Source organism: Zingiber officinale, chromosome 5B (assembly GCF_018446385.1).
Source record: "Zingiber officinale cultivar Zhangliang chromosome 5B, Zo_v1.1, whole genome shotgun sequence".
Lineage (NCBI taxonomy): Eukaryota > Viridiplantae > Streptophyta > Magnoliopsida > Zingiberales > Zingiberaceae > Zingiber > Zingiber officinale.
This window is the reverse complement of record NC_055995.1, coordinates 53700439-53772527: the sequence shown is the minus strand read 5'-3', so window position 1 is coordinate 53772527 and position 72089 is coordinate 53700439. Positions and strand designations below refer to the sequence as shown.

At 41.1% G+C, this 72089-nt stretch overlaps 1 long non-coding RNA gene across 2 annotated transcripts; it reads left to right on the top strand.

Moving 5' to 3' along the window:
• The first annotated feature begins 25157 nt into the window (after positions 1-25157).
• On the top strand, positions 25158-46689 carry LOC121987405. 2 transcript variants are annotated; one of them, XR_006113564.1, is made up of 8 exons: positions 25160-25331; positions 25406-25576; positions 25762-25921; positions 26031-26173; positions 26745-26816; positions 26899-27000; positions 27794-27857; positions 46638-46689. It is a non-coding gene; the product is annotated as an uncharacterized LOC121987405 (long non-coding RNA). The 2 variants fall into 2 exon arrangements; XR_006113563.1 differs by having other exon boundaries at positions 25158-25331; positions 26031-26816.
• The last annotated feature ends 25400 nt before the right edge of the window (positions 46690-72089 follow it).

The following is a 72089-nucleotide window of genomic DNA, read 5'->3' as shown; positions in this document are numbered from 1 at the left end:
ACTCAAATGAAAAGGTGGGGGTATCGAGCTCGGATAGTATCCTCGAGCTCCCAGATAGCCTCCTTGTCCGAATGATGCTGCCATCCGACTTTAACCAGCCAGATAGTCTTGTTCCGCAACTGACGCTCTTTCCGGTCTAGAATTCGTACCGGAACCTCCTCATTGGTGACGTCAGGCTGAATAGGAACTGAGATATCTGTCAGCACATGAGTCAGATCGGGTACATATCTCCTCAACATAGATACGTGGAATACGTCATGGACGCCTACCAGGGACGGTAGTAGTGCCAGACGGTAAGCTACCGCTCCAATCCTCTCCAAGATCTGGAAAGGTCCAATGTATCGCGGAGCTAGCTTACCTCTGAGGTCAAATCTCTTCACCCCTTTCATGGGTGAAACTCGTAGAAATACATGGCCGCCAATAGATACCTCTAAGGGTCTCCGACTCCGGTCAGCATAACTCTTCTAGCGGTCTTGCGCCTCTGACATCCTCTGTCTGATAGTACGGACCAACTCTGTCTCATGCTGAGCTCTATGAGGTCCCAACAACTAGGCCTCCCCAACCTCATCTCAGAGGGTGGGTGTCCGACAAGGCCTACCATACAACGCTTCAAACGGTGTCATCTGGATAACCGAAAGAAAGCTGTTGTTGTAGCCGAACTCTACCAATGGCAAGTGGTCCTCCCAACTGCCCCCAAAAATCCAATACACAAGATCTCAGCAAGTCCTCTAGAGTCTAAATGGTCCGCTCTAACTGTCCATCTGTCTGCGGATGGAAAGCTGTACTGAAACAGAGCTGAGTGCATACGGCCAGCTGCAGACTTTGTCAGAATCGAGACGTAAACCGAGGGTCTCTATCCGAAATAATAGTCAAAGGGACACCATGTAATCTGATGATCTCAGGTAATATAGATCTGCCAATCGATCCAGGGAATCGGTCTTCTGGATCGCTAAAAAGTGCGTAGATTTGGTTAATCGATCAACGATTATCCAAATCGCGTCATGGACTCGTCGTGTCCTAGGCAAACCCACCCCAAAGTCCATGGTAATATGTTCCCATTTCCACTCAGGAATAGGAATCCGTTGAAGTAATCCTGCAGGTCTCTGGTGCTCGGCCTTCACTCGTTGACAGACAAGACATCTCGCTACAAATTCCGTGATGTCTTTCTTCATACCGTTCCACCAGTAGGAACACCTCAAATCTCGATACATGCAAGTCCCTCCTAGGTGGATCGTAAATCGAGAGCGATGAGCCTCCTGAAGTAGCTCCTGTAAGACCGGGTGAGACTGAGGTACGCATAATCTGCCTCGGAAGTATATAATACCCTCCTCATCTCGTGTGAACTCGGTCTGCTGTCCAAAAGCTATCTGGCTGCCAATAAACGACAAATGCAGATCACCGGCCTAGGCCTCCTGAAATCCTCATCCTGATCGACGACTGAGCAACCATGGTAACCAGAATACCCTGCTCTGTCTATTCCTGCTCCGCAAAGCCCAACTCGGAGAAACTCTGAATCAAGTCCGTGACTGAAACTCAGTGGCAAGCCAAAGTCCCTCTGGACTTCCTGCTGAGTGCATAGGCAACCACATTAGCTTTCCCCGGGTGATAGCTAATAGTACAGTCATAATCATTCAGGAATTCCATCCATCTCCTCTGTCGGAGATTAAGTTTCTTCTGGGTGAAAAATATATTTGAGACTCTATGATCCGTGAAAATCTCAAAGGTAAATACCGTACAGATAATGCCGTCAAATCTTCAAGGCAAAAATAATGGAGGCCAGCTCCAAATCATGTACTGGGCAATTCTTCTCATGCTCCTTCAACTGCCGAGAAACATAGGAGACTACCCTGCCAGGCTACATCAAAACAGCGCTCAAACCCTGAAAAGATGCGTTGGTATAGAGCACGAATTCATTATCTCCGGAAGGTAAAACCAAAATCGGAGCCGACACTAATCTCCGCTTCAGCTCTTGGAAGCTGGTCTCGCAGTCCTCTGTCCAAGTGAACTTCACGCCTTTCCTGGTCAGGCGTGTCAGCGGCATAGCAATGCGGGAGAAACCCTCGACAAAAAAGTCGGTAATATCCGGTCAATCCCAGAAAACTGTGGATCTCCTGCACTGACTTTGGTTGCTCCCAGCTGGTGGCAGCCTCGATCTTCTGAGGGTCTAACGAAATACCTCTGCTAGAGACCACGTGTCCCAATAAACCGACTGAAGATAGCCAGAAGGCACACTTGCTGAACTTCACATATAGCTGATGTCGTCAAAAAGTCTCCAAGACTATACGAAGATGCTGTGCATGTTTCTCCTCGGAACGCGAGTAGATCAATATGTCGTCGACGAAAACAATAACGAACTGATCTAGATACTCCATAAATATGCGGTTCACCAATCCATAAATACCGCTGGAGCATCAGTAAGCCCAAATGGCTTTACCAAAAACTCATAATGTCTATACAACAAACATTCTCAACCAGAGATCCCCAATAACAAGTCCGAAATCTGATCACTAACTACTTATCACCAAAGAATAGATTATCTAATGTGAGGGCAACGCTCCATCACAAGAAATACTACATATGTGGGAGTAATGCTCTACCACCAACAAGGCAACCTATATGGGAGCAACGCTCCACCATTACAATCCAAAATATGTAGGAGCAACGCTCCACCACAGACAATCCATAACATGTGGGAGCAACGCTCCACCACAACAATCCAAAGCATGGGGGAGAAACTCTCCACCACGAATAATCCATAATATGTGGGAGCAACGCTCCACCACAACAATCCCATAAGTGTCCAAGACGTCTCACTATCCAAATAGAGACTGCACGAGATCACCCTACCACATATCATTGTGAACAACCAAGGGTATCATAATCCAGTAAGTAAATCAAATCTATCGTCAACTCTATCAACATCGTAGTGGGTCACCCACTATTAGGAGAATTAGTTGATAGGGAATTACAACAAATGACATAATGTAGACATTCCACATAAGTAGAATCATCGTGATGCTACCAACAATACACCTAGCACATGTGCACACACAACATAGGTATGATCGACATAATCCTTCAATCAGTACACACCCAACACACTCATATCACAGGTATAAATCAGCGTGATACCTCCAACAATACATACTGAACCCGTGTGCATAAATTAACGTAGGTATAATCGACAATACACCTCAAACAACATTCACCTAACATATATATACACCTATGCCAAGAGTATATCAACGTAGTACTTCCAACAATCATAATAGACACGAGTGTACACTCAGAACAATCATAACCAACAAGATACCTCCCATAAAACACCAAACACATGTACACATACCATAACACAGATTTAATCGACATGATACCTTCAATAATACGATCAGACACGTACACCTAACTACAAGGCTATAATTCACAAGAAACCTACAATAACTATATCGAAACATGTATGCAAATACTACCTGCAATGGACAGTCTACCACAGGACTCCTACCACATATACAATCATATGTACACGCAACATAGATATGAATAATCAACATATTTAACCCAATCAACCTGACATTCCCTATGCTACCTTCTAAGTTATCCAACTAGGTACATACAATCAAAAATTAAAGTCCACATGGAATAGGATACATCGATCCTCTATAGACTGACCCAAATCGTCAATGGTATACGATTAATTCAGTCTTTTCCACGTCAGTATAAAATATGTACTCAAATGTGCTCTAGATACCTAACTAAGCACAAATAACCCAAAGATTCGAACCTCTAAAAATAGAGTATGACAATCCTTTACTAATCAGACCAACAAAACTAAATCGGTCATCTACTAACTAATCAAGAATACCTTAATCCTCCACAAGCAACTAAGGTATATCAATCCACGACTGCCCAAATCAACAAGTGTAAATCAGACTTCTATTGACCGATCTAACAAGAGTAAATCAATTACCTACTGTTGAAATTAACTAAGATAAAATGATATTCTACTAGCTAAGTCAACATGAATATATAGATACTATTCACTATCCAGCTAATAATAGCAGATGCTGATATGTGCCTTCATCTCCTAACCAATTAGTAGTAACAGAAGCTAAAACTACTGGTAGTATGATATGAAAAATCACCAGAGACTATAGCCCTTAATCTCTATTAAGGTTGGCCAAGATCAGTGGCTAACCCATCACATGTAATATGTGTTACAACAATCAGACAGACACTAAATAAAAAGTGCTAATACATGTCAAAAACTATAATAGTCAACGGTGCATATACTAACAAAAAGGTAGGATAACAGTATATCAACATACCTCCTATAGCTTGGAGATGTCCTGCCACTGCCAAGTCCCCAAACCCAAAAAGTCACATCGAGAAAACTAAAACACGAAATCCGAAACACGGGATATAAGACTCATAAATCGTGCTCTGATACCAAATAAATTGGTATCAGATAAATCTTGAAAATCCAGAACACATAGCAAGTATCGTAAACTTGGATCTGATACCACTAAATTATCACGCCCCAGAAGAGTCCCTGCCAGAAGAAATTTCGGCAGCATCTTCCCTGTACGGGTGACAATCTGAGACATATCTACAATGGCCTCAGGGCCACATATACCTCGGCCAACACGGCCAGAATAATAACAATAAAATAACTAAACAATCACGCAATTATATATGTAGCAACCCACTCGGCTGTACTAAAACCAAAACACAGCGGAAAATGATAGAAAACCAAATACAAACCAAAATACAAGACTGCTAGCCGGCTAGGCTTACACAACCATCAAACAACACAAAACACTCCATAACAACACTCCAGCGCCAAAACCAGAATATACAATGCTAGGTACTCTTAATACACAAAACAAATAAAAACATAAATGAAACCGGTAAGTCTTCAGATGTGACATGGGAACCGGCAGACAGGATGCTCCAAGCGACTCCGTAAACAACCTGGTACCTGAAAATAGTGTCCACGAGGCGGGGTGAGTTCAACAACTCAGAAGATACCTAGTTGATATGTATAGTAAACTATAACAAATAGTAATAACTATGGAGACAGTCTCCTGGATAAAAGCTGGAAATGCACAATAGAAAAGGCTGAAGAGAACTGTACTCACCAGGACCTCCTATCAGAATAATCAGGTCGTCAGACCGAGAGTATCATAAATCCTGTATGCATGTCAAACATATGCATCCATCCAAATGCAGCATATAAGTGCAACAAACACAATCAGTAAATGCATAAATGCGTATGATGCCAATGATGGGTCCTGGTCACCCCTGACGCTAGTCAGCCATCTCACACACGATGGTGAGACTGAGTGGGTAGGGCTGTGACAACCGTGCACCCTGCCATCACTACTCCTGATGAGTGACCGTGTGGACGGGATGCTGTCGGAGTACACCTATCCTCCTACCCCAAATCATAAGTGGGGGAGCGCAATGCTCTCATCTCCCGGTGCATAATGACGGGGAGGGATCCCGGCGTGCTACCACGCTGCAGTACACTACCCATGAGTGTCCCAGCGGAGCACCATCGAGCAAACTGACGTGCTACCATGCTGCGTCACACTACCCATGAGCGGACCAGCGGAGCACCGACAGAGATGAAACTGGCGATATGCTCAACAATAATGGAGCAGACTATCGCACAGCATGCAATCATGCGAATGATGCATGACACTAAGCATGACAGAATCCTGAACAGTATAGCAATATCCATATATATATAAAATGTGTACCATAGGACAATGAACCAAATCAAAGGTAAACAGACCTGATAAGGTATAAAAACCTAGATCCTGACCATAATAAACACATGGTTGTGACACTACCCCTATAAGCATGTATAATCAGGTAGGTACTAACATGAAGTGCGTAATAAGTAAACAAAACAAGTATGTAGCAGGTATCGGGTAGTGACCAACCGAAGCAAAGACGAACATAATCATTACTAAGGGTTATAACCTACTAAACATATCAACATGACATTATCAAAGATAAGTCAAGGTACCCGCTTCAAATAGCAGGTCCAATCCAGTCAAATCCAACATCGAGATGCTCGTCTCGCGTCAAGGTCCTGTGTCACCAATATACATACATTTTTATTTAGCTACAACTCAAATGCATAGCCAAATAAAATCATTAAAGCTAAATTAGGGTAAAACCCTAATAAATCTAACCATCTAGTAATCCATATCATCTCCAATTCAACACATACCTAATTTCATTAACAATACAAACCAATTACCCTACTTCTTACCTTAATCCACGACCCAAAAAGGTTGCTGCTGGAAAGGAGATGCTGCTGGAATCTACTTCTCTGCCCTGATCAAAACTGCTGTCCACCAAACTAAATATCCCTAAATTAGCAGTAATCCTAGATCAATCACAACAATCAAATTTAGTTAGGGTTTACCCTAATCAACCACCTCTTCTCTGGTGGCAATCTCACTGCAGACGGCGGTGCTCGGCTGGAGATGACAATAACCCCAAATCAGAGAGTACTCTTGCAGATCAGATGACGATTGGACGAACCTGAGTGGCGCTGATCAAAAAAGGGCAAGCGATGTTCTGATCAAATCGGAGGAAGAAGAATGGCAAGGTCAAGTCCGGGTCAGATCCGCGGCTGGGGAGGGGAAAAAAAAAGGCCACGCGATTCCGGCAGAATGGCTCGCGGCTGCTAGGATGCCGATGGTGGAGGCATTAGCGACAGGCGATGGGCTGAGGTGAAGACCTCGACACAAGGGAGAGAAGAAGGCGTCGGGTTGCTGGCTAGTGCGAGGCCGAGAGAGGGTTGTCCTCCTCTCCCGACGCGACGATTCTAGGGCTAGGGCACAGGTTGAAGTAAGGGCGGCTCATGAGGGAGAGGTTGGGGCAAAGATCCAGGAGAGAAGAGAAATAAAAGGAGGAAAACCGTCGCCGGTTAGGGCAAGGATCGGGAGAAGGAGGCTTGGCATAGGGCGCGTGAGTTCGGCGGGGTAGAAAGGAAATAAGAAAAAGGAAATAGGAAAAGAAATAAAACTTTTCTTCGTTCAGTGAGGTAGCTTAAACAGACTTTCCCGGAACCCAGTTTTCATTCCCGTGAACTCGTCCATACAGTCTCCGAAAAATTCCCGGAAAATTTCTAAAAATTCCGGAAAATTTCCTTATTATTATCTGTCCTTTTTCGGTATTTTACATCAAATGTTGGCAATGAGTGTAGACTTGGCAACAAGATGGCATTAATGGTGTGATCTTCTCACTAGTTGTAAGATCACTTTAAAGCAGACGATGCTTACTTTTGATATTTTTGTTTTGCTGGGGAAATGTTTCGACAAGGACTTTCAAATCTGACCCTTTGCTTCTGTTCAAGATGTTGTAGTCCAGTCACAACCTTTTAAACATTAGAGACTCCAAATAAGGTTTTAATAAGGGGAGACACCATTTATATTTGTGCTAATAATTCTAACATGTATTCATTGCTTAAAATTTAATTTCTGAACTGCAAGGAGAAAAGCTTATTCCTCGGAGATTTAAATTTGAGGAGCCAGGAGCTGGAGGTTTGTGGCTCAACAATAGATTTGAAGTTATTTTTATTTATTCTTTTGACATTAGAGCTTGCACACGACTGCTTTAGTTATGGAAGAAAAATGTTTGACTAGTATTTTTGTTCTTGCATAACAATATTTTATATAAAATTAAAAATGTTTATAATTTCTAATAATCAAATGCAGTGAAATGCCATTTTATTCCATGTTTTTGGAGTTTGTTACTATGATATTAAAGAAAGATTTGCTTATGATGTGAAATATCTCCAATATTACTAAACTGTGTAGATTTTGAAATGTTTTCTGCCTCAGATTTGTGGTATAACAACTGTGGAGTTTGCATTCATTTAGTTTTTGCAATATTCATCTTATGAATTTAAGTACCTGTGTACTTTTCTTCAGTGGGCTATGTTCCTCTTGCTTCAGCTTATGAAGATATTGATAAAAAAATTAAGAAAGCACACTTGTTCATTTGCGTAAAACCATGCATATAGAGATATGCCGATATATTTCTAATCCATTATTTTGAGTTGAAGGTGCTCTTCTTTGTTACGCTGACATTGAGGAAACCAAGTCATAGGAAAATGAAAAATTGCAAGCAGCCTTGCAGGAGATGCAACAAAAAATTGATGAAACGGAAGCTTTATTGGTGAAAGAGTGTGAGGTCAAAGTGGCTGTTAAAGACATTTCTGTCATTAAAGAAGTCCCTGCTATAGACATTGCTCTTCTTAATTAGAGATGAGAATGAGAAGCTTAAGGCAAGACAACCTTGGTATAATTTTCTTTGTGAAAATATCTTTAGTTGGGTTTAAATGCATTTGGATATGGAAACAGGTATTGGTTGTGGGCAAATTTACTAGTTTAATGTTGTTAACTCAAAGTGATTGTTTCTTAAAAAATGTAGGCCCTGGTGAGTTCTCTTGAAACAAAGATTGATGAAACTGAGAAGTATGATAACTCAATCATAATTAGTGAACAAAGGCTGAAGAAGGCAATGGAGGCTGAATCAAAGATAGTTGACTCTCATAGTTATACAATTTATGTGTAGATTCCTTATGCACATTTTATGGAACAAGTTCTTAGACGTTAGAAATATAAATTATTCATCTTTTATGTCACAACATACTTAAACTTATTTATTTGGAGATAGGCTTATGGAGAAACTATCTTCATTGGAGTCTGAGGCTCAGATTCTTAGGCAGCGAGCTGTGTTTTCTTCTACCATGCATAAAGAGCTTGCAAGAACATTTATCAACTCCAATTACTCTAAACAGGTTGTTAAAGCATTATTGACATCAATATCATTCAACTCTTTTAGAGACTCCAATTAATTCATATATTTCATTTCTTTTTTATTTTCTAATCAGTATTTAGAGACTGGTCAGCTTGATTTTGAAGAGCTGAAGGTTGCCAATGTATGCCAATTTACCTTACACTAAAAGGGGCCTTCCTTAAGAAGAGGATTCTGCACAAAAAGCAATCCATTGATTCTGAGGCTATAAAACAACAGCAATTTCTAACTCTTCCACTGGTTTCTTCTTCTTTATGTCAACAATAGAACTTGAAGTGTATTGGACGATTGAGGCAACCACCAGAAGGACTTCCCTCTCTAGTTTTAAGGTCCAAGACCTTTGGAGATTCCTATGACTCCAAATGAAAAAGCTTCCACTAGAGCTTCCTGCTTCTTGAGGGAAGCACCTGACTTGAAGATACCTTCTTTTTAGTATTACCTTGTCAGCACTACAAGAGTACTGATGAAGGTCTGCCTAAAATGTCATGAGAATCTCCAATGCCATATCTAGACAACTTAGGAATGAAACTTGGAAGGTGATATAGACAACTTACTGTTTCTCTTTCTTTAGATCATGGAGCATGATCACTTCAGCAAAGGAGACCCCGACAAAGCCATTGCCTTTTCCATTCCAAGATCATTAACATAGCCACTTTCAATCAGCATCTCAGGAGTTATCTGTTGAGTTTTAATTCAAAGTATTCTTTTTATTTTTTGGTAATGCATATGTGTATGCATTTAGTCCCACATTGCTAAGCCAAGAAGGTTGGAAGAGCTTATATATGGAGCCCTTCCATCCTTGCTTAGCAATGTTAAGGGGGCTTACACAAAAAAAATGTGGAACCGCCACATCAGCGGCCCCCCTAGAGCCGGTCCCACGGATATGGAGGGAGGTAAAGTTAAGGGGGCTTACACGCATGCGCGGGCCGAGCCCAAATCAGGTGGTTTTGGGGGGTTCGAGCCGGAAATCCATAAACCGGGCGCGACGCACGCTATCATCGCGCGCAGGGGGGTGCAAATCCCCAGCTCGTGTTCATTTTTGCCGGTCTCTGGTTTGGTCTGGTTCGTTTTTGCCAGTCTCTGATTCTGATTTGGTCAAGCACTGCTTCAGAGTGTATAAATACACTGCCTCGATTCCTCGTTTAGACACACTCTCAGAGCATAGCATTCTTCCCTCTCTAGTGCGTGCACTACCTTCTTCCTCTTTTCCGAGTTTTCCCTTGTTCTGAGGCTTGGTTCCGCGATCTGAGGTTGAGTTCGAGTGCGTCGTTCGTCTTGGAGTGCACCTACGGACGACGCGAGCGGTTGTCGGATCTTGGGGGAATTTTGCCAGAGAGCCTCTGCACCGTGGGCGGCAATAAATTCTCTAAAGACAGTCGGTACGCCGACGCTTCAACCGGAGATACCAATTTCTTAACCTTACTCATTTATTTACCTATTTATTGCATACTTGCTATTTTTGGTGCAATTTACTACTGTTAGTGCTCTCTTTAAAATAACAATTTTAGAGAATTTATTGTAAGCATCAGTAGACATGATAAATGATAGGGTAACGGGGTCTGATGAGGTTAGTGCTAGACCCGAAAGATTTTTCGGGCAAAATTTCAGACGTTGGCAACAACAGATGAAATTTTGGTTTACTACACTAGGGCTATTCTCCGTTATAGAAACAGATCCTCCTTCACCTGATGAAGAGGAACCTGCCTATAGTGCTGCCTTACAGAGGTTTAAGGAAAGGGATTACCTCTGCCATGGGAGGATCCTGTCTGCCCTCTCAGACATACTATTTGATGTATACTGCTCAACATCTTCGGCTAAAGAGCTGTGGAAATCTTTGGATAAAAAATACAACTCTGAAGATTCTGGTTTAGAAAAGTATACTATGACAAAATTCCTAAACTTCAAAATGGTAGAAGGCAAATCTATGGTTGAGCAGACACATGAATTCCAAGTTCAAATTCATGGTCTTGCTGAAGGAGATATGCCATTACCTGAAAAATTTCAGGTCTTATCTATCATTGAAAAATTGCCTCCGAGTTGGGAAGATTTTGGCATGACTCTTAAACATAGGAGAGGTAAAATCTCTCTAGAAGATTTGATGATTACCTTAAATATCGAAGAAGAACATCGGAAACAACATAAAGATGATGATAAAAGAATGTTTATGGATTTTATTCCAAAGGCAAACGTAGTAGTCTCATCTGACAAGAAAAAATTCAAAAATCAGAAAATGAAGAACAAGATGACACCCAAATCAAAGATTCAAAAGAAAAATGGAACCAAGCCGTGCTGGGCATGTGGACAAATTGGATATTATGCCAAATTCTGCCCTAAGAAGAAAAACCAGAGCAATATGTCCAACACCAAGGCACAAGCAAGTGTCGTGACTGCTAGTGACGACACCAGCAATAGGTTTGCTACCTTTAAATCCGAACTAAATTTGATATATCAATCCAATGAATGGTTAGTTGATACAAGTGCTAATGTGCACTGTTGTGCTGATCGCTCTGCCTTCCTTACTTATTAGGTAATTGAAGGCACTTCTGTGCCCATGGGGAACCATTTTGCAGCCAAGGTGTTTGAGATAGGATAAGTTGACCTGAGGTTCACCTCTGGAAAAGTCCTGTCACTGCATGAGGTGCATCATGTTCCAGCGGTCTGTCGGAATTTGATTAGCGGGTCAAAGTTAGTCCGCGCTGGTTATGAGTTGAACTTTAAATGTAATAAAGTTGTAATATTACATTTAGGAATCTTTATTGGAAAATGTTACCTTAATGAAGGTTTATTTAAACTCAATGTAGAAAATGTTAGTTAGAGCCCTAGAGCCAATCATTTGATGATTGTATGGACTCATTGTATCATATTCTTGTATATTAATAAAGGCATTTGTTTGGTTATTATACTTATTTGTATTAGTGCCAAATAGACTAAGTATAATAGCGTCCTTGAGTAGAAGGTTCATACCTATATCAATCGATTAGTTGAATCGATAGTGAGATGATATAGGGAACACTACTCTAAATAATTCTTAGTCGAGTATTAACATTCAGGGACAATGTTAATGCAATAAGACTAGCATGTAGGTCAGCTCGATGACTTGATCTCACAAGTCATGGATATAGAGATATCAAGCTGACACATGGGTATACATTGGAGAATGTATACTGAATGACCCGCCATGAGAAAGTATCATGGATCGTTATATGAGTGGCATATACTTTCTCATGTGGCTATTAGTATGACTATTAGTCCTTAGACCTGAAGTCACCATGGATCCCTACATAAGGAGTTATATACTTTGGTTTCGTCAAACGTCACCCGTAACTGGGTGGACTATAAAGGTGATTACCGGGTATGTAACAAATTATGCAGAGGGATGTGAGTAATGTAGATGAGATCTATCCCTCCCATATGACAGGAGCGACATCAATATTCTTGATAGAGTGAGACCACTAAGTGCATGGCCATGCCCAAATGAGTCAACATGAGATGTTGAGCTCATTTGATTGAGTGAGTCTACTTGGGGTTCAAGATTTAGATTGATTAGAGGATGACACGGTCTATGCCTCATATTGATCAATCTAGATGTCTAGGATAGAAGGACACTTGTCATTATTTTGTGAGGAGTCACAATTGGTAGTCACAAGGTGATGTCGGATCTCGACATTCTTGTAACTTGGGTAGTAATGATATGTTGCTAGATACCGCTCATTACTTATGCTCCTAAATGTGTTTAGGGCATTGCCAATTAGATGGAGATTAGGTTCATATGATGAACCAAGAGGATTAGATTCATTTGATGAATCAAATTGGATTAAGAGTAATCCTAATTGGGCTAACTTGAGTTCGACTCAAGTTGATTCATGTGTTTAATAAGTCTAATTTAGATTTTGACTCATTGAATCAATTTAATTAAATGAATTAGATTCATTATATTAAGTTGGCTTGAATCAAATGGTTAGATTAGATCAACCATGGAAGAGATTGGGTCAAGTTTGACTTGACTTAAGAAGGAAGACCAAAGGTTAATTTTGACTTGACCTTTTGCCATCTCATTGGTGAGTTGGCATTAGGTGGACCAATGATGATACTCCACATCATCATGGGTGCCACCTCATGGAAGTTACAAAGTCATTCTCTTTAATGGTTTCATATTAATTGCAATTAATGCAATTAATTTGGGAGTTTTTCACCATTGAGTTTGGCCGGCCACTTTGGTTTTGATTGTGATTTCAATTTTCATTCAAGTGGTGTATCTTCTTCTTCCTCCTCTTGAAGCTCTTCCTCTCCCTCTCCTCCTTGCTTGGCCGAACCTTACCAAGGTGCTAGCACACCTTTATGTGAGGTTTTCTCCACCTACGTGTCCGTGTGGATACTTCTAGAGGACCGACGCTTGACGGTCTTGAGATCTGGCAACTCCTTGGACGAGCGGGAACGCGAAAGGGCTCGCTTCGAAGGTATAACTCTCATCTAGTGTAGATCTAGAGTCTTTGAAACTCGTACTCGTATATTCGTTCGGTTTTTCCTTGCACGGATCCGTTGGCTTTGGGTGATTCGGGGTTTCCGCGACGCGAAAAGCGGTTTTCGCGGCCCGAAAAACCCAACTGTGGTATCAGAGCCACGTGCAAGGCTTGTACGAGTTTGTTTTTGGTTTTATGAAAACTAAAGTTTCTGTAAAATTATGATTTTTGAGTTTTTATGGGTAATTTTTCCGTAGAAGCGAAGCACAAGTGTCTCGGCACTTGTAGGCTTTGGCTACCGGAAAGTTTTTTCCAAAACGGCTTCGTTTCGCCCCAAAATTTTTTGGGACAGCGGGCTTGGGTGCCATTAGATCGCTTAGGAGCAACTCGCAATGGTTAGATCGCAGGTAGGGGTACTGCCCCTAACCCCGCAAGGGGATTTGCTCCGCGGTTGCACTCGAAATCGCTAAAAACGAACCCGCCGGGAAGATTTTTCCGAAACGGCAATGTCTCGGCCCAAATCGTTTTGGGACAGTGAGTTTAGGCGCTGTTGGATCGAAAAGGAACCCTCGCGATGGTTAGATCGTGGGTAGGGGCACTGCCCCTGGCCCCGCAAGGGGATCCGTTCCGCGATTGCGCCCGAAACCGCTAAACGGGTCCGCCGGGAAATTTTACTCGTAAAAATTGTAAAAATTAATTTTAAAATTACATAAAATTATGAAAAATATATAATTTTGAATTATATATTAATTTTGTGATAGTCATGGCCTAAAAATCCAATATGATTGGATTGTGTTGTAATTCATAATACGGCCTGCGTGCCGTTATGTGTTTGCGAGTGTTGTATTATATTCGCGACCTGCACGTCGTGCCTTCTCTTATATTCTTGTTGTAAATTAGATTTAGACTCGAATGTAACTCGAGTTTCAAATTGTAATGTACAAATTGGAGCGGTGGAGGGTCCACACGAGACGGAGTTCCGAGGCGGGCACAAGCAACACAAGGTGGTCAAAGGGAGAAGCTTGGAGAAGTTGTTGACCCTAGGTTGACCAATCGATCTTCTCATTGGCTTGAGAAGATCGTAGTAGGACCATGACTAAATCACAAATAGATTAATTAATTGCTTGTGTATGTGATGCATATTTAATAAGTAGTTAATTAATTAGTGCCTTACGATTAGATTAGATCTAAGTCGTGCACATGATGCACCCTTGCGATTAGATTAGATCTAAATCGTGCACAAGATGCATCCTTTTTCGATTAGATTAGATCTCGATCGAACCAACTCTAAATGCCTAACCGTGCCGTGATACCTATCACTACCTCGATCACATGTATTGTTGAATCTGCCAAAGCAGAGCAATACATATTATCTTGGTAGGGTACGGAGGGACAATCTTGGTCCCGCCTATCAACGCATGGGTGAATACAAACTCAATTAGATTGAGTATTCCTAGTTACTCGGTTGGATCGAGTCAACTATAGGCATTATTCCAACGGTTGGAAAAGATAGGTCAAAATCACATCTATATTAACTCTCGGGCGTATTAGCCAAAGCTAACTCGAGTTTTAATATAAATGCGGATATTGATTCTATAAACAAGAGTTGCATAGAGATGTAATTGGTAATCGTTTCCTACCGATCATACTAAGCCTTGGGCATATTAGCCAAAGCTAACTCAAGGGTTAGTATGATGTGGATCTTGTCCCACATGAATTATAGTATTCAGTGGGAGCATCATTTAGTTAAAGGCCTAATTAAATGATTTTTAAAGAATATGATATTTATTTCTGCAAATTTTTCTGTTGTAGATAACCATGACGTCGAACACGAATTCCTTCTCCCTGCGATCTGTCCTTGAGAAGGACAAGCTCAACGAAGCGAATTTCCTGGACTGGTACAGGAACTTGAGAATAGTTCTCACCCAGGAACGTAAACTATACGTTCTGGAGCAGCCCATTCCGGAGGCTCCTCCTGCCAATGCCCCGCGAGCAGACAAAGATGCTTACAAGAAACATCAAGAAGATGCATTAGATGTGTCCTGTCTAATGCTCGTGACCATGAACTCTGAGCTTCAGAAGAAACACGAGTTGATGGGCGCTTACGAAATGGTTGAGCATCTTCGCCAACTATATCAGGCACAAGCGAGGCATGAGAGATTTGAGATCTCTAAGGCACTGTTTCAGTGCAAGATGTCAGACGGGGCTCCTGTAGGTCCTTATGTACTCAAGATGATTGGGTACATAGAGAACCTACAAAGACTGGGGTTCCCACTTGGCCAAGAGTTGTCCACTGACTTGATCTTACAGTCCTTGCCGGATAGCTATAGTCAATTCGTTCTCAACTATAACATGAACGAGATTGACAAGCCACTGCCCGAGCTACTTAGTATGTTACGAACTGCTGAGATTAACCTTAAGAAGGTTAAGCCCATTCTGATGGTCCAGAAGCACAAGGGCAAGCCCATAGGTAAGGGAAAGTCCCAAACCAAGGGTAAAGGCAAGGCACTGAAGCCTAAAGGAGGGGTCGCCAAGGATGCTACCTGCTTCCACTGCGGTCAGACCGGGCACTGGAAGAGGAACTGCAAGGTATACTTGGAGGATCTTAAGAAGAAGCGAAGTGAGACTTCCACTTCAGGTATATATGTTATAGAAGTCAATCTATCTATTTCTACATCATGGGTATTAGATACTGGATGTGCTTCTCACATTTGTACAGATGTGCAGGCGCTGAGAAATAGAAGAGCATTGGCAAAGGGCGAGGTGGACCTACGAGTAGGCAATGGAGCACGGTTTGCTTCTATTGCTGTAGGAACTTATCACTATCTCGCCCTCTGGGCTTGTACTAGATTTAGATGATTGTTGTTATGTGCTGCTCTTACTAAGAACATAGTTTCAGTTTCTTGTTTAGACAAGAAAGGATACTCTTTTATAATAAAAGACAAATGTTGTTCTGTTTATTTAAAAGATATATTCTATTGTAGTGCACCACTAATAAACGGACTCTATATTCTAGACCTTGAGAGCCCTATCTATAACATTAGTACCAAGAGGTTCAAGTCAAATGACATGAACCAAACCTACCTCTGACACTGTCGCTTAGGTCATATAAATGACAAGCGCTTATCCCAACTCCATAAGGATGGTTTGCTGGACTCATTTGATTTAGAATCATATGAGATATGCGAGTCATGCCTACGAGGCAAGATGACCAAGACCCCCTTTAGTGGGCATAGCGAGAGAGCAACTGATTTGTTAGGGCTCATACATAGTGATGTATGTGGCCCTTTCAATGTTGCTGCTAGAGGCGGTTATAGATACTTCATCACATTTACTGATGACTTCAGTAGATATGGTTATGTGTACTTGATGACACATAAGTCTGAATCCTTTGAAAAGTTCAAAGAATTCAAGAATGAAGTACAGAACCAGCTTGGCAAGAGTATTAAGATACTTCGATCAGATCGAGGTGGAGAATACCTTAGCCATGAGTTTCGTGACTACCTAGCTGAGTGTGGGATTCTATCCCAACTCACTCCTCCTGGAACACCACAGTGGAATGGTGTATCCGAAAGGAGGAATCTTCCCCTATTAGATATGGTACGATCTATGATGAGTCACACAGATCTTCCGACATATCTATGGGGATATGCTCTAGGCACGGCAGCTTTCATACTCAACCGAGTTCCATCAAAGGCCGTGATAAAGACACCATATAGGATATGAACTGGGAGAGATGCCCAGGTGTCTTTCATGAGAATTTGGGGCTGTGAGGCTTACGTATGACGTCAAGTCTCAAACAATTTAGGACCCAAATCTGACAAGTGCTATTTCATCGGATATCCCAAGGAAACTAAGGGATATTACTTCTACATTCCCAGTCAGCACAAGGTAGTTGTGGCAAAGACTAGGGTCTTTCTAGAAAGACTAGTGCCTCGATGGAAATTGAACTGGAACCACAAAGTGTTGTGGATGATGTTGTTCCACAAAGAGTTGAGGAACAACAACCGGTTCAAGTAGACATACCTCTTCGCAGGTCTGATAGGGTACGTCGTCAGCCTGAGAGATATTCATTTCTCTTGTCTGACCATGATGACATTGTACTCATAGAGGATGAGCCTACCACCTATCAGGAAGCTGTGACGAGACCAGATTCCGAGAAATAGCTAGAGGCCATGAGATCCGAGATGGATTCCATGTACACCAACCAAGTATGGACTTTGGTTGATCCACCTGAAGGGGTAAAATCCATTGGGTGTAAGTGGGTCTTTAAGAGAAAGACTGACATGGATGGACTTATCTATAAGGGTCGCTTGGTAGCTAAAGGTTTCAAGCAGATTCATGGTATTGACTATGATGAAACCTTTTCTCCAGTGGCGATGTTTAAGTCCATTCGGATCATGCTTGCTATTGCAGCCTACCATGACTATGAGATATGGTAGATGGATGTCAAAACTGCGTTTCTGAATGGAAACCTACTCGAGGATGTGTACATGACACAACCTGAGGGTTTTGTAGATCCACAGCATACTAGTCGAGTATGCAAGCTGCATAGGTCCATTTATGGACTAAAGCAAGCTTCTCGGAGCTGGAATCTTCGATTCGATGATGCGATCAAACAATTTGGTTTCATCAAGAACGAAGATGAGCTCTGTGTCTACAAGAAGGTTGTAGGGGACATAGTTGTCTTCCTCATATTGTATGTGGATGACATACTACTCATTGGGAAGGACATCCCTATGCTTCAGTCTGTCAAGACCTGGCTAGGGAGTTGCTTCTCAATGAAGGACTTAGGTGAGGCATCCCGCATTCTAGGGATACAGATCTATAGAGATAGATCTAAGAGATTGCTTGGCCTAAGTCAGAGTACATACATTGACAAGGTACTCCTTCGGTTTGTCATGCAGAATTCCAAGAAGGGATTTCTGCCAATGTCACATGGCGTGAGTCTTTCGAAGACTCAAGGTCCCTCTTCTAGAGAGGAGAGAGATCGCATGGATCAGATCCCTTATGCCTCAGCCATAGGATCGATCATGTACACTATGCTATGTACTCGACCTGATGTCTCGTATGCTTTGAGCATGACGTTAGATCCAGGTGAAAGTCACTGGATAGCGGTCAAGAATATTCTTAAGTACTTACGAAGGACTAAAGAATATTTCTTGATATATGAGCTAACTGTAAAGGGTTACAGTGATGCTAGCTTCCAGACCGATCAGGATGATTACCGATCGCAGTCAGGGTTCGTGTTTTGCTTAAATGGTGGTGCCGTGAGCTGGAAGAGTTCGAAGCAGGACACAGTAGATGATTCTACAACAGAGGCCGAGTATATTGCTGCATCAGAGGCAGCAAAGGAGGCAGTTTGGATCCAGAAGTTCATCACTGAACTTGGGGTGGTTCATAGCATCGCTGATCCGGTTGAGCTCTATTGTGACAACAATGGAGCTATATCACAGGCGAAGGAACCTCGCTCACACCAGCGGACCAAGCACATACTACGGCGCTTCCATCTCATTCGAGAGATTATCGACAGAGGAGATGTGAAGATTTGCAGAGTACCTACAGAGACTAACATCGCAGATCCCTTGACCAAGGCTTTGGCACAGAGGAAGCATGATGGTCACACTAGGTCATTAGGCCTTAAAGCCTATACTGATTGGCACTAGTGCTAGTAGGAGATTGTTAGTTAGAGCCCTAGAGCCAATCATTTGATGATTGTATGGACTCATTGTATCATATTCTTGTATATTAATAAAGGCATTTGTTTGGTTATTATACTTATTTGTATTAGTGCCAAATAGACTAAGTATAATAGCGTCCTTGAGTAGAAGGTTCATACCTATATCAATCGATTAGTTGAATCGATAGTGAGATGATATAGGGAACACTACTCTAAATAATTCCTAGTCGAGTATTAACATTCAGGGACAATGTTAATGCAATAAGACTAGCATGTAGGTCAGCTCGATGACTTGATCTCACAAGTCATGGATATAGAGATATCAAGCTGACACATGGGTATACATTGGAGAATGTATACTGAATGACCCGCCATGAGAAAGTATCATGGATCGTTATATGAGTGGCATATACTTTCTCATGTGGCTATTAGTATGACTATTAGTCCTTAGACCTGAAGTCACCATGGATCCCTACATAAGGAGTTATGTACTTTGGTTTCGTCAAACGTCACCCGTAACTGGGTGGACTATAAAGGCGATTACCGGGTATGTAACAAATTATGCAGAGGGATGTGAGTGATGTAGATGAGATCTATCCCTCCCATATGACGGGAGCGACATCAATATTCTTGATAGAGTGAGACCACTAAGTGCATGGCCATGCCCAAATGAGTCAACATGAGATGTTGAGCTCATTTGATTGAGTGAGTCTTCTTGGGGTTCAAGATTTAGATTGATTAGAGGATGACACGGTCTATGCCTCATATTGATCAATCTAGATGTCTAGGATAGAAGGACACTTGTCATTATTTTGTGAGGAGTCACAATTGGTAGTCACAAGGTGATGTCGGATCTCGACATTCTTGTAACTTGGGTAGTAATGATGTGTTGCTAGATATCGCTCATTACTTATGCTCCTAAATGTGTTTAGGGCATTGCCAACGTTACAAGAACCTATAGGGTCACACACTAAGGACAATTAGATGGAGATTAGGTTCATATGATGAACCAAGAGGATTAGATTCATTTGATGAATCAAATTGGATTAAGAGTAATCCTAATTGGGCTAACTTGAGTTCGACTCAAGTTGATTCATGTGTTCAATGAATCAAATTTAGATTTTGACTCATTGAATCAATTTAATTAAATGAATTAGATTCATTATATTAAGTTGGCTTGAATCAAATGGTTAGATTAGATCAACCATGGAAGAGATTGGGTCAAGTTTGACTTGACTTAAGAAGGAAGACCAAAGGTTAATTTTGACTTGACCTTTTGTCATCTCATTGGTGAGTTGGCATTAGGTGGACCAATGATGATACTCCACATCATCATGGGTGCCACCTCATGGAAGTTACAAAGCCATTCTCTTTAATGGTTTCATATTAATTGCAATTAATGCAATTAATTTGGGAGTTTTTCACCATTGAGTTTGGCCGGCCACTTTGGTTTTGATTGTGATTTCAATTTTCATTCAAGTGGTGTATCTGCTTCTTCCTCCTCTTGAAGCTCTTCCTCTCCCTCTCCTCCTTGCTTGGCCGAACCTTACCAAGGTGCTAGCACACCTTTATGTGAGGTTTTCTCCACCTACGTGTCCGTGTGGATACTTCTAGAGGACCGACGCTTGACGGTCTTGAGATCCGGCAACTCCTTGGACCAGCGGGAACGCGAAAGGGCTCGCTTCAAAGGTATAACTCTCATCTAGTGTAGATCTAGAGTCTTTGAAACTCGTACTCGTATATTCGTTCGGTTTTTCCTTGCACGGATCCGTTGGCTTTGGGTGATTCGGGGTTTCCGCGACGCGAAAAGCGGTTTTCGCGGCCCGAAAAACCCAACAGAAAATGCTACGTTAAATAAATCTACTGATATTAGTTATTCATATAATATTGAATCTTATGATATATGGCATGATAGATTAGGACATGTCAGTTTTAATACCGTAAAAAGAATGATGAATTTAGACATGATTCCTAAACATGCTATAAATGATAAGAAAAAATGTGAAGTTTGTGTGCAATATAAACAACCCCGTAAACCCTTCAAATCAGTTGATAGAAATTCTGATATTTTAGAATTGATTCATACTGACTGTTGTGAGTTTAACGGTGTAATAACGAGAGACTATAAACGGTGTTTCATTACCTGCATTGATGATCACTCTCGTTATTGTTATGTTTATTTGCTGAAAACTAAGGATGAAGCTTTAGATAAATTTATGATTTTTAAATCTGAAGCTGAGAATCAAACAAATAAATCTGTTAAGAGGTTAAGGTCTGATAGGGGTGGAGAGTTTACCTCGAATCTGTTTCAAAAATTTTGTCAAGATGCAGGTATAATTCACGAGGTAACTGCTCCATATAGTCCTCAATCCAACGGTATAGCAGAACGAAAAAATCGAACCCTTGAAGATATGATTAATTTCCATGTTAGGCAGTTCTGGGTTGCCCAACTTCAAGTGGGGGGAGGCTCTATACACTGCATGCCATGTGTTAAATAGAGTCCCCATAAGGTCAAGGGATAAAAGCCCATATGAGCTTTGGAAAGGCCGGAGGACAAGTTTGAAATACCTTAAAGTGTGAGGGTGCCTTGCAAAGGTACTAGTACCTGAACACAGAAGGAAAAAAACTTGGTCCAAAGACCGTTGATGGTATCTTCTTGGGTTATGCTCAAAATAGTATTGCATATAGGTTTTTGATTATTAAATCAGAAATTTCTGGAATAGATACAAATACTATTGTAGAACTTCACGATGCTACATTTTTTGAGGATATATTTCCTATGAAGACGAGAACACCTCAGTCTATATCTAGTATTCCTACTAGAGATAAGCCTACTTCCGTAGAGGCTCCATTATCCGTAGAAGTTACACCTTCCTCAAGTCACTCTAGACTAGATGAATCTAGTGAGCATACAGAACTGAGAAGGAGCAAGAGGCAACGTGTGTCTACGGATTTAGGCCAAGACTTTATCACCTATAATATAGAAGGTGATCCTGTGACATATAGAGATGCTATGGCTTCTCCTAAAGCTAAGCACTGGAAAGAGACTATTAAAAGTGAAATAGACTCTATTATCTCTAATGCCACTTGGGAGTTGGTAGATTTACCTCCTGGGTGTACCACTATAGGATGTAAATGAGTGTTTAAGAGAAAACTAAAACCTGATGGGTCAGTAGATAAATTCAAAGCCCGCCTAGTTGCTAAGAGATTCAAACAGAAAGCAGGGATTGACTATTTTGACACTTATTCTCCTATTACCAGAATTACTACAATCCGAGTGTTAATAGCATTGGCATCCATATATCATCTTGAGGTCCATCAAATGGATGTCAAAACGACATTCCTAAATGGAAATCTTGAAGAAGAGATATATATGGATCAGCCTGAGGGACATGTAGTTTCTGGATATGAGAATAAAGTCTGTAGGTTAGTCAAATCTCTTTATGGTTTGAAGCAAGCCCCAAAGCAGTGGCACGAAAAATTTGATAGTGCTATGCTATCGTTTGACTTTGAAATGAATGACTCTGATAAATGTGTGTATGCTAAAATGAAAGGTGATAATTGTATTATCTTATGTTTATATGTAGATGATATTCTACTTTTTGGTTCTAACCTTTCTATTATTAATGATACTAAGGCCCTCTTAAGTGGTAAGTTTGATATGAAGGATATGGGTTATGCTGACATGATTTTAGGGCTGAAGTTGACTCGTTCAACTGATGGAATAACAATTTCTCAGTCACTCTATGTTGAGAGAGTATTAAAAAAATATGGCTATAGCCAAGTTAAATCTGTCGTCACACCCTATGATCCTTCAAAAACTCTCCACAAGAATAAGAGTGGTGTAGCAGTGTCTCAATTAAGATACTCACAAATAATAGGTAGTCTAATGTATTTAGCAAATTGTTCTAGACCTGATATTTCTTTTGCTATAATGAAATTGAGCAGGTTTACCAGCTGTCCGGACAGAACGCATTGGGATGCATTAGACAGAGTACTCAGATACCTAAAAGGCACTATATCCTTGGGCTTGTGGTATGGGAAATTCCCTGCAGTCCTGGAGGGATATAGTGATGCTAGTTGGATAGCTGACACTGCTGAGTGTAAAGACGTTACTGGTTATGTCTTTACACTTGGAGGCGGTGCAGTTGCTTGGAGGTCTGTTAAATAGACGATTATAACCCGTTCTACATCTAAGGCAGAATTATGTGCTTTGGATACCACAGTAACTGAAGCTTATTAGCTTAAGGGTCTTCTTTCTGAAATTCCCTTGATGATGAAGCCAATACCTTCTATTTCAATACATTGTGATAATCAAACAACAATAGCTCAGATTAAAAGCTCCAAGTATAACCAGAAACAGAAGAGACATGTACGAATAAGATTAAAGTCTATTAGTGAGTTAGTGTCTCTTGGAGTGGTGTCATTGGACTTTCTAAGTTCAAAAGATAATATTGCTGATCCACTCACTAAAGCACTTGATTCTGAGAAAATCAAGAGATCCAGTAAGGGAATGAGACTGAGGCCTATCCTGGTTTCATCTATAGCGGCAACCCAACCTATCTGATTGGAGATCCCAAGAAGTAGGTTCAATGTAGTATAAACAAGCTATAAGGGTGAACCGTAAGCATCAAATTGATTGAGATGTAATCTCATAGTCTCTTCCCTGGATAGATGCTTGACTGCTAGTTAGGATGAGCTTAGGAGCTCTTAATGAGTTCAAGGTCTTAATGACAGGATGCTCACAGTACATCCTTGGAGAACTCACCTATGTAAGTGTAACTGTGTGGCCGCAGTGTGGGGAGTCTAGGCAACTCTCCTTAGCACTTATGAAACAAGATTCGGTGGCATGGCCGTAATGCACCAACCCAGAAGGATTCAACCGTCGCCCGTGATGAGTTGTTACCAATTGATTTTCACATATAAAAGGTTTAAGTTCAAGACTGAGTTCACTTCAAACCTATGTGAATAAGATTGGTGTACTTAGGTGAAAATTCAAACCGGAAGGTATTTTCACTAAAAGCTCATTGCAACCAAGCCTCAGAACATATCTTTGTTTTCGACCAAAATAATTTGAATTAGTGGGGGATTGTTGAGTTTTAATTCAAAGTATTCTTTTTGTTTTTTGGTAATGCATATGTGTATGCATTTAGTCCCACATTGCTAAGCCAAGAAGGTTGGAAGAGCTTATATATGGAGCCCTTTCATCCTTGCTTAGCAATGTTAAGGGGGCTTACACGCATGCGCTGGCCGAGCCCAAATTAGGTGGTTGCGAGGGGTTCGAGCCGGAAATCCATAAACCGGGCGCGACGCACGCGATCATCGCGCGCAGGGGGGGTGCAAATCCCCAGCTAATGGGCCTCGCACTTGCAGGCGACCTGGTTCGTTTTTACCAGTCTCTGGTTTGGTTTGGTTCGTTTTTGCCAGTCTCTGATTCTGATTTAGTCAGCGCACGCGAAGCGGCGCACCTGCCCCTGTCCGCACGTGAGGAAGCGGTGCACCTGCCTCTGCCCGCGCGTGAAGAAGCGACACACCTGCCCGGTTCGCTGGCAAAGCACTGCTTCAGAGTGTATAAATACACTGCTTCGGTTCCTCGTTTAGACATACTCTCAGAGCATAGCATTCTTCCCTCTGTAGTGCGTGCACTACCTTCTTCCTCTTTTCCGAGTTTTCCCTTGTTCTGAGGCTTGGTTCCACAATCTGAAGTTGAGTTCGAGTGCGCTGTTCGTCTTAGAGTGCACCTACGGACGACGCGAACGGTTGTCGGATCTTGGGGGAATTTTGTCGGAGAGCCTCTGCACCGTGGGCAGCAATAAATTCTCTAAAGACAGTCGGTATGTCGACGCTTCAACCGGAGATATCAATTTTTTAATCTTACTCATCTATTTACCTGTTTATTATATGCTTACCATTTTTAGTACAATTTACTACTGTTAGTACTCTCTTTAAAACAACATTATCCTCTCATGTTTCTCGGAATTATACTCCCTCATGTTGACATGGCGTTCTTGATTAAAATTGGGAGATTCAAGTTCACCTTTCTCTCCCGTTAGTCTCTCTCTATTTTATTATTTTATTTTTTTATTTTTTAGTTGGCACCGACTAGTCTCTCTTTATTGATTGAACGTCATCATGCTGGTTGTCACTTCCCTCATAAGCCACCTCAACCACTCCTAGGTTCTTAATCAAATCACCATCCATGCTTCTCAACTAAAAGCTGCTTCATGATACACAAATTTGTCATAATTTACTAATGAATTGCCAATATATACAGGTATCTCCGAGTTGGTCAACATTGAGGGGCAAACTTTGATGCTAAGATGAGGAGGTCTTCCTTGGAGAGAAAGCAGGTTTGTGTATATTTTACTTCACGTTATATCATATGTTATTTTCGTCCTGATAAATAGATGCTTTTATGCTGTAGGAGAATTTTGAAGCCCTCATCAAATGTGTTTCTAAGAGATGGGCTTCAGTCAAGAAAAGCTAGTCGCTTCATCTACCATCTAAAAATGTTTTCTGCGTTGAAAGTCATTTGAAGTGGAGAAAACTAGCGTTTTTGATCATCTTTATATAGATGATTGGTTCTGTAATTGAGGTAATTTTGCAAGATCAGATTACGTAAGCTTAATATTACTATACCTTTACATCTTATTAATTTGTTTATCTTTTTTTCTTGAATTGCCATACATTTTACAAAAGTTGTTGGGGATTTTTTCTTTAAATTGGTATCATCTTTATTGTTGCTACTCTCTTGAGATTTGGATTCTTTTTATAATTCAGGAAGAGGAGAATAATAATCATCTTGCTTACTAGCTATCAAATGGTTCTAATTTGTTGTGCCTATTGCAACATAGTCTGAAGGTAGCTAGTGCTGTTGGGGTACTCCAAACCAGAAACCTAACACTCCTACTCCAAATCGGAAACCTGATGCTATCAAATGGTTCATTTGATTATGTTGATTTTTTTTTTCACATAATGATATTTGATAGTTATTTAATACTATTTATTGACACTTGCATTTGTATTAACATTTGTATTGCTAATGCTAGAGTTTCTGCTCCTCATAATTTGTGGACCAAGTGGAGGCAAAATACCCTGCTTTACTTGCAGAGCTTATGTGGAAAAGATACATGGAATTATTCGTGATAATGTGAAAAAGGATATATTACCCTTGATATCATTATGTATCCAGGTTTATTTTTCTTGTTTACTTTTTGTTACATACTCCACAAGTAAGTTTATTTGTTCATGACAAGGTTTAGAACAAATTCTTTGTAATGGAATTGATCAAATATCAAACTTATTAAATGTTTTCTTTTTAGTCTAAGGTGTGTGAGGGACAAAGGCATATCAAAGAAAACATTACTTACAAAACTTAGTATTATTAGATTTGTATAGAGTTCATAATGATATACGATTGAAGCTACTACCAGATAGATGGGATCATGTCTTATTGTATATAAATTAGTTTTTATTGTTTGTAGAAGCAAAATTGCTATACTAGTAAATTTAAAATTTTGGACTTTTAGATTCTTCCACCGATATTTATGTTGATCTTGAGGCTCCTAGAGCAGCAAGAGGTAGTTGCATTCATCATTAGGGTTTCACCCACAATCCAACCTGGCAAGCAATTATTGAAAGACTCATAATCTACTTAATACATTGCAAGAAAATTATGTATGTTATCTTGTTAGAATATAGTGAAATTTCTTTATTTTGCTCCATTCAAAAATGTATTCTAACCATTTATCTTTGATTTTTAGGTACCTCTTATTTTAATAGAGAGAGATGTTCACATAAATTTTTTCATTCCTAAACGTACAAATTTTCTATAGGTAGTTGATCTTTAGATTAATTTATTTTTCAAAATTATTTATGTAGTAGGTAATTACACGACTACTATTTTCCTGTTTGTAGTTTGCTTCTTCGTTGTGAGTGTTGCTCATTTAGCAATGGGTGAATACAATGAAAGTTGGTCTTGTTGAAGTTGAGGTGTGGTGTAAAAAAATAAAGCTTGAGGTACAAGATCCTAGAGACACTTATTCAAGTTGGTTATTTGTTACTCTGACTGATTTTGTGTTCTTCATGGGATGAACTTAAAACATGTTAGACAAGCTGTTGATTTCTTTGTATGTAGTTTATGTTTCGATGTTGAGCCGTAGGCATATGTATCCTTACATAACGCATCCATATATGGCAAGGTTTTAGTTGTCCTAATGGTGAAGAAATAATTGAGATCCGTATGCCACAATGTTAGAAGCATATATGGGCGAGATAACACTGAGATTTAATCCATCCCTTGAATACATCATTAAAATGTTCAAATGATTAACTTTTTATTGAAGTCTTTGTTTCTATTGATCCTGCTAATTTATTTGTGGATTCTAGTGTTCTACCATTATCAGAATAAAAATCTTGTCTTTTCCTTTCTTTCTGACAAACGTCTATCAAAATGCAAGCTAACATAGATTAATTTTGCTGTAACACACCTGAACTGTAATTAGAGTTTCCTTTGATGATATAATCAAATGACGTCTCTTCTTTGATATCCATGTATTATTTCAAAAGTATAGAGTTTCCTTTAATGATGTAGTCAATGATCTCTGCCTAGTAAGATACTTCATATACTCACTCCGATTTCTAGTTTGTTGCTGCAACAAATCTATTTCTGCTTGGTGCTCAATGCATCAATGATCGAGGAAGGACAGTGGATTTGCTCAACATTGTGCTCATGCTATTTTTTCCCTTCTTGTAGGTTAGGACAGTGGACTTGCTCAATAGTGTGCTCATGCTATTTTTTCCCTTCCTGTAGGTTCTCAGTATTTTACCGAATTGGCACTCAGTACTGATGACAAGTACAACACTTATCCATAGATGTAAGTTCAAGGAATTACTTCTCTTTTGTGTAATATATCTAATCGACCTTCATGAAGTTCGCAACAAATCATTCCACTTTAATGTTCATGCATTTGCTTTGCTTGTGGTATTAATCAATGATTTTATTATTTTTCTATTGACCCTATATTCATATCCAGTTTACATATCATGAAAAGTCTAGAATTTTACTTTCTCAATGCAAGTAACTCATAAGATATTGTCGTCATTTAGCAATTTCGCGCTTTGTGTAAGGACGTTAGGATTAACTTGTCCACAATAGCAATATTTCTTTTTGATTAGGGTTCAAAGTGTATCTTATGATTGCTTTTGTTAGAAGTGGTTCTTTACCATGATATCATTCCTTCTGTGTAGTTATTGACACATGTTGGTCCTAGATTGATGGAAAAATGGAATTACGGCCTTGATCTTATTATGTACCTTTTTTACTTCTTCCATTGTTAGTTCTCCATTTTTTCTCTTTTACATTTAAGTTATGTCAAGATCAGTATGCTTTGTCTAGTAAAGTTATGGTCCTATGAGCATGCGTCTGGACTCTAGGACATATCTTGATGTTGGTGCATCCAAATGTTGGGAATGTTCATGATAATATTTTTTTAATCCTTTTTGAGACATTTGTAGTTATAAGAGAGATTATCCCAAGTGCGAATGTTCATGTTATGTTGTTAACTATCAATACTGGTTCTGTGTCACTTTTTCTGACTGGACATTTACTTTCTTAAATGTTCATAGCTTCTCTGTATATGCCCTCAAACAAATTGAGTTTTGCTTGATGAATGAGATTGAAGCAAATAGATTAGATGAATTGGCTATAGTAAAAATGGAATAAAAATAATAATATTTTGATTCTAAACTGATTTATATGTTTCTGCAGTTCATTTTTAAGTGGTTTTCTTGTATTTGCATTTTAGTCATATAGCATAAACTAGAAGAGTAGAAATCAGAAGCAAAATAGAGTAACAATTAGAAAAATGAGGAAAAAACAAGGGAAAATTTACATGCAGTCTCCATTGGCAAACACAACTTTGCATGCATTCTCCATTGAAATTTTTTTTTATTTTCACTCCCTAGTCTAATATACTTACCTAATTGTCCCTGATATTTTAAGTATAAAAAAATCTAAAAATGAATATAATTCTTTTTAAATTCAGTACATTAAACTAGAATCTAGTATATTTTCTATTAAATTGAGTACGATTCTTTTTTCACTTCAATTGGATAAAAAATATATTAGATTTTCATTAAATGATACTCAATTTGATGGAAAATATACTAGATTTTCTTTAAATGATCCTGAATTTAGGAGGAATTATATTAAGAAAAAAGTCGTGCTCAATTTAATAGAAAATATACTCGATTATAGTTTAAAATACTGAATTTAATAGGAATTATACTTATTTTTAGACTATTTGTATCTAAAAAATATGAGGGTTAATTTTAATAAAAAATATACTCGATTCTAGTATACAGTGTCAACTTTAAGAAAAATTATACTCATGTTAGTATACTTTCTATCAAATTGAGCACGATTCTTTTTCCACCTCAATTGGATGGAAAATATACTAGATTTTCTTTAAATGATACTAATTAGATAGAAAATATACTAGATTTTCTTTAAATGGTGTTAAATTTATTAGGAATTATATTAAAACAGGAAAAAAAATTATGCTCAATTTAATAGAAAATATACTCGATTCTAGTGTAAAGTGCTGACTTTAAGAGGAATTATACTCATTTTTGGACTTTTTGTACCTAAAAAATCTGAGGGGCAATTAGGTAATAATATTTACATGAGGGAGTTGAAGCAAATAAAACTTTGCATCAGGGAGTGGAAATAAAATTTTTTAGGATTCTAGATTGCATGCAAAATTAAAATTATGATTGGGGATTTTTCTCTACTTTATCGAAAAAAGAAAAATTTTCATGCAGTCCCCATTGACAAACATAACTTTGCATGCACTCCCCATTGAAAAAAATCTTTGTTTTCACTCTTTAGTCTAATATACTTACCTAATTGCCCCTGATATTTTAAGTATAAAAATCTAAAAATGAGTATAATTCTTCTTAAATTCAGTAAATTAAACTAGAATCTGGTATATTTTCTATTAAATTGAGTACGATTCTTTTTCCACTTTAATTGGATGAAAAATATACTAGATTTTCTTTAAATGATACTCAATTTGATGGAAAATATACTAGATTTTCTTTAAATGATGCTGAGTTTATGAGGAATTATATTAAGTAAGAAAAAAGTCGTGCTCAATTTAATAGAAAATATACTCAATTCTAATTTAAAATACTGAATTTAATAAGAATTATACTTGTTTTTAGACTATTTGTACCTAAAAAATATGAGGGTCAATTTTAATAGAAAATATACTCGATTCTAGTATATAGTGTCAACTTTAAGAGGAATTATACTCATGTTAGTATACTTTCTATTAAATTGAACACGATTCTTTTTCCATCTCAATTGGATGGAAAATATACTAGATTTTCTTTATATGGTACAAATTAGATAGAAAATATATTAGATTTTCTTTAAATGATGTTAAATTTAGTAGGAATTATATTAAAACAGGAAAGAAAATTATGCTCAATTTTTTTTAGAAAAGCACTTCAAAAAAACCAAAAGGACAAGAAAAATAAACAAAGAAGGAAACAAATAACGAGAGAAGAAACCCTCTACTTATTTAATATGGAATATTTGATGAGTCGTATTCACATTCATGTACACTAGTAGAATCAAATCTAACTAGAAATCGATAACGACTGAATACTAGGCATGAAGTAAATTGTCCAATGTGTCCAATTTCATCCAACTTCATCCAAACTTCATACCTTTCTAGCTTGAACCTTATATCTTAGAGAGGTCATATTTATGTGGTTGGTAGCAATATCAGAAAGGTGCATTGCCACCTGCTTAGGTAGGGTGCAACATGCTTGCACTGCATTAGCCTTTTAGGTTGTAATCTATAGACTGTGTTGATGCATAGGACAGGAGTTGTCCAAGAGGAAATTTTCCTGATATTATTGAGAAATGTTGTTTCTGGTAAGTAAGTGTTTCCTATTTCTTGTTTCTCATGGATTGATAGACTTCAAGAGTTGAGAGCCCATGATAAATGTTCTTTGTGCAGGAGAGTGAAATACCTAGTGCTATGCAACTGTAGATTAACTTATAAAGCATTGACTGAGGTAGCACCCGACTGGAATGATAGTGAGATGTTCAGCCCTAGCTTTTCCTTGTCATATGACTGGACCAGTGACCAAGCAGTTTTGATGTATGCATTGTTGATACAGTCTGACCTGGCTGTTGTTTTGATGTTGACACTGATTTAAATTTGTATCAGATAGTGTTTAAACTCAGAATGACTACTGATCGAGGTTGATCAGTTGGGAGGGAAAGTCCTGGTGAGTGAAGCCAGGCAAGGGAAATCCAGATGGGTCAAGACATCTGGTGAAAAGTCCAAGCAGGGAGCTTGGCACGGGAAAAGTCCAAGTATGGTGACTTGGCACGGAATGGTCAGAGAGGGCTCGGTAGCTCGTTCTCTGGACCGGACGAAGTCGGAGAGGGCTCGGTAGCTCGTTCTCCGGACTAGGTCAGAGAGGGCTCGGTAGCTCGTTCTTTGGACCGGATGAAGTCGGAGAGGGCTCGGTAGCTCATTCTCCGGATTAAGTCATAGAGAGACTTAAGTGGACTTTCAATGGCACATTGGATCGGTCGGTAGACCGATCCAGTGACACAAGAATCAGTGGATCGGTCGGCAGACCGATCCAGTGAAACTAAGTTCCACGGATCGGTCTGATGACCGATCAGATGACACTCAGTAGCACACTGAGTGAAATCTGATCGGTCTGCAGACCGATCAGAAAACACTCAGTAGCACACTGAGTGTAATCTGATCGGTCTGCAGACCGATCAGAAAACACTCAGTAGCACTCAGTAGCATACTGAGTGTAATCTGATAGGCACTGTGATCGGTCTGGTGACCGATCCACACATTCTGATTTGTTCGCCTTATCAACGATTCCTTCACTGCTTTTGATATATCTCATTCATTTATGTGATGTAATCCTCTGTGCTGTTAGCTTTTGAGTTTGCAGGTTAACAGGTATCATTCCAAGCCTAATTTCAAATTAAGTTCGTAAGAGGAATGTGACAAATGGTCTTTCTGTTGGTTTCAGCGGCGCATGGTGCATTTCAGGCATCAACGGATACTGCTGTGATCTGGCTGCGATCTGCTTGACTCCTGGGGATTGGTTCGAGCTCAGAAGACGCCAGTGTTGACTGTGATATCATTGGTGTGAGTTCAGAGAATCAGAGAAGGAGGAAAAGGGATTGGCTGCAGCGCTGATTTGCGCAGTTTGGACCAGATTTGTGACAGCAGAGATCAGGTTTTGAGAAGCAGTAAAAACAGCGAGAGGGGAACAAGAACATAACAAGAAAAGCTTGAAAGAAGAGTCTGTGCTGTTGTGCGAAGTTCTTGAGCTCTCGGGTGAACTGCGATCTCTGTTTTCTGCTACTGATTCTCGCGTGGTTGTAAGCATTTCTATTCTCCTTTGCCACCGAGTTTCTGTAAGTCTCGTGCTTTAACTTAGATATTTCTTGAGACTTTGTGGGAAGGTTACTCCACCTAGAAGGAGGATCTTTACCCGGAATTCTTCCGGGGTGCGATCTACCGAAGATCAAGGAGTCGTCCACCTTACGGACACGCCGAGGAGTAGGGGCAAGTTATCCCCGAACCTCGTAAATCTGTGTATCAGTGTTTGTGTGTTATTTTTCGTTTTGTTTTAGTTTGCTTATTCCGCTGCGCTAACTAGTTTCTGTGTAGAACTCTCTGCTTAAGTTTTTAAAGAGGCTATTCACCCCCCCTCTAGCCATCTAAGATCCCAACAAGTGGTATCAGAGCAAGGGGCTCTTTGATTCGGATTAACACCCAAAAGAGCAAACAAGGATGGCTATGGAGGAAGGCTTCAGCACAAATCAACCACCCTACTTCGAAGGAGTAGATTTTCAATATTGGAAGGGCCGCATGGAGTATTACCTCAAGACCGACATTGCCATGTGGTTTTCCGTCAAGGAGGGTTTTACACCACCAAAAGATGAAGAAGGTAAGGAACTTGATTCGTCTAGGTGGTCTATCGAACAACTACGCAAAGCACAAGCCGATGCCAAGGCTATGGTCACCTTGCAATGTGGAATCGCCAAGGACCAACTCGTCAAGGTAGGTCCGTTCTCAAGTGCAAGAGACCTATGGAACAAACTCATCGAGCTCCAAGAGGGAACTCGAGATTCTCGGATTGCCAAGAGGGACCTATTCTTGAATCAACTCCAAAATCTAACTATGAAGGACAATGAAACGGTAAGTGAGCTTCACGGGAGATTCAAGAAGATCATCAACGGTCTACACTCGGTGGACGAACGAGTGGAGAATCGCGATCTCGTAAGGTATGCTCTAAAAGCTTTTCCTAGGAATGCCTTGTGGTCATCTATGGTAGATGCCTACAAGGTATCCAAGGATCTTTCCATTGTTAAATTAGATGAATTTTTCTGTGAGATGGAACTTCATGAGCTTGCTAACAAAGGTCAAAAAGAGAAGGGTATTGCTTTGTTTGCAGGACCAAAGAGCAAGGATGGAAGAAGGAAGAAGGAAAAGAAGAAAGAAAAGGAGATTTCCTCATCCACCTCTTCCTCAGAATCCGATGATGAAAGTGGATCATCATCAAGTGAGATGGCGAATTTCGTAAGAAGAATCATGAGAAGGAGTAGGAGATACAAAGGAAAAGGTAAACCTAGTGAACAAAATATTGACAAAACTAATGTTACGTGTTATGAGTGCAGCAAAAAGGGACACTATCGAAGTGAGTGTCCAAAACTTAAGAAGAAGGAGGAACGAGCCAAAAAGAAGGAGGAAAGAGCCAAGAAGAAGAAGGCTCTCAAGGCCACTTGGGATGAGTCCTCATCAAGCTCATCGGAGGAAGAAGAGAAGATGGAAAAGTGCACACGACAATTAGCACTTATGGCAAGGGAAGTTTCGGACTCCGGAAGTGAGGAAGATTCGAGCGACGCCTCAACCGCGGCTTCATCATCGTCGGATGATGAAGAGGTAACCTCTTCTCATATAGAAAAGTGTTATAAGACTATCACTCATTTATCTACATTGCTTAAAAAGTCAAAAACAGAAAATAAATTGTTAAAAGAAGAAGTAAAAACCTTAAGGACCCTTAGGGAAGATGAGGTCGATGACCTACATCTAGAAGTCCTTGAGGATGAGAACAAGGCGTTAAAGGGTGAGGTTGAGAAACTCAAGAAAATGCTTGAGAAATTCTCAACTAGCTCTAAGACTCTAGACATGATTCTAAATGCCCAAAGGGCAGTCTACAACAAGGCCGGGCTAGGGTATCAACCCAAGGAGTCGAGTTTCATTTCTCTAATGTCTAGAACTCAACATAGTAGATCACATGTTTCTAGGGCTCATGGAACTAGGAAAGGTATGACCAAGGCATGGGTTCCTAGGTCTTTCGTTGTAGAAGCATTAGGTCCCAAGATTTGGGTACCTAAAACCTCTATCTTCCGTGTCTTGTAGGCATTGGTCGAGGGGGAGCATCTATCAACTTGGTTTGTTGATAGTGGATGCTCCAAGCACATGACCGGGACGGATCACTCTTTTCTACCATTCAAAACAAAAATAGAGGTAATGTGTCATTTGGTAACAATGGTAGCCTTAAGGTTGTAGGAGTTGGAGACATTCATATATCCGAATGTCTCCATATCAAGAATGTCCTTCTAGTCAAGGGGATGACTTTTAATCTCCTAAGTGTCAGTCAATTGTGTGATACGGGTTACACAATTGAATTTCATTCAAGTCAATGTTTGGTTAAACACATTGACACACTTGACACAGTACTAGTAGGCACAAGGGTTGATAATATTTATCAAGTATCGTTTAAAAGTGCTACTAATGCTTTGATTAAGTGTTTCATGTCGAAAGAAGAAGAGTCTTGGCTATGGCATAGAAGGTTGGCACATGTAAACATGAAGAACATCCGGAAGTTGGCCAACCAAGGATTAGTGCGAGACTTACCCAACATCAAGTACCACAAGACTAAACTATGTGATGCATGTCAAAAGGGTAAGCAAACAAAAGGTGTTCATAAAGGTAAAAGCACTGTAAGTACATCTACTGCTTTAGATTTATTGCACATGGACCTATTTGATTGCAGTAGTGTAATATCATTGAATGGAAGTAGATATTGCTTGGTAATCGTTGATGATTTTACTAGATACACATGGACTTTCTTTTTGAAACATAAGGACCAAACTATAGATATTTTTATTTCCTTTTGTAGAAGAACTGAAAATGAAAAATCTACAACAATTAAAACCATTAGAAGTGATCATGGTGGGGAATTTCAAAATCATAGGTTTCTAGAGTTTTGTCAAGAAAAGGGATATAGGCATGAGTTCTCTACTCCAAGGACCCCACAGCAAAATGGGGTTGTGGAGAGAAAGAACCGAGTCCTACAAGAGGCTGCACGAAGCATGCTCAATGAGTACTCACTACCGAGCTACTTATGGGCTGAAGCTGTGAATACAGCTTGCTATGTGCAAAATCGAGTTTTAATACATAGGTTTTTAGGAAAGACTCCCCATGAACTTTGGTTTGGGAAACCTCCTACAATTAAACATCTTAGGGTGTTTGGTTGTAAGGTGTTTATCTTGAACACCAAGGATCATCTTGGGAAGTTCACGGCTAAGGCTGATCAAGGGATACTGGTCGGGTACTCTCTTACCAGCAAAGCCTATCGAGTCTACAACAATAGGATTAAATTGATTGAAGAGTCCTCTGATGTAGCTTTTGAAGAAATCCCTAACTTAAATGATCAACCAAGGGATATAGGAGAAATTCAATTTGAACTTAGAAATCTAAGTTTGAATGATCAAAATGAAGAACGAGTCGAAGTTGACTCTGATGTTGATGAGCAAAGGCAACAAAGAACTCAATCTGATCCTTTGCCTTATATTGAGTCCTTGCCTGTGCCGAGTGAGACCACTCATGAGGCACCGCCAACACCAAGGTAGTCTAGGTTAGCCACTAGTCATCCCCAAGATCAAATTGTGGGAGACATCCAACAAGGGGTTAGGACTAGGTCATTCTTTAGAAATGAATCTAATGAAGTCGCATTGATTTCAGAGATTGAACCAAAAATAGTTGATGAGGCATTGCACGATCCTGATTGGATCTTAGCTATGCAAGATGAGTTAGGTCAATTTGAAAGGAGCCAAGTGTGGGACTTAGTTCCTAGACCTAAGAAGACCACCATTATTGGAACTAAATGGGTCTTCAAAAATAAGTTAAATCAAAAGGGAGAAGTTATAAGAAACAAGGCAAGACTTGTAGCCAAGGGCTATAGTCAAGTCGAAGGTCTCGATTATGATGAGACTTATGCTCCCGTGGCACGATTGGAGTCCATTCGTTTGATGCTAGCTTTTGCTGCACATAGAGGTTTCAAACTCTACCAAATGGATGTTAAATCTGCCTTCTTAAATGGTTTTATTAAAGAAGAAGTCTATGTTGAACAACCACCGGGGTTTATGAATACCGAAGCTCCAAACCACGTGTACAAGCTCAAGAAAGCACTTTATGGGCTTAAACAAGCACCACGAGCTTGGTACGAAAGGTTGTCAACTTACCTATTAGAAAAGGGCTTTGTAAGAGGCCAAATAGACCCAACACTATTTCTACGAAGAGATGGTGAAAACATTTTTGTAGCCCAAGTATATGTCGATGACATAATTTGTGGCTCAAATAACAAGGGCTATTTGAATGAATTCATTTCTCACATGGAAATTGAGTTTGAGATGAGTCTAGTAGGAGAGTTGACATTTTTCCTCGGACTTGAAATCAAACAAACTCGAGATGGAATTTATGTCCATCAGACAAAATACACTCAAGAGATGCTTAGAAAATTCAATATGAGTGACTCTAAGGAAGTGTCCACTCCAATGGCGACAAACACTCGCCTTGACAATGATGAGAGTGGAAAATCAATTGATCTAACGCAATATAGAAGCATGATTGGTAGTCTTCTATATCTCACAGCTAGTCGACCGGACATACTCTTTGCTGTGGGCATGTGCGCTAGGTATCAAGTCTGTGCCAAGGAATCTCACTTAATTGCAGTTAAGAGAATTCTGAGATATCTCAAAGGCACAATGAGAGTAGGACTGTGGTACCCTCGTACGGAGTCTTTTGATTTGATAGGCTATACCGATTCCGATTATGCTGGATGCAAATTGGATCGGAAAAGTACTAGTGGGGGCTGCCAATTTTTAGGTTCATCTTTAGTTAGTTGGTCGAGTCGGAAGCAACATTGTGTTGCTCTCTCCATGACCGAGGGCGAATATATTGCCATGGGAGAGAGTGTATCACAGTTGTTGTGGATGATACACACCCTAGAGGATTATGGACTTTCTTATAAGGGTGTACAAGTGCTATGTGACAACATTAGCACGATCAACCTAACTAAAAATCCAGTCCATCATTCGAGTACCAAACACATTGAAGTGCGTCATCACTTCATAAGAGATCACGTAGCTAGGGGAGACATTGCACTCACATATGTTGAGTCAAAGTCAAATATAGCTGATATTTTCACCAAACTCCTTCCGGAGAATGAATTTAGTCATATAAGGAGGGAGTTGGGAATGTGTTTGGCTCCTTAGGTCCTTAGGACTTCATCATGATCAATAAGGACTATTAAAATGACAAGAGTAATTGGGACAATAATTTGGGCAACTTGGGAACATCTCACACAAACTATAAGGTTTAACAAAATATTTTTGTTTGCTAGAAATGGGGTGAGATGCTAGGATCAATCAAATTATTCAAAATGTATCATGCATCCCTTGAATAATTAGGTTGAAGAGACATAAATTGAGTATGGGGAAGGCCATTACATAATTCATGTGTATTTGGCTCCTAGATCTTACTCATATATTCCAATCAAGGAATCTTGGTTGGACTTTTGCCTAGAAATTATCTATTTATGGTTGTTGGTTGATGTGTTGATTGATATGGTTGTTTGATTCATTTCATGACTTTGATTGTCAATACGATAGGTTGTTAAAGGAAATAATATTAACTTGGATATATTTTGACAAACTTGAAACTGATCATAGCAATTTTAAGTCTTAATTAATACCTTGTTTCACTATATGGTTTTATAAGGTTTTCTGAGATTGGAATTCTAAGATTCCAAATGTCTGAGTTTTTGGATTTAAAGTCTGAAACTTTCGGGCTCTACACAAGCTAAGACCATAAGAGCTCATATTTTTTTTAATATACTTGTGGGTGTTGATTCTAGGTTATGAATTTGGGAGATTCTGAATTATTGAATTCTGAAATTTTCAAAATTCCCGATAGATAACGGCTCATATTTTCAGTTACTGAAAATTATATCAGACACTGATCGGTCCAGGGACCGATCAGGATGATGCCTGATCGGTCTCCACGATCGATCAGGAGATTTGACGATACCTGATCGGTCTCCACGACCGATCAGGAAATTCCTGACACAGAAGGTTCACTGATCGATCCAGGGATCGATCAGGAGACACCGGCACAGATCGCAGCCCACTGATCCACATCTGATCGGTCCAAGGACCGATCAGGAAGATCCCTGATCGGTCTCCACGACCGATCAGGATGTTTCCTGATCGGTCAGGATTTCTCTGTTCGGACAGCCGTCCGATCAGATCACACTGTGCACTATCCCCTCATTAACACCTCCCGACCCACTCTCTTCCCGATCTTCTTTCACGCAGAACCCTAGCCGACTCCTTCCCTAACCTCACTCTCTTCTCGTTGCACGCCGAACCCTAGACGAAGCTCTAGCCCTCGGAAGCCCTAGCCTAAAGTTAAATGGCACCAAGGTAACTCTCTACCTCTCTAGACCTTTGGCGTTTCGGTTTCATTTCTCACCATATGTGTTTTTTTTTTGTGCTGGTGGCTCCGGTGCTCACTCATTGCCCCATTTTACCACATTGTTGACCCTTAGAAAGAAAGTCACCTGAGAAATCCAAGTCCCAGGCACCCACCCGACCTCAACCTTCCTCCTCTTCAAGGTTCCCGAACCGCCATTTTGAGCAAGCATTTCAACAGAGGACATTCAAGCTGCTTCCATGTCGATCTGTGGATCGAAAGTATATGGATGAATTTTTTCCTTCTGTGTCCGAAACCCTAGCCTATTTTAAACTTGACTCGGTAGTCTACTTAGAAAGGGACATCAACCTTGACCTAGTTTCTGAGTTTTATAACAATCTTCATCAGAACAGTGATGGTGTTTATAAAACCCGAGTCGCTAAAAGACCTATCGATTTCTCCATCAGAGAATTTTTTGGGTATCTAGGCTGCCGGATGTGTTCGGGGGATCTTTTTTCCATTTATCCTGATTTACCTGAATCATTACGTCCTCCACTTGATGTATCACCTGACTCCATCTATGAGTACTTCTTCGGTCATCCTAGACCAGATGACCTGGATGAGTTGGATGTTGACTTTCCCACCTTTGCTGCCCTACGACTATCTGCCCCTGACTATATTCTTTTTAAGATAGTCACAAATTGTATTCTTCCAATCACATCCAAACCTCTTGCTGAGATCCGACCCTATCATTGTTTGATGCTTTATGGGTTACGTCGGCGTCTCGACTTTGAAATTATGTCCAGCATCTACTCTTCGATCATTTCATATTCTCGGCCCAGCGGCTCCACTGTTTATATGCCTTATGGGCATATAATTACAGATTGGCTCGAGACCCTTCAGGTAGATGTGTCTAAGGGTAGGGTAGTCAAAATGGTCAGGCAGGATTGCCGACTTGGGAAACGGGCATTTTCCAAGTCTGGCATCATTGGACAAAATGGGGGTGTTCAGTGGAAGGATGGGAGGGCTTTGGGTGAGTTACCACGGGGACCTCCACGACAGGTTGCTCTTGTTGCTGCTCCTCCTGCTGCTGACGATGGAGAGGCCGATCCTGATCTGCGCTGGCAGATCGCCGAGCTGGAGAGCCGCTTTGATCAGCATGATGAGAGGATATCTGCTGAGCTGGATGGCCTGCGTATTCGGATAGACCAGCGCTATGATGACCTGCGCGGGCATATTGACCAGCGTTTCGATGATATGCGCAGTCATCAGGTGGTGACACAGTAGTTGCTACTCGGATGGATGACACGCTACCCACCTCCGCAGTCTTACCCAGGCTATCCATCCTCCAGCGTGCCGCCTCAGGATTTCACCCCTCCTGCCGATGATGGTGATGTTCCTCAGTGTGAGGATGTTGATTGATACAGTTTGTTTGTTGACTGTCTGTATTTTGGATGTTATTTGTTAGTCTTTATGACTGACCTGGATGTTTGCACTTCTGATGCTACTCATGTATTTATGGTACTCAGTTTTATATTTGCTTGCTCTTTATTATATTTCATTTTCTATCCGTTATTAGTATGCTGTTCACTTGCATGTCTTGTTTGTCTTTTATTTCCTTATTACTGTCTTATAATACACTTAGAGGGAATTCTCAGTGCTTTAAGAACCAGACAGTAAGGGTTAAGGGGGAGTTCTTTAAGTTATCTTACCTTATTCGCACCTTTTCGGTGTTTGACAAAGGGGGAGAAGATAACTAAGTTTAGATGAATGCAAATGTGAAGACCCTCACATAGTGTTGTATCCGTCTTAGGGGGAGGATCTTGATTCCCCTAAAATTATGAAAATTTGAACAATTCTGATCTAAACTTAAATCGTGTTGTCAAACAACAAAAAGGGGGAGATTGTTGATACAGTCTGACCTGACTGTTGTTTTGATGTTGACACTGATTTAAGTTTGTATCAGATAGTGTTTAAACTCAGAATGACTACTGATCGAGGTTGATCAGTTGGGAGGGAAAGTCCTGGTGAGTGAAGCCAGGCAAGGGAAATCCAGATGGGTCAAGACATCTGGTGAAAAGTCCAAGCAGGGAGCTTGGCACGGGAAAAATCTAAGTATGGTGACTTGGCACGGAATGGTCAGAGAGGGCTCGGTAGCTCGTTCTCTGGACCGGACGAAGTCGGAGAGGGCTCGGTAGCTCGTTCTCCGGACTAGGTCAGAGAGGGCTCGGTAGCTCGTTCTCTGGACCGGACGAAGTCGGAGAGGGCTCGGTAGCTCGTTCTCCGGACTAGGTCAGAGAGGGCTCGGTAGCTCGTTCTTTGGACCGGATGAAGTCGGAGAGGGCTCGGTAGCTCGTTCTCCGGATTAAGTCATAGAGAGACTTAAGTGGACTTTCAATGGCACATTGGATCGGTCGGTAGACCGATGACACAAGAATCAGTGGATCGGTCGGCAGACCGATCCAGTGAAACTAAGTTCCACGGATCGGTCTGATGACCGATCAGATGACACTCAGTAGCACACTGAGTGAAATCTGATCGGTCTGCAGACCGATCAGAAAACACTCAGTAGCACACTGAGTGCAATCTGATCGGTCAGGGAGACCGATCAGGAGAAAAGCCCGCAGAAGAAAGAAAGAGGTGGATCGGTCTGTGGACCGATCCACACTCAATCTGATCGGTCACTATGACCGATCAGAATGGCCTCAGACCGATCAGGCTGTTGCCTGATCGGTCCAAGGCACTGTGATCGGTCTGGTGACCGATCCACACATTCTGATTTGTTCGCCTTATCAACGATTCCTTCACTGCTTTTGATATATCTCATTCATTTATGTGATGTAATCCTCTGTGCTATTAGCTTTTGAGTTTGTAGGTTAACAGGTATCATTCCAAGCCTAATTTCAAATTAAGTTCATAAGAGGAATGCGACAAATGGTCTTTCTGTTGGTTTCAGCGGCGCATGGTGCATTTCAGGCATCAACGGATACTGCTGTGATCTGGCTGCGATCTGCTTGACTCCTGGGGATTGGTTCGAGCTCAGAAGACGCCAGTGTTGACTATGATATCATTGGTGTGAGTTCAGAGAATCAGAGAAGGAGGAAAAGGGATTGGCTGCAACGCTGATTTGCGCAGTTTGGACCAGATTTGTGACAGCAGAGATCAGGTTTTGAGAAGCAGTAAAAACAGCGAGAGGGGAACAAGAACATAACAAGAAAAGCTTGAAAGAAGAGTCTGTGCTATTGTGCGAAGTTCTTGAGCTCTCGAGTGAACTGCGATCTCTATTTTCTGCTACTGATTCTCGCGTGGTTGTAAGCATTTCTATTCTCCTTTGCCACCGAGTTTTTGTAAGTCTCGTGCTTTAACTTAGATATTTCTTGAGACTTTGTGGGAAGATTACTCCACCTAGAAGGAGGATCTTTACCCGGAATTCTTCCGGGGTGCGATCTACCGAAGATCAAGGAGTCGTCCACCTTACGGACACGCCGAGGAGTAGGGGCAAGTTATCCCCGAACCTCGTAAATCTGTGTATCAGTGTTTGTGTGTTGTTTTTCGTTTTGTTTTAGTTTGCTTATTCTGCTGCACTAACTAGTTTCTGTGTAGAACTCGCTGCTTAAGTTTTTAAAGAGGCTATTCACCCCCCCTCTAGCCATCTAAGATCCCAACATGCATCACTTCCGGAAGGCCCAATTACAAGACTACGGGTAAAGCGTTTCAAGGAAGCACTAAATGGGCTAATCAAAAAACATTGGGAGGACTATGAGCAAGGAGAAACCAAGATAATCGCAACTGCTAGTCGTGGCCTAATCCACGTAATCGAGCATAACCATTCATGACTGGCCACGCTTAACGGAAGAACGCTAATAAGCATGCAAAGCATGGGAATTCGTTCATACATGAAGACTTAAGTATTTTAGATTGTTTAATGAAGCATGCAACTTGGGACTCTAATTGTGTATGCATTTATTTTGTTTTGGGTTTCTAGATAGCTTGCATGAGGCATGCAACATTGGAACTCTAATTGTGCATGTACTTATCTTGTATTTTTCCTTGTTCACTCCCATTATATAAGGGAGGGACATCTTAGTATGAAGCAACTTAGTTTTTGGTGAGATTGTGTGCTCTCTTAGTTCTTGAAAGAACTTGCTGAACTTATCGAGTCTACTCTCGTGGCGTTCAACCCATCGAAACTTATCACCCCTATTGTGTGGCGTTTCTTTCCTTCGTAGGCTTGGTTCGTGCCAATTCTTGGTTACGGGTCAAGGCTCACACTCTTATCGTTTAGTTCTTGGGGTTCTATCCACCTTTGTTTCAGGTTCCATCATATTTGTTGGTAGGGTTCGTATCATCTGGTATCAGAGCTTCGGTTCAAAGGCAAGTGCAAATCTATCTTTACTTGTTGTTCAGCCAAAAGCAAAAAAAAAATTGTGGAAAAAAAAGGAAAAAAAGAGAGCGCATCGAAAAGACAAAAAAAAAAGAAGAAGAAGAAGAAAGCGCAAAAAAAAAAAGTTGCTTGTGTGAATCGAAGTAAATTGTCTTGAACAATTTTTTTTTGTTTTCCTTATTCTCAAACTTCTACTCTTTCATTTTCTCTTAAAATTCTGCCATCATAAGTTTCAGTGGTATCTTTTGAATTGCTACGTGATATTCTGATTTGTTTTAGAGTTTGATCAAGAACTGAGTGATATCATCAATTGAGAGCTATCACCCAAACGTGAGTTGAGTGCTTGTGAGGTTTTTTTGCATTTTGCAGTCATGTCCAACAACTAGGAATACAGAGCAACCTGTGTCCACTTGGGAGGAGATGAAAGTGCTCATGAGAAAGTGGTTTGTACCCAGCCATTATTATAGAAGCTTATATCAGCGACTTAAAAGGTTATCTCAAGGCTCCAAAAGTGTTGTAAAATACCGGAAAAATGGCGAATAACGATAAGGAAATTTTCCGGAATTTTTAGAAATTTTCTGGGAATTTTTCGGAGATCGTATGGACGAGTTTACGGGGATAAAATTGGGCCCCGGGAAAGCATGTTTAAGGTACCCCATTTAAGTGAGGAAAAGTTGTTTTTCTTTTCCTTTTTATTTGTTTTTTTTTCTTTTCTTTTACTCTTATTTCTTTCCTCCTCCGCCGAATCTGTGCGTGCCCTAATCCCTTGACGTCGTCTCCTTCTAGCCGGCGCCGCACTTCCCCTCCTCCTCCTTTCCTCTCTTCCTCCGCCGGTTCTCCCATTCCTCTTCCTCTTCTGGCCGATGCCGTTTGAGCCCTAGCCATCTTCTCGGTCGCAGCTTCTCCACTCGACGGCGTCGCCAACCGCAGTGCCGCCTGCCTCCTCCACGCTGTGCTCTAGCCGGAAACCGGTTGCCACCCTCCATCTCGAGTTAGCCGAGTAGAGGCCACTACGACGCTTGAGCCATCGCCGACCCCTCTCCTAGCCTCCAGTCGCTGTGCCCTAGATTTTTCTTGCCGCCGGCCGAGACTTCTTCCTGCACGATCTAGCGTAGCGACGCCAAGCGATAGCCGGCCGCCTCCTCTGTACTCGTGCCTTTGCTAGTCACCGGCGCCTGTTGCCCCTCGCCGTGGAGATCCCAGTGTCGCTGCTCCTCACTGTGCCATAGTTCTTCCTCTGTGCGCCATTGCCGATCGCCTCCTCTTGGCCTTGACCACGCCAGCGCCGAGACTCTTCATCACCGGCACAGCCACAGCAGGCTCCACCTTTCCGAGCTCTAGCACTGACCCTCACCACGACTTGACATTGACCCAGGGTGGTTGTGATTTTTGCTAGTAGCCATATGAAGCATAGTCTAAATCCTAATTCAGCGGGCTCGTCGATTTTCCGTGAGCTATCGCCGGAAAGGGTTAGGTATTGTTAGATCAGGTACAACTTTAAATTTATCGGACTTCTGGGTGATTGATCTATACTTAGCTGGATGTTAATTTTGGTTTGATTTGGAATATAGGAATTATATTTGGAGAATTTTAGTTGGATGACAGCAGCTCCATTTGGTTTCGGCTACCCTTTCTGGCAGCAATTCATGAAGGGCTACGTGTAGAGATTGAGGTGAGTTTTATTCAGCTTTCGGGTTGATGTAGAGTGATGACACCCAGTAGTTAATTGTTCTGATTTGATTGAGGAGTTAGATGCTCCAAATTAAGATTTATAATTGGATTTGGATTTAGATTAGCTTCTCGGAGATTTGATCTAGCTAATTAATTTATATGTAATTAGCTAAATCGGTATACCATGTATTACAGGACTTTGACGCGAGACGAGCATCTTGACATCGGATTGGACCGGATACGATCCTCTTATTGGAGGCGGGTACCTCTTGACTTATCTTTTATGATATTGTCATTGGATATGCATAGTATTTTATAACTACAAGCAATGAACATGTTTGCCTTTGGTATGTCACTGTTTGATATCCATAGCATGTTAGATTTGTCGCCTGTGAAGTATCCGTACTTATATCTCGTGATTTGTTACCATGAGTATCTTGTTGCCATGAGTACTTTATTACCATGAGTATCTTAGTTTCTAGAATAAGTGACATACCATGTTTTACTGAGATTAGGACTAGGTTCTGGACTTTTGGTTTCAGTCATGTGTATCGAGATTGTCTGATACTTAGGTTTTATGCCATGACTGGCTTGTGTACCTCTATTTGTATATCATATATGATTCGTGTACCTAGACCTTGATTCTTGATATGTGCATATTGTTGGTACATATGTTATGGAAGGAAATATGTTTAGGATCTAGGTTGCTATACCATAGAGGATCTGTATGCCCTAGATCCGTGGATTGACCTACTGATACTGTGGTACCCATATTATGTATATATGGATTTTTCTATGCTGATCAGGATATTCCATACTTATTATGTTCAGGACATAGGTTTTTGATATTCTATCTGACCTGTGTACTATAGATTTTGGTATGTGACCATCGTTTTTACAGTACCCATTTTGTATATATGGATATGGTTATGTTGATCAGTTTTTGTTATGCATAGTGACATGAATCATGATTGCATGCTGTGCGATTGTCGGCTCCACTATGGTTGAGCTCATCGCCAGTTACATGTACTGCACACACCCCCACTCATGGTTTAGTGGTATATCAGGCAGGTGTGTGGCGGTTCTGCTGTTTGGCTCCGTTGGTTATATGACCCAGCGTGGTAGCCGGCAGTCAGTTCCACTCTGTTTGGCTCCGCTGGCATTTAGTGTAGCAGCGTAGTAGCCGGCAGACGGTGGACTCTGTTTGGCTCCGTTGGTCAGGTGACTCAGCGTGGTAGCCGGCAGAGATACCTCCCCGTCATCATGTACCGGGAGTTGAGAGCATTGAGCTCCCCCATCTATGATTTGGGGTCACAGGACAGGAGTACTCCGACAGTATCCCGTCCACTCGGTCACTCATCAGGAGCAGTGACGACAGAGTGCACGGTTGTCATAGCCCTACCCACTCGGTCTCGCCATTTGTGTGTGAGAGGACTGACTGGCGTCAGGGGTGACCAGGACGCATCATTAGCATCATATGCATTGATGTATTTATATTATTGTGATTGGGTTTGCTGCATTTGGTTGCTGCATTTTGGTTGGATGCATACCTTTGACCTGTATACAGGATTATTGACACTTTCGGTTTGACGACCCTTTTGTCTGAATAGGAGTTCCTGGTGAGTACAGCTTCCTCAGTTACCTTTCAGTTTTGCATATTCCCTATATATGATTAGGAAGCTGTATTCCATGTTTGTTGCTGTTAGATATATCTTACTACTCATGTCCATTGGTATTCGTTGAGTTGTTGAACTCACCCCCGTTGACACTATCTTTTTCAGGTACCAGGTTATTTATGGTGTCGCTTGGAGCATCCTGTCTGCTGGTCCCCACGTCACATCAGAAGACTTATCGGTTTCACGTATGATTTGTTTGTTTTATGTATCAGTTTGTTTAGCTCTGTACTCTGGTTTTATTTTTGGAGTGTTGATGTTGTTATGTGGTATTTTGTATTTGTTGTTGCTTGTGTAAGCCTAGCCGGCTAGCAGTTTTTGTGCTTTGGTTAGTATTGGGTTTCTGTCATTTTCGTTGTGTTGGTTTTGTTCCAGCCGTGTGGGCTGATGATATATATATAACTGCGTGGTTGTGTGTATATTCCAGCCGCCTGTGGCTGATGTATATTATGTCTGTAGAAATGATTCAGATTGTCACCGGTACAGGGGAGGTGTTGCCGAAATTTCTTCGGACAGAGACTCCTCTGGGGCGTGACAAGTGTGGATGAATATTTCAAGGACATGGAGTTGTCCATGATCCGAGCTAATGTCAATGAAGATCGGGAAGCCACTATGGCCAGGTTTTTACATGGTTTAAATTAAAAAATTGCTGATATTATTGAATTGCATGTTGAGCTGTCGGATATGGTCCACCAAGCACAAAAAGTGGAAGAACAACTCAAGAGGAGAGGATTGGCTAGGAAGGGACAACCAATGACTACTCATGGCACATGGCGGACAACTCCAAGAAAGGAGGAACAACCTCAAAATAAGCCAAAGTTTGAACCCTTCAAGAAGCCCAAACCCACACCATCAACTACTCAAGGTAATCGCGAGCCCATTTCCTCCAAAACTCGTGATATCAAGTGTTTTAAATGTCAAGGGCATGGTCATATAGCTAGTCAATGTGTGAACAAAAGGGTGATGGTAATAAACGCTCAAGGAGAACTTGAGTCGGAAGATGAGGATGAAATAGTTGAAGAAGTGACACAAAAAGAGGACAGTGATGATGAACAACATGCTGTTATTGGAGGCTTATTGGTGGCCCGACGAGTTCTCAATCTACAAGCTAAGGAGGAAGAAGGTAATCAAAGGGAGAATTTGTTTCATACCCGTTGCTTTGTCAATAACAAGGTTTGCAGTGTTATTATTGATGGGGGGAGTTGCACCAATATGACAAGTATTGATTTGGTGGAGAAATTATCACTACCAACTCAGAAACATTCACGACTTTATCGACTCCAGTGGCTAAACGATTGTGGAGAAATCAAGGTAACAAAACAAGTCTTGGTAGCAATCTCCATTGACAAATATGAAGATGAGCTGTTGTGTGACGTGGTTCCCATGCATGCATGCCATCTATTATTGGGAAGACCTTGGCAATTCGATCGAAAGGTAACACATGATGGCCTCACAAATAAGTATAGTTTTACTTTGAAAGGGCAACCTATTATTCTTGTACCGTTGACTCCAAGACAAGTTATGGAGGACCAGTTGATACTACAAAAAGCAAATGAAAAGAAGAAATAAAAAGAAATTGAGAGAAAAAAAATTGAGAAAAAAAAGGAGAGAGAAAGAAAAATATTTTTTATGCAAAAAAAAGTGAGATTAAGCGAGCTTTGTTTTCAAATCAGCTGCCCCTTATCCTTTTGTATAAGGAGGCACTCTTGAGCACTAACGACCTTAACAATTCTTTGCCTAGTGTTATTGTTTCTCTCTTATAGGAATTCAAGGAGGTCTTTCCTGAAGAGGTTCCGCATGGTTTACCTCCCATTAGAGGAATTGAGCACCAAATTGACTTCATACCTGGTGCCTTCATTCCGAATCGACCTGCCTATAGAAGCAATCCGGAGGAAGCAAAGGAACTTCAGAGGCAAGTTAATAAATTATTAGAAAAGGGGTATGTTCGAGAAAGCATGAGTCCTTGCGCCGTGCCTGTATTACTAGTTCCCAAGAAGGATGGAACATGGAGGATGTGTGTGGATTGTCGAGCCATCAACAACATCACGGTAAAGTATCGCCATCCAATTCCTAGGATTGATGATATACTTAATGAATTGCATGGTTCTTGTGTGTTCACAAAAATTGATCTTAGGAGTGGATATCATCAGATTAGGATGAAGGAAGGTGATGAATGGAAAACTGGTTTTAAAACCAAACATGGCTTATATGAATGGTTAGTAATGCCTTTTGGCTTAACTAATGCTCCTAGCACTTTTATGCATTTGATGAACCATGTTTTGCGTGCTTTCTTAGGAAAATTTGTAGTTGTGTATTTTGATGATATTTTGATTTATAGCAGAAGCTTAGAAGGGCATGTTACACATTTAAGGTTAGTTTTGAGTGTGCTAAAAGAAGAAAAGCTTTTTGCTAACCTCGTTAAATGCTCCTTTTGTACGGAGAAAGTCGTGTTTCTTGGTTTTGTTGTTAGTACTAAAGGCGTTGAGATGGATGAGGAAAAGGTGAAAGCAATCCAAGAGTGGCCAACACCGACAACAATTAGCTAAGTGAGGAGTTTCCATGGTTTGGCCAGCTTCTATCGACGGTTTGTTCGTGATTTTAGCAATATTGCAGCTCCTCTTACTAAAGTCATCAAGAAAAATGAGTCATTCAAGTGGGGAGAGGAGCAAGAGAGGGCCTTCAACACTTTGAAAGAAAAGCTAAGTTATGCTCCTTTACTAATCCTACCAGATTTTTCTAAAACCTTTGAAATCGAATGTGATGCTTCTGGTGTTGGTATAGGTGCTGTGCTTATGCAGGAAATGAGACCCATTGCTTATTTCAGTGAGAAGTTGAGTGGAGCCACTCTCAACTATCCCACATATGACAAGGAAATGTATGCATTGGTGAGAGCATTGGAGACATAACAACATTACCTATAGCTAAAAGAATTCGTGATTCACACAGATCATCAATCTCTAAAGCATTTGAAGAGCCAACATAAGTTGAACCGACGCCATGCTAAATGGGTAGAATTCATTGAGACATTTCCTTATGTGATCAAATACAAGCAAGAAAAGGAGAACGTAGTTGCTGATGCACTATCTCGAAGGTATGCTTTATTTTCCACTTTAAATATGAAGTTACTTGGATTTGAATATATCAAGGATTTATATACTAACGGTACTAATTTTTCTGAGGTGTTCAAAGCATGCGATAAGATTGCATTTGGTAAGTTCTATAGGCATGATGGGTCTTTATTTCGTGAAAATAGATTGTGTGTGCCTATGTGTTCGTTACGTGAATTATTCACAAGGGAAGCCCATAGTGGTGGATTGATGGGTCATTTTGGCGTTACTAAGACTTTAGGGGTTTTACAGGATCTTTTCTTTTGGCCTCATATGAAATGTGACGTGGAAAGAATTTGTGAGAAGTGTATCACTTGCAAACAAGCTAAATCTAAATTGAAACCCCATGGCTTGTATACTCCTTTGCCTATACCTAGTGAACCTTGGACTGATATTTCAATGAACTTTGTTTTGGGATTACCCCGGACCAAGAGGGGGAGAGATTCAATTTTTGTTGTGGTAGACAGATTCTCTAAAATGGCGCATTTCATTCCATGTCATAAAACCAATGATGCATCGCATATTGCTGAATTGTTCTTTAAAGAGGTTATTAGGTTGCATGGCATGCCTAGGACCATTGTCTCTGATAGAGATGCAAAATTTTTGAGTTATTTTTGGAAGACTTTGTCGGGGAAATTAGGAACTAAATTGTTGTTCTCTACTACTTGTCACCCCCAAACTAATGGGCAAACTGAAGTGGTCAATCGAATCTTGTCCTTTTTACTTCGTGCGGTTATTAACAAGAATTTGAGAATATGGGAAGATTGTCTACCTCATGTTGAATTTGCTTACAATAGGAGCATACATTCTGCGACTAAATTTTCTCCATTTGAAATTGTTTATGGTTTCAATCCCTTGTCACCATTAGATTTGATTCCTTTAGCTGTAAGTGAGCATATAAACTTAGATGGTAAGCAGAAGGCCGAATTCGTAAAGAAGATTCATGAACAAGCACGACTGAATATTGAGAAAAGAACTCAGCAATACATGCAACAAGCTAACCAGGGGCGCAAGAAAATTGTGTTTGAACCAGGAGAATGGGTTTGGTTGCACCTCCGAAAGGAGCGATTTCCGGACAAACGTCGTTCTAAACTTCTACCTCGAGGGGATGGCCCATTTCAAGTATTAGAGCGCATCAATGATAACGCTTACAAACTTGAACTACCAGGTGAGTATGGCGTACATTCTACTTTTAATGTTGCTGACTTATTCCCGTTTGATGCAGGTGATGATTTGAGGACAAATCCTTTTCAAGAAGGGGAGAATGATGTATGCCCAAGGGCTGAAGATAGGAGAGATTAGTTATCACTTCCAGAAGGCCCAATTACAAGACTACGGGCAAAGCGTTTCAAGGAAGCACTAAATGGGCTAATCAAAAAATATTGGGAGGACTATGAGCAAGGAGAAACCAAGATAATCGCAACTTCTAGTCGTGGCCTAATCCACGTAATCGGGCATAACCATCCATGACTGGCCGCGCTTAACGGAAGAACGCTAATAAGCATGCAAAGCATGGGAATTCGTTCATGCATGAAGACTTAAGTATTTTAGATTGTTTAATGAAGCATGCAACTTGGGACTCTAATTGTGCATGCATTTATTTTGTTTTGGGTTTCTAGATAGCTTGCATGAGGCATGGAACATTGGGACTCTAATTGTGTATGTACTTATCTTGTCTTTTTCCTTGTTCACTCCCATTATATAAGGGAGAGACATCTTAGTATGAAGCAACTTATTTTTTGGTGAGATTGTGTGCTCTCTTAGTTCTTGAAAGAACTTGCTGAACTTATCGAGTCTACTCTCGTGGCGTTCAACCCATCATCGAAACTTATCACCCCTAGGTGTGGCGTTTCTTTCCTTCGTAGGCTTGGTTCGTGCCAATTCTTGGTTACGGGTCAAGGCTCACACTCTTGTCGTTTAGTTCTTGGGATTCTATCCACCTTTGTTTCGGGTTCCATCACATTTGTTGGTGGGGTTCGTATCAAATTTTAAGGTTTGACCCTTTCTTTTCGAGTCAATTTAATTAATCAATGCTAATAAGTACTTTTTAGGCCATTGAAAATGCTTCATATATTACGATTTAGTTGGAATTGGACTCCTTGGTCTAGATGCACTTAGTGGTCGAGTTTCTAGTTGTTTATTGGTTGAAAGATTTGCTGAATTGCTTTCATTTACAAGTTCAAAATTTTATAGTATGTAAAATTTTACAACGACTTGGTATTGAAATTTGTTAAAAGTTGATTGGTTAAAGGAATGATTATAAAAGTTCTAGCTTTTACAAAATAGGTCAACTTATATATTTATATTCACAGTGTACTCCCACTGCTTGGGCCAAACCCAGGGGAGATAGAATGTGAACCGTGGATCTCTTGCTCTTGAATTATGTTAAAATTGATTGGTTAACCACTTACCCCAAAAGCATTTAGGAAATTAACCAATTTATTATATTCTCAATAAGCTTGATTAAGTTAATTATATTTACTCAATGCAAGAATTAGTTCAAACATAAGTGCTAACCAAAAGGAGGGATAAGATGCAATGTGCAGGAACCTCATTAGGATAACTTTAATATAAATTCCAGAACAAACATGAATAATTTATCTCCAACTCTTAGAAAATTAGCAGTAAAAAACACATGGAATACCTTCTATTTCATTTGTTTGAACGAAAACATGGAATTTAATAGCTCATGGATCTGAGCAAGTTATTGGTGAATTCCCTCCTTTCATTAAGTTACCCTCACTTCTCTATATGGCTATCAGTTGCATTCAGAAAAAGACCACAAACTATGCAATCAGCTCTACTATTTTGTTGTGATTATCTAACATTTATATGATTGACCATTTGCGTTCAACTAACCATGTGGTATCTATATTACTAACCTAAAGGTTTGATTTCATATTGTATCTTATAGTGTATTTCAAACTGTTATGCAGTTAGTTGTATCTGGGCACATGAAGGCTGCGACAATGTGTGAATTCTCACGGTAATAATTCCTTGGTGGATTACATTCACTTGGGTAACCTTTGTTCTGCTGATTAGTTGTGCGAATGGTGGTTGAGCAGTTGTGCTGATAATAGAACTGTTTTGATGCAGGATAGATACAATTGAAAAGTTTCGTGAGAAGTTGCCATACATGCATAGTGAGCTAAGAGATGATCGTTAGTATTTTTATTCTATTCAATTTCACATATCACAAGTTTACAATATTTGATTTCTTGTCATGTTCATAGTTGATAGTTTTTCTTATTTAATGAAAATAAAAAATAGTTATCTATGTTTTCTAATAGTCATTTTCTTGCCTTTGTTTCTTCTAGAAAGATTTCGAGAGATCTACAACTTCTCATTTGGCTAGGTTAGAGAAAAGGTATGCCCAATCTCTACTAATTTGGACACTGGTCAACACGTTTGTATATGCCCAATGAATAGTATAGCTCCATTATTGATGTAATTAATATTGATGACTTGCTAATAACTTGTATTACAGGGCCTAGTTTCTTTTGGAACATCCTAGACCTTTATATAGATGAACCCCACAATATTAGCATTATAGAGATTCAAATAACAACTTCAAATGATACTATATTATAAACGGGTTCAAGTTGAAACTCAAAATAATCTGAGTTTAAACATTATAATAATAAATAAAATCTTCAAAAGAACAAAGAGTGCAATTAACTAGTGAGATGAACTCAACCAATTACTAAAACAAATAACTCAACTCTAACTAGAAGACCCAACATGATAATGCAAGAAGAAAACTAGACTAATAAAAGAAGTCCTCGAGTGTGTACTGCCAAGTACACGAACGCTCATCTATCAAATCCTTCTGTCTCCTCATTACCTGCACCATATAGATCTAGTGAGTCTAAAGACACAACAAGTTCAATCTTTCATATAAATATCATCCGTCATATTCACAAGAAATATTTTGATAAGTACCATGTTAAATAGTAATGGAGAGTAACTTCTGATATTAGTTTCATGAACCTCCAAATTTCCATAAATTAACCTTCATTATTTAACCTTCTTTGTCTTTTATTTTATTTGCAAGACTTGTAAATTATAAGAATTCAGATCATCAAATGTATTTACTTTATACCTTAACCTCTGATTGTTTGGCCAAACGTTTATCCTAGTACTAAGTTGGTAAGGTTCACTAGACCCTTTTTAAGCCAGATTGCGAAACCCCTATGCTTTGATAAGGTTCGTCGGACCCTTCTTAAGTCGGATTTCCAAACCTCTTTTATTTTGGTAAGGTTCACCGGACTCTTCTTAAGCCGGATTCCCAAACCCGTTTCCTCCATTTTGAATCCTTTAATATGATTAGCAATTTAATTAATTATCAACTTAATTAACTAAATTAACTAGATAGACTAATTTTCAATCCTATAATCTCATAAATTCTTAACCTAATTAGTTATCTAATTTACTAAGTAGACTAATTGATATTTATTACAAATCAATTAGACTAATTAGTTATTTCTTTAAACAGATCCACAATCTTAATTATCAGTCATTACTCATTAATCAAATAATCATAATTATTACCTATTAATTAGTCCATCCATTAATCATCTTATTAATTAATCTATCACTTTAATCAAATAACCAAATAAATCTCATCAACCACTTGGTAATTAACACATTAATACTAGTTTACTAAATCTGGAATTTAAGTTCATATCATCAATTAATCCATTATGAAATTCCTTAACCAATTTCATCAACTAAATCCTAGATTAGTTAACTAACCTCAATTAATTACTTAATTAATCTCCCAATCATCCTTGTTTATTAATTAATCTATTAATTTTACATGCTCATGAGCAACGTTCTTCATACAACAATACTTCTCCAAACATAGATAAATTATGGAAAGACCAGTGAAGGTAGTAGTTCCATCCATAATATTCATCTAAGAGAATTAATTATCCAATCACATCATTAATCACACACACACACACACACACACACACACACACACACACAAAACAAAACTAAAGCTTTATGCATAATACCAATGTGTCATGGCTATGCCCAAATTTTCTACAGAACATGCTTTTGGATGCCTAAGCCTATAAGGTCTCCGCCTAGAAACATAGGATAATGTGTGAACAGAAGTAAAATACTAATGTCTATATATGAATATATTTATCAGAAAGATCAAGACTAATAATACGGAGAATAAATTTATGGATATTACGACCCGTATAGTGCAGTAAATATCAAACAATAAAAAAGGGAAATTTATCTGAGTGTTTTTGCGTATGGGAGATGACTAGCGAAATGAAGGAAAATATGAACTTAAGTGTTCCAATGAGATTCTTTCTCTATCTCCTTTGAAGTTGCTAGGGTTTAAATGAGGGTGTGGGGGAGGCCGACAACTTCAAAGGTGAGGGGAAGGGAAATAAAACATGTATTTAAAAGAATAAGTTGGGTCGGATTACTAACAATCGGGTCAGGTTCGTAAACTTATTAATACATTAATTACTTAAACATATTAATACTTTAATTACTTAAACTCTTTAGTATTTAAACCCTAACATAAATTTTAATTGGTTAAGTCTTATTCAGCTTAAGTAAACCATTTTTTTACAATTTCTCCTCCCCTTAAATGAATTTCATCCTCGATTTTTTTTAGTTACCAAACAGCTTGGGGTAATGATCCCTTGTGTTTGACTCGATCTTCCAAGTAGCCTCCTCGTCAGAGTAATTCAACCATTTTACTTTGACCATCTTGATCGTCCTCCTTCGCATCTTCCTCTTTTGTCTGTCTAAAATCTACATCAGCTTCTCCTCGAAGGCCAGATCTGGTGTAAGTTGTAACGATGCATAGTTCAGGATATGCGAAGGATTTGGCATGTACTTAGCATCGATACGTGGAACACATTATGCACCCCTGCAAGATTTAGTAAGGCCACCCTGTATGCCAATATTCCCACCTTGTCTATGATCTCAAAAGGTATAAAATACGGTACCTAAATAATAATTAAATAATAAGATTATTTGAGAAATAATTTTATTAGAATTTTTAAAAATTTTTAGGACTTTTTTGGAATTTAATCGGAGCTCGTATGCCGTATTTTGAGATGATAAAGTTATAGGCTTGGAAAAAGTCGGTTGGAATACCCAAAAGTGGGAGTTGATTGAGGAGTGTAGGGTTTGATTAAGCACAACCTAAGTATATATATATGTAAAATACCGAAAATAGGCGAATATTAATAAGGGAATTTTCCGGAATTTTTGGAAATTTTTCGGGAATTTTTCGGAGCTCGTATGGACGAGTTAACGGGGATCAAGATGGGGCCCGGAAAAACCTGTTCAGGCTACCCAGTTTTAATAAGGAAAAGTTTTAATGTAAAATATCGAAAATAGGCGAATATTAATAAGGGAATTTTTCGGAATTTTTGGAAATTTTTCGGAGCTCGTATGGACGAGTTAACGGGGATCAAGATGGGGCCCGGAAAAGCCTGTTTAGGCTACCCAGTTTTAATAAGGAAAAGTTTTATTTTCTTTTCCTTTTTCCTTTTCTTTTTCTTTATATTTTTTTTTCTTTATTTCCTCTCATCCTCGCCGATTCTCTCATCCTCGCCGTTTCTTCCTTCCCACGAGCGACAACTCCTGCCCGAGCCCTCGCCGCGCGCCCGATCTCCTCCGTGCCCTAACCGTCGGCCTAGCGGTTCTCCTCTTCTTCATTTCTTCTGCCCAACGCCACTGCTCTTCTGCTGCAGAGCCGATTTCTTTCTCCTCTCTGTGCCTGTGCCCGCGCGAAGCCTCAGCCGAGCCAACTCCGGCCTATGCCCTAGCCGCCGGTGACGCACGGAGCAGCGCCGCAAACCACCCTATGCCCTAGTGCCGATCTCCTGCAGTGCTCTCTTATCCTCCACTCACTCTCCGCCGCGCCTATCTCCGATTGCTAGCCGTCCGAGCAGCGCCGATCAAGCCGAGGTTTCCTCAGCCCTAGCATCGGCCTCTCCTCCTTCTACTCGAGCCGTCGCCTGTGCCCTAGACGAGCCTCCTTCCCGCACGAAGCCAGCACAGCAGTGTCAGCCGATCGCTGAGTTCCTCTGTGCTTGTCCTTAGTGTCACCTCCCGTGCCCTAGACTCAATATTGGGGCGATCTTTTCCATCCACCAGTTGCCGGCAGGGGGAAAGAAGGGCACAGGTTCAGGTAATTACAGTAGGTTGGTTTATTGATCATAGTTCTAGGGCTGCAGATTTCAATGCCTCTGATTTGGGTGATGTCTTGTTGCAGTGACCTTTGCTGGAGCAAGTTTCAACTGCGACAAGCACTATTAACCACCAGGTTCTACAGTGTCACCATCCTGTTTTTCTTTTGGTTCTGATCGGGTTGCAGATTTGGAATTTCCTCAATTCCAGCCATCCCATTGCTGTTTGGGTCTGTTGCCATTACAGAACGGCTGAAGAAGAATTGAGGTAAGAAGTAGAGAGTTGTATTCGTGTTGTAGATTGAGTTGGAATTAAGAAATAGATTGGTGATGTTAATTAGGGCTTTCCCTGATATTAGTTTCGTGGATTTTATTAAGCTATTTAAATTCATTTGAATTGTAGCTAAATAAAATATATCTATATGTTCGACACAGGACTTTGATTCGGGACGGTATCTCGACGAGTATCTTGATTACCGGATTGGACCACTTTATTGGAGGCGGGTACTTTGACTTATGTCTTTTGATATGCATAATAAAGTGTTTAACATATAGCAATGATTATGTTATCCTTTTGATTCGGTTGGTCACTACATGATCTGTTACATGTTGTTTGTTTATTTATTATGCACTGCATGTTATTATTGACCTGACCATACATGTTTTCGGTAGTGACCCAACCATGTGATACATCATGTTCAGGACCTAGGGTTTATATGATACCCTATCTGTTTGTGTACCTTCCATCTGATACATTGACTTGTGTTACACCTTTTATTTATGTATGGATCTTGCTATGCTATTCATGAGATTGCCATGCTTAGTATCATGCATCATGTTCGCATGCTGTGCGATTGTCGGCTCCACTATGGTTGAGCCCATCGCCAGTTACATGTACTGCACACACCACCACCACCTATGGATTAGTGGTATATCAGGCAGGTGTGTGGCGGTTTTGCTGTTTGGCTCCGTTGGTCAGGTGACTCAGCGTGGTAGCCGACAGTCAGTTCCGCTCTGTTTGGCTCCGTTGGCATTTAGTGTAGCAGCGTGGTAGCCAGCAGACGGTGGACTCTGTTTGGCTCCGTTGGTCAGGAGACTCAGTAGTGGCCGAGATTTTCCTCCCGTCATTGTGTCTGGGAGATGAGAGCATTGAGCTCCCCATTTATGATTTGGGCCAGAGTATTCCGACAGCATTCCGTCCACTCAGCCACTGTCAGGAGCAGTGATGTCCGAGTGCACGGTCACCATATGCATTTATTGCAATTTTATTGTTGTGATTGCTGCACTTATATGCTGCATTTGTATGGATGCATTTGATTGACATGCATACAGGATTATGATTTCTTCGGTCTGACGACCTGTTACCTTTGTACCTTGATTCCGGTTATTACAGTTATCTCCTGATTTCATTTCAGTTGCATTTATTCCTTCTCGTATTCAGGAGACTGTACACATGATTAGTGTTGTCTGTTATTTGTTTTATTGTACCTGCTGAGTGTTGGACTCACCCCGCCTCCATTGTTGATATTTTCAGGTTGAAGCTGTCCGGAGCAGTTCCAGTCGCTGGCCCCCCATCTGCACGTAGAGCCAGTTCTCTACTAGTTCGTTATTTGTTTTTATTTGGCTTTTTTCTATATCAGACTTTGTTTTAGTATTGTCTTTGGATTTTTCCTATGGATATTGTATGTAGTGATACCTTTTGATGGATTTTTGATATGATATTGGATTTCATTCTACTACGTGCCTGCCTGGACGGCAGAAGAGCTGAGTTCGTTGGATTTGAGCTTTACGAGTGTAGTGGAATAGGGTGGATTTTGAGTCAGAGTCCTATTGTTATTGATTCCTATTATTAACTGCGTGGTTGTGACAGCTAGAGGCTGAATATATTTATAAACTGCGTGGTGTTTTGTTTTAATTTGTGTTATTATTCCAGCCGCATGTGGCTGAGGTATATAGTGCTTGTAGAAAAGTTTCAGATTGTCCACCGTACAGGGGAGATGCTGCCGAAATTTCTTCGGACAGAGACTCCTCCGGGGCGTGACAATTTAGTGGTATCAGAGTAGGTATACGATACTTGCTTTGTGTTCTGGATTTATACTATCTTTGTTTTCGTATTATGGATACTTTGAATAATCTGATATCAGTTTATTGGGTATCAGCGCGCCAAAGTTTGGCGATATTTATTTGATTCCCGTGTGTTGGATTTTCGGGATTTATCTGATACCAATTCATTGGTATCAGAGCAGGGTGTGATACCTGCGTTTGGTATTTTGGACATTTTTATACTAGCCCTAGTTGCGAGACAGATTAGTCTGGGCAGTTATTTTAGGTTGCACGGATTTTCCGTTTCGATTTTGTTATGGATTTCCGTTATTGATTTATATGGATTTCCAGTGTTGTTTTTCTCGTACGGAATTCTGAGGTCAATTTGGGGGCTGGACAGCGACAGAACATCTCCAGACAGCAATTAAGTATGGTGTCATTTTGGTAATTGTTTATACCTGTAGTAATATCTGTAATATAATTTAACAGATATGAGGCGATCTACGCGTATTGCTACGAGACGTGGTGCTGGACGAGCATGTGCGTGGACTGCAGGATCTCTGGATATACCAGAGATGCCTACCGAGGCTGAGCCTGTCGGTAAGGGACAGACTCAGCATACTGCGAGTGCGGTGGGCCTTCAGACTCCGATGGCTCCCTTAGAGGTGCCTACCTCAGCTGCACCGACAGTATCCACTGCTCCTGTATTTCCGGTACCACCAGGGATACCATTAGCATATCCGACACCAGCTCCAGCTCAGTCTATTGCGTACTCGGCACCACCGCCACCTGGGCCTACAGTGTACCCGGCATCAGCGGCGCCTGTGCCCCCAGTACCTATTGTGTACCCAGTAGCTCCGGCATTAGGGATACCGGTTGCTTCACATCCGGTACCAGTGCCTACTGTATCTCCAGCCGCGGCCACCTACATTCACCCTACAGTGCCACCGACAGCATATGCTCCAGTTTACCCAGTAGCACCGGGAGTACCTCCTCCAGTATATGCACCGGTACCACCCGTAGCACCAGCTCCAGTGGTTCCGCCAGTTCCGACAGCCGTTCCGACACACCTCACTGATATTGCCGCGGCACGAGCCAGGATTCCAGTATTGGTAGAATCGATGAAGAGTCGATTCACACTCTTCCGAGGAGACAGAGATCCGAGTGTGGCTTTGTCTTGGATTGAGACTATGGAGCGGACTTTCTTTTATATTGCTTGCTCCGAGTGGGAGAAAGCAGAGCTGGCTGCTTTTCACTTACGGGACGCGGCCGACACTTGGTGGCTTACTCAGCGTTCCATCATCGGTGAGCAGAACATCACTTGGGCCAGATTCAGAGAGGCTTTTGAGAGATGTTTCTTTCCACGAGCTTATCAGATGGCTCGTCGACAGGATTTCCTGAGTTTATGATAGAATAATCGGACAGTGACTGAGTATAATGCAGAGTTTGACAGATTGGCCAGATTTTGTCCAGAGCTAGTTGCTGAGGACAGTTCACGTATGCAGTAGTTCATTCAGGGGCTGGATGGACATTTGCAACTAAGACTTGTCGGTCTTGGTATCACATCTTATGCGGAGATGTTGGATAGAGCCCTCATTATTGAGTCAGCTCAGCAGAGAGTTTTTCCGGATAGGAAAAGGAAGCAGCCGAGTCAGACATCTGGTCAGATTCAGCAGCCTCAGGCTACATCACAGTAGAGCAGGCATAGTCGATCAGATCAGGGTACATCTGGGGTATCACGTAAACCTTAGAAATCAGGGCAGTCTTCTTCAGGACGTTTCCGGTCTTCCCAGCAGAACCGGAAACAACCTGCCAGTGACATGTTCTCTGGGACAGTCAGTTTGCTTTCATTGCAAACTGCCTGGGCACCAAAGCCGAGATTGTCCGCAGAAGACTCAACATATGACTTCCGGAGGGACGGATCATGGAGGGCAGTCCAGTCAGTCCGGTACTTATCGAGGAGGGCGTAGAGCTCAACCTTTGCCTGGCCAGCAGCCGAGTGCTTCACCTACAGCAGCGGCATTTGGCATGCTTGGACAGGAGTACTCCAGTGCTTCCATAGCACCCCAGAGTTCTGTTCCGGGACTTTATTATCCGACGCAGGGGCAGTACCAGACTCAGTCCCAGCCAGCTGCACAGTATCAGTCGCCGTCCTCTCAGTCTCCTCTGGCGCAGTATCCAGCATAGCCTCAGTGGAAGGCTTCTGCCCAGCCGCAGCAGCCGCTGGCAGCGTTACCTCCTCCTCCTCCGCCAGAGACTGGACGTGTTCATGCGATGACCAGAGAGGATGCGCAGCGAGCCGACGGATCCGTTTTCCACGGTATGATTTCTATTTATGCCTTATCTGCAGATATACTGATAGATACTGGTAGCTCGCATTCATTTATATCTCGCACTTTTATGCGGGAGGTTGGTAGATTACCCACTCTCAGACCCCAGCGATTGACCGTCTTCCTACCGTCCGGTGATTCATTAGATGTCACCCAGGAGGTCCGAGGTTGCCCGTTAGATTTTGGCAACCTAATACTTACAGTGGATCTTTTAGTATTAGAAATGGTCGATTTTGATATTATTCTTGGCATGGACTGTTTGTCAGCATATCATGCCACAGTTGATTGCCAGACTAGGGTGGTCACATTCCGGCCTCCGAACCAACCCTCGTGGGATTTCACTGGCATCAGAGATGATGTCTTATCGATCATTTCGGCGATACAGGCTCAGAGGTTGCTGTCACATGGCTGTCAGGGTTTTCTGTTATCTTTGATCAGTACTGAGGACAGCAGCAGTTCGCAGCTTGTATTTCCAGAGGAGCTGCCAGGTTTGCCTCCCAGAAGGCCAGTGGAGTTCTCTATTGAGTTGATTCCGGGAACCGCACCGGCATCGAAAGCTCCTTATCGTATGGCACCAAAGGAGTTGAACGAGCTGAAGGTTCAACTCCAGGAGCTTTTGGATAGGGGATTCATTCGCCCTAGTGTTTCTCCATGGGGTTCTCCTGTGTTATTTGTTAAGAAAAAGGACGACACCATGAGGTTATGTATTGACTACAGACAGCTGAATGCAATGACCGTTAGAAATAAATATCCCTTACCACGGATCGAGGATTTGTTTGATCAGCTCAGAGGTACATCAGTGTATTCTAAGATTGATCTGAGATCCGGATATCATCAGCTGAGAGTCAGAGACTCAGATATTCAGAAGACAGCTTTCCGTACTCGATACGGTCATTATGAGTTTTTGGTAATGCCATTTGGGCTTACCAATGCTCCAGCGGTGTTTATGGATTTGATGAACCGTATATTTCTGGAGTATCTTGATCAATTTGTTATCATTTTCATTGATGACATATTGGTCTATTCGCATTCCGAGGAGGAGCATGCACAGCATCTTTGCATAGTCTTGGAGATTCTTCGACGACATCAGCTGTACGCGAAGTTCAGCAAGTGTGCGTTCTGGCTATCCTCAGTCGGTTTTCTGGGACACGTGGTTTCTAGTAGAGGTATTTCAGTTGATCCTCAGAAGATCGAGGCTGTCACCAGTTGGGAGCAGCCGAAGTCAGTTCAGGAGATCCGCAGTTTTCTGGGATTGGCCGGATATTACCGACGTTTTGTCGAGGGTTTCTCGCGTATTGCTATGCCGCTGACACGCCTTATCAGGAAAGGCGTGAAGTTTATGTGGACCGAGGATTGCGAGACCAGCTTTCAGGAGCTGAAGCGGAGATTAGTATCGGCTCCAGTTTTGGTTTTACCTTCTGGAGAGGATGGATTTGTACTTTACACCGACGCATCTCTTCAGGGATTGGGCGCTGTTCTGATGCAGCACGGCAGAGTAGTCTCTTATGCTTCTCGGCAGTTGAAGGAGCATGAGAAGAACTACCCAGTTCATGACTTGGAGTTAGCTGCCATCATTTTTGCTCTGAAGCTATGGCGACATCATTTATACGGTATCACATTTGAGATTCTCACTGATCATAAGAGTCTCAAATATATTTTCACTCAGAAGGAGCTTAATCTCCGACAGAGGAGATGGATGGAGTTCCTGAAGGATTACGATTGTACCATTAGCTACCACCCAGGGAAAGCTAATGTGGTTGCAGATGCACTCAGCAGGAAGTCCAGAGGGACTTTGGCTTGCCACCGGATTTCAGTCACAGACTTGATTCAGAGTTTTTCTGAGTTAGACCTTGAGGAGCAGGGATCTACAGAGCAGGGTATTCTTGTTACTATGATTGCTCAGTCGTCGATCAGGACGAAGATCCGAGAGGCTCAGGCTGGTGATCAGCATTGTCAGTTCATTGGCAGTCAGATAGCTTCCGGGCAGCAGACCGAGTTTACACGAGACGAGGAGGGTGTTATATATTTCCGAGGCAGATTATGCGTACCTCAGTCTCATCCGGTCTTACAGGAGTTACTTCAGGAGGCTCACCGATCTCGATTTACGATCCATCCAGGAGGGACCCGTATGTATCGAGACTTGAGACGTTCCTACTGGTGGAACGGTATGAAGAAAGACATCGCGGATTTCGTAGCTAGATGTCTTGTCTGTCAGCAGGTGAAGGCTGAGCATCAGAGACCTGCAGGATTACTTCAGCGGATTCCTATTCCTGAGTGGAAGTGGGATCACATTACCATGGACTTTGTGGTAGGATTGCTGAGGACACGACGAGGCCATGACGCGATTTGGGTAATCGTTGATCGATTAACCAAATCTGCGCATTTCTTAGCGATTCGGAGGACTGATCCAATGGATCGATTGGCAGATCTATATTGTCGGGAGATCATCAGACTACATGGTGTTCCGTTGAGTATCATTTCGGATAGAGATCCACGGTTTACGTCTCGTTTCTGGCAGAGTCTGCAGCAGGCCTTGGGCACACAGCTCTGACTTAGTACAGCTTTCCATCCACAGACAGATGGACAGTCAGAGCGGACTATTCAGACTCTTGAGGACTTGCTGAGATCATGTGTTATGGATTTTGGAGGCAGTTGGGAGGACCATCTGCCGTTAGTAGAGTTTGCTTACAACAACAGCTTTCATTCGGCTATTCAGATGGCACCGTTTGAGGCGTTGTATGGTAGACCTTGTCGGACACCCGTCCTCTGGGATGAGGTTGGAGAGGCCCAGTTGTTGGGACCTCAGAGAGTTCAGCAGGATGCAGAGTTGGTCCGTACTATCAGACGGAGGATGTCAGAGGCGCAGGATCGCCAGAAGAGTTACGCTGATCGGAGACGTAGACCACTAGAGTTCTCTGTTGGTGACCATGTATTTCTGCGAGTTTCACCCACGAAAGTAGTGAAGAGATTTGGCATCAGAGGTAAGCTAGCTCCGCGGTACATTGGTTCTTTCGAGATCTTTGAGAAGATCGGAGCAGTAGCTTACCGACTGGCACTACCACCGTCCCTGTCAGGCGTCCACGATATCCTGACCCGACGCATGTGCTGACAGATATTCCAGTTCCAGTTCAGCCTGACATTACTTATGAGGAGATTCCGGTACGGATACTCGACCGGAAAGAGCGTCAGTTGCGGAACAAGACTATCCGGCTGGTTAAAAATCGGATGGCAGCATCATTCAGATGAGGAGGCTACTTGGGAGCTCGAGGATACTATCCGAGCTCGATATCCCCATCTTTTCACTTGAGGTATGTGATTTATTTACCGTTCGGTATTTATACTCTATACCTGTTGTTAGTGTTTGCTGATGGTAGATTACGAAATTTGGGGACCAAATTTTTATTAGTGGGGGAGAATGTAAAATACCGAAAATAGGCGAATATTAATAAGGGAATTTTCTGGATTTTTTGGAAATTTTTCGGGAATTTTTCGGAGCTCGTATGGACGAGTTAACAGGGATCAAGATGGGGCCCGGAAAAGCCTGTTTAGGCTACCCAGTTTTAATAAGGAAAAGTTTTATTTTCTTTTCCTTTTTCCTTTTCTTTTTCTTTATATTTTTTTTTCTTTATTTCCTCTCATCCTCGCCGATTCTCTCATCCTCGCCGTTTCTTCCTTCCCACGCGCGACAACTCCTGCCCGAGCCCTCGCCGCGCGCCCGATCTCCTCCGTGCCCTAACCGCCGGCCCAGCGGTTCTCCTCTTCTTCATTTCTTTTGCCCGACGCAACTGCTCTTCCGCCGCAGAGCCGATTTCTTTCTCCTCTCTGTGCCTGTGCCCGCGCGAAGCCTCAGCCGAGCCAACTCCGGCCTATGCCCTAGCCGCCGGTGACGCACGGAGCAGCGCCGCAAACCACCCTGTGCCCTAGTGCCGATCTCCTGCGGTGCTCTCTTATCCTCCACTCACTCTCCACCGCGCCTATCTCCGATTGCTAGCCGTCCGAGCAGCGCCGATCAAGCCGAGGTTTCCTCAGCCCTAGCATCGGCCTCTCCTCCTTCTACTCGAGCCGTCGCCTATACCCTAGACGAGCCTCCTTCCCGCACGAAGCCAGCACAGCAGTGTCAGCCGATCGCCGAGTTTCTCTGTGCTTGTCCTTAGTGTCACCTCCCGTGCCCTAGACTCAGTATTGGGGCGATCTTTTCCGTCCACCAGTTGCCGGCAGGGGGAAAGAAGGGCACAGGTTCAGGTAATTGCAGTAGGTTGGTTTATTGATCACAGTTCTAGGGCTGCAGATTTCAATGCCTCTGATTTGGGTGATGTCTTGTTGCAGTGACCTTTGCTGGAGCAAGTTTCAACTGCGACAAGCACTATTAACCACCAGGTTCTACAGTGCCACCATCCTGTTTTTCTTTTGGTTCTGATCGGGTTGCAGATTTGGAATTTCCTCAATTCTAGCCATCCCATTGCTATTTGGGTCTGTTGCCATTACAGAACGGCTGAAGAAGAATTGAGGTAAGAAGTAGAGAGTTGTATTCGTGTTGTAGATTGAGTTGGAATTAAGAAATAGATTGGTGATGTTAATTAGGGCTTTCCCTGATATTAGTTTCTTGGATTTTATTAAGCTATTTAAATTCATTTGAATTGTAGCTAAATAAAATATATCTATATGTTCGACACAGGACTTTGATTCGGGACGGTATCTCGATGAGTATCTTGATTACCGGATTTGACCACTTTATTGGAGGCGGGTACTTTGACTTATGTCTTTTGATATGCATAATAAAGTGTTTAACATATAGCAATGATTGTGTTATCCTTTTGATTCGGTTGGTCACTACATGATCTGTTACATGTTGTTTGTTTATTTATTATGCACTGCATGTTATTATTGACCTGACCATACATGTTTTCGGTAGTGACCCAACCATGTGATACATCATGTTCAGGACTTAGGGTTTATATGATACCCTATCTGTTTGTGTACCTTCCATCTGATACATTGACTTGTGTTACACCTTTTATTTATGTATGGATCTTGCTATGCTATTCATGAGATTGCCATGCTTAGTATCATGCATCATGTTCGCATGCTGTGCGATTGTCGGCTCCACTATGGTTGAGCCCATCGCCAGTTACATGTACTGCACACACCACCACCACCTATGGATTAGTGGTATATCAGGCAGGTGTGTGGCGGTTCTGCTGTTTGGCTCCGTTGGTCAGGTGACTCAGCGTGGTAGCCGGCCTGTTTGGCTCCGTTGGCATTTAGTGTAGCAGCGTGGTAGCCAGCAGACGGTGGACTCTGTTTGGCTCCGTTGGTCAGGAGACTCAGCGTGGTAGCCGGCAGAGATTTTTCCTCCCCGTCATTGTGTACCGGGAGATGAGAGCATTGAGCTCCCCCATTTATGATTTGGGGCCAGAGGACAGGAGTATTCCGACAGCATTCCGTCCACTCAGCCACTGTCAGGAGCAGTGATGTCCGAGTGCACGGTCACCATATGCATTTATTGCAATTTTATTGTTGTGATTGCTGCACTTATATGCTGCATTTGTATGGATGCATTTGATTGACATGCATACAGGATTATGATTTCTTCGGTCTGACGACCTGTTACCTTTGTACCTTGATTCCGGTTATTACAGTTATCTCCTGATTTCATTTCAGTTGCATTTATTCCAGACTGTACGCATGATTAGTGTTGTCTGTTATTTGTTTTATTATGTATATCAGTTGTACCTGCTGAGTGTTGGACTCACCCCGCCTCCATTGTTGATATTTTCAGGTTGAAGCTGTCCGGAGCAGTTCCAGTCGCTGGCTCCCCATCTGCACGTAGAGCCAGTTGTCTACTAGTTCGTTATTTGTTTTTATTTGGCTTTTTTCTATATCAGACTTTGTTTTAGTATTGTCTTTGGATTTTTCCTATGGATATTGTATGGAGTGATACCTTTTGATGGATTTTTGATATGATATTGGATTTCATTCTACTACGTGCCTGCCTGGACGGCAGAAGAGGTGAGTTCGTTGGATTTGAGCTTTACGAGTGTAGTGGAATAGGGTGGATTTTGAGTCAGAGTCCTATTGTTATTGATTCCTATTATTAACTGCGTGGTTGTGACAGCTAGAGGCTGAATATCTTTATAAATTGCGTGGTGTTTGTTTTAATTTGTGTTATTATTCCAGCCGCATGTGGCTGAGGTATATAGTGCTTGTAGAAAAGTTTCAGATTGTCCGCCGTACAGTGGAGATGCTGCTGAAATTTCTTCAGACAGAGACTCCTCCGGGGCGTGACAATATATATATATATATATATATATATATATATATATAAAAGTTCTTTCCTTTTTCTCTCCTCTCACCGCCACGCACCACCTCCGCTCGATCCCCTCTCTACGCCGATGATCTCTTCATCTTCACCGAACCCTCCTCTTCGTCACCCCAACATGTCAACGCCTCTTCCTTTTCCTCTTCTCTCCTTTTTCTTCTCTTCTCCCCTCACCGCCGCACACAGTCATCACGATTTTTCCCTTCCCCATGCCCTAATCTCACCTCTTCTCCCCGACGCCGACGCCACAAGGGAATTGATCGTCGGTGGCTAAGCATCCCTTCTCCTCCATCGATTGACCCTATTCATCTGCTTGTCTTCTTCCCGAGTTACTGCCTTGTGCAAGCAGATCTTCGAGCAAAGGAAATGGGGGAAGCCCGAGCCCTAGCATCGATTTTCTCTTGCGATCGATCTAGTGCCGACACTTGCGCACCGCCTCGATCGCTACCACCACTGCTCGGCGACGCCGTTGCTGAAGGGGGAGGAGCCAACGCAAAGGGGGTAGGGCTACCATTCGTGCCGTTGTTATGATCCGCAAGTGCACGGATTCGTCATTAGTAATAAAGATTATTGATCCCACGAAGATTAGTTATAAGCACTAACAATGACTCACTTAGGATTAGCTAAACTACCGATTGGTTGTAAGTTATCTAAAGAAAAGAGATTTGGAAACGGAAATGAGAACTAGCAAAGAAGAAGTAATTGACTTGGTTAATGAAAAGTTCTAGGAGTTCGGTTTCATTGTGGTGGTATTGATGTATCATATTCTATCCTTTACTCATTGTCCATCAGCATGCATTCACCGGAAGCTAAAGTAACTATCCTTAAGTACCAAATAGAGAAAATCTCTATGAAATCCTGTTACGGTTAACCCCTGTCACTAGGGCGCCTCGGTAGATCACAAGAATGCAACTCTAATTGATGCCATTAAGGATAGAAATAAGGAGTTTAGTTTGGTCTCTTACTTCCTTGTAGAGAAGTTGTCTCTCCTTTCAAGGAAGTACCCTAGATGTCCATGAACGGGTTACCCTTGTCACTAGGGTCCCTCGGGTGTACGATCTAAGATACTCTCTCTACGAGATTAGCAATTCCTACACAATCAATTAATACGCAATAGGCATGCATAATATTCGAAACAAAACAAGCGAAATCATCCAATGAATAGAGGCATAAATGTGAGTCTTACATCAAAATCAATCCACAACTACTCTCTCATCCTAGAACAAGGAATCTACTCCATAGATGCCGGAGAAAAACACGAAGACATAATGTATCTCAGCATACAATCTCAAAACACGAAGAGAGACAATGACGACGAGTGATCTTCGGATCCAATCCTTTGCTTCTGGAGTCGATGTGGCGATGAAAGATCGCTGGACGGAGGTCCTGGACGGCATGGAACGACACCAAGGTAATTCTCCCGCTGACAGCTCGCTTCCTGGCTCTCTCCCCTTTGAGAAGAAGGGTTAAAACCCATTTATAGGCTAGGGCACGACTGCGGCGGCATGGCCGTGCCAATATGGCACGGCTGTGCCTTTTCTTGTCTCTGGCCGTGGTGCACGACCGTGCTAATTGGCACGACCGTGTGAATCTCAGGCTCGACTCCTGGGACACGACCGTGTAGGATTGCAATGTCATGCATTGTTTAGCTTCGGTCGTGGGGGGTACGTCCGTGCAAGATTGCACGACCATGCAAGGGTTTGTCTCTGGTTGGCCACACGGCCGTGCAACTCTTGCACGACCATGCACTTCTCTTCTGCTGTTTGACCACACGGCCGTGCGAGGTTGCATGGCCATATTCTTTGGCTTGTTCCGATGCATCGACAATCGCTGTTTTTGCTCCGAAAGTTGTCCTTGTCAATACAAAACCAAATAAAGAGTAGATATCCAAACAAAAGAGTATTTATGATGAGTACATGATAAAAGAGACGATCACGCAAAGAATATATACGTATAAAGCAAGTGAATGTGCATTAAAACATGCATAAACGATCATAATATTTACGCATATCACACCCCCAGACTTGAACCTTTGCTTGTCCTCAAGCAAAACACTGCAAACTATGTTCATGAGCTCCTGGCTGTGTTTTATAATCCCTAGTGCATTCGCCTAACTCTATCAACTAGTTTCATTGATAAACACAATTGTGGAGTAACATAAGTATGACCTAACCATAAGTTCTTTGTACTTGGTGCAATAAGTAACTCAAACTCTTCAAGTTTCAATTTTCTATCTTAGTTAAGTCATCATACAATTGAGTTCCTAATGTTTTCCAGTGATAGACACTTACCTGCCACACACTTGGTTCATTTTCCTTAAATTACACAAGGTCTCAAAGGATACCACTCGGAATCAAGAAAAACATAACATTCATTTCCCCAATAACCTAACTCGGTCTCAAAGGGGTGAATTGTTAGTTTTCACTCACGACAACTATTTTTTTTATCCCTTATTCAAATATTTTTTTTAATGGTGCTATAGTGTAGCACTAGCATATGTTGGGATTTAGATTTTTCCAAATGAGCTTCCATGATCCGAGGTCATCCAGTAACCAAAATGTAAATAAGAAATCACCATGGGAACAAAAGTACTAAACAATTTGGATGAATCATAACTATTTCAAAAATATTTCTACTATTCAAGCATAAGTACTTAAGTGTAGTGAAAATAAAATTTTTAAGGTTAGGCCAAGACTTATACCAAACTCCATACAATACTTAGCTTATTTCATGCTACTAAAGATAGAGAAAGGAGATACACCAAACATACTAACACTATCTTGACAACACATGAACTAAGAAAATGATAGTCATTTTACTATCGGACAAGTAGCAGAAAAAGTAGAAGGTTTGATGTTCTCAAATATGCTTCAAAACTATTTTTTTTAAGTAAGAAAGTGCAGATGATATTTAAATAGAAATATAAAACTAATAGAATGCGAAATAAATAAAACAGACTAATAAAATATGCAAAACAGAAAAAAAATATGTCGAAGGAAAAGAAAACTCGACTCGACTCAGGTTGTGCAGACACAATACCCCCAGACTTAAACTTTTCATCGTCCCGATGAAATCAAAATGGTCGATGAAGCTGAAGGTCGAGGAGATCTGGAAGCTCAGGATAAGTCTCAACTACCCATCTCAGGTCCCTCACTCGTTTATGATATGCAAACAACTCATCAATATCACTCTGGAAGTTCCTCATATACCACCTAAAATCTTCGTTCCAAACCATTCTCTTTCTATGAGCCTCCATAAATTCAAGCATTCATGTGCATAACTCTCTTTCACTCTTAAAGCACTCCTGCAAACACTTAAATTGCTCATCCTTCATGCAAATGCTTCTAGTGAACAATTCATTATTTTGTTCTAAGTCATGATGAAGAGAGTCAATGATAGGGCAAAATTCCTGGAAATCGAATCGCAAAATATCTTGACTAACAGAAGGCATATTCCTAGGAACGAAGGGTGGAGGTTGGTTAAGCTACTGCTTCGCTAAAGTCAAACGCCAATTCTCCTTAACATGGATCATGGTCAAAGATGGGTTGGGCAATCTAAGGGGAAAACTATCCTTAATCACAAGATTATACCCATATTCCTCCCGGTGAATCAAACGATTGGTTAAACAAAAATTCAAATCCATTCGATAAACATCCTCAATTATTTCAAGACCACTCAGATCATAGCCTAGTATAACCGCAATATTAGTAAGCAATTCTCCTAAAACAATGGGGGCAGAGCAAGAAGTCATTTTTAATGTTATCAAGTGTCTTAAAAAGAAATATCCAGAATTATAGACACATTTTCTATCATTGCCCATAAACAATACAAGTATGAAAGTCTCACAATTCTATCACTACCGCCCCTTCCAAATATCGTGTTCGTCATCATCATATGGACATATCGAAAAATTGGGTTAATGATATTACTACCATTAGAAACATGTGGATTAAAGCAAGACTACCCACCAATTTGCTCCCATAAATTTGAATTTTCAAAAGCAAGTAGGATTATATAAGTTCCGTCCCTAGGTAAATCATAGCATATATTAAAATCCTCAAGCTCCATTCATAGTCATCATTAAATAAATGAAATTTTAATTTTCCTCCTTGAACATTATCAACAGTGATGGGGCTTAAAATTTCCAAGACGATACGAGGATAAGTTGGGTACTTCAGGGCCATTACACTAGTCCAACCTATTCTATCAAGCAACCAATCAATATCATTCCCAAACCCCAATACTTCTAAGGTTTCTCGATCTATAAACCTAGTGCTCAAAATGGAACATTTAGATAGAGAATGATAATGATGCAATTGTTCGTCATTAGAGAAAATAATGTCGAAGTTGTTCGATATACCTTTGAAGCGTGCATTCTCTTCGTTTGAGACAACCAACAATTCTTTTCCTTTCCTTTGACGAGAGCTCCCTTCGACGGAGTTCGACATCACAGATGACAAGAAAGGTAGACTTGAGTGGAATGAATGTGGGGAAAGGGTGGTAGCACCTTGGGAAGTTGGGAGAAGAAAGGAAAAGAAAGGAGGTATGAGAAAGGGCGTGAATGTGGTGGCACGGGCATGCAAGCCTCC